We start from the raw sequence: 72089 nt of genomic DNA, 5'->3' as shown, positions 1-72089 counted from the left end.
TTTAATGCTTAACTTTTTGGGGATTTTTTGTTTTCAAAATATTGCAGAAATACATCTAGTTTTGGTAGTCTAAGAACTGTCTTATAAACATGTAATAATTATAAATCCTAGACCTAATAAGTCAATCATGCACACACTAGTCAGACCAGATTCTGACCTCAGGCACACCTATGTAATTCCATTGAAGTATGTGGTGTTACTCTACAGCTGGTTTGTTGGTGATTCCAATGTGATTCCATGCCTACTATTGCTCTCCCAGAGCACCCAGGAGGAAGAGAGGATAGAGTAATGGCCTCTAAAATGTAATTCTCTCTCTCTCTCTCCTTCAAAGTTATTCCAGTGGATAAGAGAGACTGGGAGAGAGCATGCGCTGGGGGAGTAGGGCCAGGATGTGCTCCTATATTAGAAGTTCAGTTCTTCTCTACAAGCACTTGGAAGAAAATCTCCTTTGTTAAAGATTCAAAATCTCTGTCCCTTAATTTAATGACAGAGGGAATCCAGTCTAAACCTCGGATCTCCAAAGGAGACTTGCAGCAAATCATAGAAGGCAAGACCTGAAGTTCCTGGTGGCTCTAAGGTTAAAACATAGCCTGGATATTTTCAAAATATTTACTTATCAGTGACAGCGTTCAGGTCATTTTTATACATCATAATGAAGCAAACAAGGGAAGAAACCCAGTATTTTCACTGCTCTTTCAGTCACCTTAAGCAACACCAGTAATAGTCACATCAGTTCTAGTGACAATTTAGACCATGCTCTCAATGCTTAATTTGTAATCAAAAGAGGTGGTGGGGCTCAAGCAATTTTTTTTTCCAGTTCATAACGGACATCAAGTCCAGAGGTGCCGAGGCTTTGAATTGCCAAGCCTAGAGGTGCCAGGGCTCAACCTTGGCAAGCTCTGGCACAAATTAAGCACTGCTTGCCCTGTCATCTGTTTATCAACAGCGAATGTCACAAAGCCATTCGCTACATTGAGGGGAGACGCAGGTGAAAAGAATCTGCCCAGAAAATGTTTACAGAATAAGAGTTGTTTTCTGACTCCCCGTGTTCCACCTTTAGTTTAGAAAGCTCTTGCAGTTCTTGTTCCAGAGTTTTGATTTTAATAATTTTCCTTTAACAGCCTCTGTAGCTAGAAGCATTTTCACCAAAATGATAGATTTAGTACTAGCTTCAGAATATTTCCCTGCATGCATCACTCCAAGCTCTTGATTAGTTGATGCTGATATCAGGCATAAATGCTCTCAGTGGACTCTAAAAATAAAACACATTCCTTTTATATAAGGAAGATTTCTATTTTATTGGTAACCAGTCACTGCTATTATGTAGAATTTACAAGAGGCTTTGACTGATTAAGGACTGCAGGATTTGGCCCAGGGAATATAAGGATCATTACAGATAAAGAGCTCTGTAGATTAGAGCTGGGAAAACTACGCATAGCAAATTTTTTTTTTGAAAGATTTCACTTTTCCTCTAATCATGAAAAGACATTTTTATTGTGTTTGCTCTTTGAAATTCTTTGACTACTTCATAGATTCCAAGGCCAGAAGGGATTACTGCAATCATGTAGTCTGACCTATGTGTTATACAGGAGAACTTCCCCCAAAGTAACTCTTAGAGCAGATCTTTTAGAAAAACATCCAGTTTTGATTTTAAACTTGTCAGTGATAAAAAAATCCACCATGACCCTTAGTAAATTGTTCCAGTGGTTAATTACACTCACCATTAAAACTATACACCTTAGTGCCAGTCTGAATTTGTCTAGCTTCAATGTCCAGCCATTGGATCATGTTACACCTTCCTCCGCTAGATTGAAGAGCCCATTATTAAATAGTGTTCCCTATGTAAGTACTTACAGATTGTAATCAAGTCACCTCCTAACCTTCTCTTTTTTTAAACTAAGCAGACTGAAACTCTTTGAATCATCACTATAAGGCATGTTTGATAATCCTTTAATCATTCTCATGGCTCCTCTCTGAACCCTGTCCAATTTATCAACATCCTTCTTGAACTGCAGGAACCAGAACTGGATGGAGTATTCCCACAGTGATCACACCAGGGCCAAATACAGAGGTAAAATAACCTCTCTACTCCAACTCAAGATTCCCCTATATGCATCTAAGGATTGTATTAGCCCTTTTTGCCACAGCATTGTTCTGGGAGATCATGTTCCTCTGATTAATCATCGTGACCCCCCAAAATCTTTTTCAGAGTCACTGATATTATGTTTTCTTCCAGATCATTAAATGTTAAATACCATAGGGCCAAATACTGATTCCTGCAGGACCCCACTAGAAACACATCCATTCAATGATTCCCTGTTTACAGTTATATTTTGAGATATATTGGTTAGCCAGCTTTTAATCCATTTAATGTATGTCATGTTAATTTTATATCTTTGTTTAATCAAAATGTCACACCATACCATATCTAATACCTTACAGAAGTGTAAGTATATTATACCAACACTAGTACATTTATCAACCAAACTTATGATCTCATAAAAAATATCAAGTTAGTTTGACTGGATCTATTTGCCATAAACCCATGTTGATTGGCATTAGCTATATTACTCTTCTTTAATTCTTTCTTTGTTAATTGAGTCCTGGATAAGCCACTCTATTATCCTGATTGGGATCAGACTGACAGGCCTATAATTATCTAGAGTAAATGGGATTTACCTTTTTGAATATTGACACAATAGCAGTTTTCTTCCAGTCTTCTGAAACTTCCCCAGTGTTCCAAGACCTATTGAAAAATCAGCATTAAGGTCCAGTGATCTGCTCATACAGCTCTTTTAAAACTCTTGGTTGCAAGTTATCAGGACCTGCTGATTTAAAAATTTCTAACTTCAGCAGCTGTTGTTTAACATTTTCCTGAGATATTAGCTGAATGGAAAGAATTATTACAGGATATGACTGTACCATCTAAAATACAGAACAGAAATATTTAACCCTTTACCTTTTCTGCATTATTGATGATTCTGCAATTTACAGCTAATAATGGACCAATACAATTGTTAGGATTCTTTCTGGTCCTAATATACTTTAAAAAACTCCTTATTGTCCTTAACTCTGATGGTCATAGATTTCTCCTTTTGACCCTATGCTCCCCTTAACAATGTTCTACAATTCTTAGTACTAAACATAAATTAGAAGCTATCACCGTCCCCTTTCATTCTTTTATAGCTGCCTTCACTTCCCCTCTGAATTGGGTAATTTTTTTAAACCAATACTGCCTTCTTCCTCAATTGTAGTAAGGTGTTTTTGAACAATTCCCAATTATCATTCACATTTTTTATTAAATCCTTCCTCCCACCTGATATGGTTCATAATTGTTTTCAGTTTTGTGAAATGGGCCCTATTAAAGCACCAAGTATTATTTATACCACTGTCTTGGACTTTACTCTGTTTGCACATTACAAATGTGATCCAATCATGATCACTTGTACTTAAATTATCAATTTTTAATTTGGTGATCAGTTCCTCTTTATCCATCAAGAATTCCCCTTGTCAGATGCAAAACAAATTTAAGACTGTGGATTGCTCTTGAGTTGTGCTCGCTGTGTAGATTAGTCATTTGTTATGACTGCCATGAGACCAATCAGCTTAGTCACATGTTATTGCTGCTGTTCTTTGATTGGATGAAAAACTGTAATAAAGACAGGAAAGGCACATTTCTCCCCAGAGAAGGGTGGGCGCAGCTAGTAAAATTAGGAGTAGCTAGACTGTGAGGATTAAAGTATTTACAACTTTTTTGGGGGGAGGCTACTTGTATAAAGTGTTGCTTGAGACCTCAGTACACTATTTTTCTAGTGATGGAACATTGTTGGCAAGGCTCCTATTTTAAATTCAATTTTCTCTTAAGATATTAACTTGAAGTAATTGTGTGGCACATGTATGTGCAGTCCCCACTGCAAAGTACGTAGCCAGGTTCTTGTTTACTTTATTTGATTGCCTCTGTACCAGGGTGCTAGACAAGAGTTTTGCAGGGTACTAGCTATGAAGGGTGTGGTCAAATACTTTTGTCTCACACTGTTAGATCTCAGACTTTGGGAAACAGTCCCTATAATACTTTGTTAAGCACTGTGTCCCCATTCCAGATTTTAATGTTGTAAATGCATTTATAGAATTGACCGGTTGTCACCTATTGCCTTTCCCCACAATTACTGTCACAAGTTAGTAATTGCTTTGTGCAAGTACATGTGCTCGTAGGTGGGAAAGTTCCCCACAGTTGGTTTAGCATGGTGGCCAATGGTCCAATATTTCAGCTTAATGTTAATCAAGCTTTGGTTTATATGCAATTATCTTTGATAATCAGCATTTGCAATAAATAGGCAGTAGCAGTGATGAAAGAAAGGGACTCTACCCTAAAACCCCCACCTACATTTAAGTCTTCAATAGACACCAAGGCATGTTCCTCACAGGGCACCACCAGCAAGAGTTATCACAAGCTAGCTCTTCTGCTACTGGCTAACCACGATGATTAGCCTACTTTGCACATTGTAACTGGGCAGAGCAGGCCATCAAGACAGGGCTGATATGATGCTGCTGGTGTGACTTGCACCCTATATGTGTGAGGAGAGCAGAGAGGAGGCTGCTGCTACTGCAGATACTGTCAAATTTATGTAAGTTGTGTTTAAATGATTGTTTGTTTGTCATTGACTGTGTGCAGACCACTGCTGTCAATGAACTGCACTTGGCCTTCATAAAGAATAAGAACACACCAGCGGACAAAGTGGGAAAGGATTCCAGTGAGAAACTAGCATCCTCCAACTTAATGTGGATACATGAGAGGACTTTAGGGAGTAGAATTTTCTTCCATCCATATCTAGAAGCTCCACTTTACAGATCCTTGAAATGTGAGGTATGCCAGCAGATCAACTGGAGCAACATAAATAAAAGATCCAGCATTCAGTTTTTCATCCTCTTTGTAAACAGTTCTATAAACAGTTGGACTCAAGTGTTTCAAGGAAAAAGTCCACCTGCATTAAGAACAAAAACTTCAACAAAAACATTGCTCACCCTCCTTGTCATCCATGACATCTGGCTATCTTTAAATTTAAAAAAAGCTTCCCTCACTTTAAAAGCCATGTGTGTTCAAGAGTAGTTTGCTAAAAATAATTCCAAACTAAACTACAGCTATCTAAATACTAATTTGAGTATTTAATGCCTCTGTGTAGACATACACATTGCTTCCTCTGAAAATGGTGAGCTCAGAAAGTGACACAGAACACATTCCACTTGACTCGCTCCACGCAAATGCTTCTGAGTCTGAGGGGAAAAACAGGAGTAGAATGGTAACAAAGGGGGAATCAGCAAAAGACATCAACATAAGGATCAAGCAGGAAGAGGTTCCTTGGGACTGGGGCTGCAACATCCACTGGAAAGCAGGAAGATTTGGGCAGGAGGACGACAGTCTGGAGAGGACAGATGTAACCTCTCTTCTCCTCTTAATGCTCTCTCCCCCTAGAGATTCCCCTGAAGATGCTGCTCTCTCCTCCTGCAAAATTCCTCCTCCTCCATCAGTATGCTGCTGGAAAAAACTGTCCCAGAAGTCTGTAAGGAAGAAGTGCAGCTACTATGCATACAGAGTTACCCCGGCAACCGCTTTCCCTTTTGCTGCTGCTTCTTTTGGAGTAAACTCTACTCCCTCAGAGGTGAAAGCCATATCCCCTACTGACAAGGAGGAGCATCTTCCCACATCACAATCAAGATAAATCAGGGCCTCCAACTTATCTCTGTTGTGAACCTGCTGACGAATCCACAGAGCTGAGGCACATGCCCTGTCCTCGCTACAGCCTTAGCTTTTTACACAAGTGATCTACAAGAAAGTCATGTCTGTATATATGTAAACAGTCAACAGCTAAAATGCCAGTAGTTGGCACACAAGAATATGTAGCATTGTTCTTAGGTTTGCAGGACCAATAAAACTTGTTATGCACTGCAGATGGCTTCCTGCGTGCAACTCTTCACATGCAACTTTTAACAGGCTCACCTTCATTTCACTGAGTTTGCAGGTTTGAGAGATTCTATGCACCTTCTGTCAAGCTAGCTGTGCTCCCTCCCCCCGGCAAGTGAGGAGAGGGCCTTCCTGCTCATCTCACCATCTACTGCTCCACTTAGCTTCCTCTTTCTTCCACTCCTTTTCTTTACTTCTGTCTCCACTCTTTCCCTCTCTGCATTGTCACTTACCCTTCTCCTTTACAACACCCACAAAGAATATTCTAAGATGGCTGCTTATTCCATTCATTTGGTCAATGCATTTTGACTGTGGGCCAGAAATGTTGTTTCCATGAATAGTCATTGAAATACATTTGTATGAGAAGTTTTATTCACGACATAAACACTGAAGAGGTGCAGACAGGGATTCAAACTGCATTTCTAATTTGCTGAAATATTCTCTGCCTTGCTCTGGCATGAGTACATTTCACAAGCTAAAAGGAAACCTGAGCAAAATATGTTAGATCAGAAAGGATATTAAAATACCATCAGGAACTCAAGCAGAGCTTTGCCAAGGAAAAAAGTGACAGGACTGTATTTTAAGAAGTACAAATATAATTTCTGAGAAATGCACATTTCATATTTACCTAAGCAGAGTTAAAAACTTGTGCATATTTTTAAACTGAAGAATGGATATAAAAACCTGAAGTACTTGAATACAGAATCAAAATGAAAGCAACTACCTAAACTGATTAATGCCCAGTTTCCATTTTCCTCTGTCAACCAGATATGGGACTTCTCATGCGTCTTACAAGTAACATTGTATGACAACAAACACGAAAATCAGAACAGAGCAAGAGGTTCTGATTCTGATCTTGTAACATCAGTTTTATACTGGTGTTCCTCCACTGGATTCAGTGGAATTGCTCCTGACTTTCACTGCTATGAGATTAAAATCAGGCTCTAGAACCCTACTCATGAGGCCAGTTCTGCAACCACCTATACATGCTATCATCAATGAGTAGATAGAATTGGACCCCAAGTCACTATTGTCTAATTTACCTTTTTTAGCCAACTTGCCTCTGTATCTTTTTCAAATAGTCTGAAGGCAAAGGATAAGCATTAGAAATTATGTATCTTGTGCTGATCCCTTCTTCCAGGTCGGCAGGATACTGATTGTTTGCAGGAATGCTGCTTTTTTCAGGAGGTTGTTTCTGCCAGGATAGCTTCTTTCACCTGTTTTAAGGGACGCTCCACTGTCTCCTTGCACAGAATGTCTCTCCCGGCCCCTCTTCCCTTCCCCACCTCAGCCCCTGAAAGGATGCTATCCACCTTTGTCCACCAAATCTAAAAAGCAGATATGGTTTGATATGTAGACCCAATACTTTAGGAACAAGCTGGCTGAGAAAATGTGTATGGGTGGCTGCCAGCTTTCTAGACAAGATCCTAAAAGTCTAAACAGGCTTGGCACCAGCCTGATTTTCCAGGAGTTCCCTTGTCTTTTTATTACACACGCCTTAATCAAATCAAATATAAAACCCTCCTCCTCTGATAAGATTTCACAAAAAGATTATATCTTCAATCATCTAACCCACAACTCCCTTGGAGGCCCTCCTTCCTGCTATTTATTTCCCACAGTTTCAAACTTATTCAAAATAAAGGACTAAGGTGGGTGAAGTAATACTTTTATTGGACTAACTTCTGTTAGTGAGACAGAAGCTTTCACAGAGCTCTTCTTCAGGTCTGAAAAACTTAGTGTCATGTAGCCAGTTCAAAGATTTTAAAATGTATTTTTGGATTGATTTTTAGCTGTCATCCCATTTATGGAAATCACTGCACGCAGCCACAAGTCAATGGGGGGAAAAAAAATCAGTGAGATTTCTAATGAGAACTATCACAGGTGAAAAGGTATCTCATCAGATTTGCATGAGGTTAGCATAGCATTATCAATAATCAATGTGCAGGGCACTGCGCTCACCAACTGTGTCTTGAGTTTTTCAAGGGAGGCCACAAGATACAAGGATTCTTGATAGACCCCTGAATGCCTGCCATGATGTCTACATACCAAGATAGAAACTGGTAAACAAAAAATAAGAATTCCCAGGATAGCAAGGGAGTAGAGATCCATTTGTCTTAATAAGAAGAGAGGAAGAGTTGGGTGAATATCCAGGTTTTCAGTTTCAGAAATTTTCATTCCCCTAACTCTGACTCCCTGACAGTTCTCTTGACCACTGGTTTTAAGAGCAAGTCAGGGGATTTTAGGGGGGTTCAGTGAGGAATGAAAATAATTTCAAAAAGCTTTTTTGAGAGTGACCTTTTCCTTTATTTCTTCAGATGGGTTCAAAACAAAATCATGGTTCTAAGTAAGCCACCTCCCTCCACAAACTTTGGGGAAGTAATGGATCTGGATCTCAGCTTCGTGACAGCATTTCTCAAACTTTAGTAACCTGTGAACCCCCTTTTTTATTTAAAAATTTTTGCAGGTCCCCAAGCCATCTTCTAATTTGTCCTGGGGGTGCTCAATGCCCACTCAGCCCCAAACCCACCCCAACTTCACCCCTTTTCCCCAAGGCCCCACCCCCACCCTATTTCTTTCTGCCCCCACTCAACCCCTGCCCCTCCTCTTTCCCACTTCTTTCCATCCCTCCCCCGAGTGTGCCCCATCCCCACTCCTCCTCCTCCCTCCCAGTGTCTCCTGCACACCATGGAACAGCTGTTCAGCAGCGTGCAGGAGATGCTGGAGGGAGGGGGAGGAGTTGATCAGTCAGGCTGGTGGACCCAGACATGACTCACAGACGCCCTGGGGGGTCCCCGGACCTCAGTTTGAGAGCTGCTACTCTAACATAATGAGACAAAATACAATCTTAAAATGATGGGTAATTTCAGAGGCAGATCCAAACTCTGCAACTAGGGTCTATTTCCCCCCCGGCTCCCCTGACTTGTGGATATGAGCTTCTCTCTCAATTTTAATCTTTGAGCTCTGCCTTGGGTGTCCTATCTAATACACAGCTGCTTGTAACCATGCAGAAGTCCTTTCTGCAGGACTGGGACCTCTATTATCTGGGCAAGAATTCCATTTGACTGTTACAAATCTACAGACATTCCTTTGTCATTGGAGTGTCATGCTATTTTTAGCCAGAAACAGAAGTATCATGAAAAATTATTTTCTCTTTTGAGATTTCCTGTCCCTGCCTTACCAACTCAAGGCCATGAATTATTTTGAAGGATACCCATCACTAGTACTATCTCACTCAACGGTATCAGGCGACTGCTCTTTTCAAGACCTATGAATGTGTGTATATTGTGAAAACATCCCCCCTTTCGGGGGAAGGAGGTGGAAGGAAGCATCTGTCTGTTCCCATCCAGCTAGAAAACACAAACCACCTAGCACATGTGCAGCAGATCTAACCAGCTCATGTACTGCATATAAATCCATAGCGGCAGGCAATGATGTATGCCAGGTAGGGTGGGTGGGTATACATTCCGCAAGAGAGAACCTGCTTCACAATTAAAATCATTTCCTTCCTTTCATATCTCCTCTGCTCATGATCCTGTTTTTCCTTCTTCCCACAACAGCAGGGATGATGAATACTGATCAGACATCACAACTAAGCCCAGCTCCAGCTTGTCATGTTCATTTAAATGTTCTGGGTTCCAACTTTCAAGCACCTAGCTCCAGATTTTTAGAAGTAATTGGCAGGTTATGTAACCCACAGACCATCAGGTAATATTTTGGTAACTGTGTGCAGCTGTGGGCACTTCCATGCCAGCCATGCACTATAATAAACATGATAAAGATGGGAATGGTTACTTTTTTTTGGCAGGAAGAAAATAAAGGTTTGACAGGATTAAATATATATATTTTTATATAACACAACCACACAAAGGGCTAAGAGGAATCAGAGCATCTAAAAATAGCATCTATTTTCAAAATTAATATGAGAAGTTTATTGGAAGCAATACACAAATATCCCCTGACAACACTCTTGCACTATGTAATCCAAATGGCATTTGCTTTTTTGATTATGCAGAAGATCAGCAGCACAGCCTATGGAGAAAAACACTTTGTCTCTCCCCCCTCAATAATACGTTTTAAGGTTGTAAGAGATATCCAAGTATGTTTTCAATGCATGTGAAAGTGTATCTGTATCAAAATCTGGAAGGCTTTGTTGCTACCACATTTCAACTTTCCTTCCTCTAATGTGGAGATTTAAAGCAACATTGAAAGTTCTTTTACACTTGTCCAAAACCATCGAGGTTCTTTATTGTTTAAAATCGCTTTAAATCTAGACTTTTGGGTGTTAATTCTATAAAACAATATTGCTTTCTGCAGTGTTTTGCAATTCCCACCCCCCTCCCCGACTTATAATATACCAAGAAAGCAATAACAGCAGCCACTAGAGAACTGTGCTATATAGATTGAACTAAGCATTGAGTTGGCACTATCATCTCTTTGGGTCATCACCTTTCTTATAGTGATTGGCATATCTGATCTGACATTGTTCAACTTGTCTCTTGATTGGCCAGTTCCCTACTTTAGACCTCCCAAAGGCACAGCCTTGGACGCTGTGCTTTGTCCAGCAGTTGTGCTCCTCAGAAGCAGCTAAGCATTTTCATGAGCAGAGGACAGAGAGGTGAGAGAAAACGTCAGTCATCACTAGCAGTACTGCCATCCCTGCTGCGCTGACAATGAAGAAAGAATACTCTGCATAAATGCTGTTATTTTCTTCTGTCATTTTTATGGGCAATAAAGGGCCTGCAGAGGGGAGTTGGATATCTAACACCATTGTGATGGTTGAATTGCTTTGTTGTACCAGTGACCCAGTTTTCAGGCACTTAAGATTTATTTTAATATTAAATACATTTTCAAAACAGCATATGAGAAGAAAAATCGGTTTTGACCTCATGCATATTTAATATGAATAGTATTTTCTGGGTTTTTTAAATAAAAAATTTGCTTCCTAAACAAAGCCACATGTAGCTCAGTGCTACTTTACATCTTGTATGTGAGATTTTATGGATCAACAGAAATTGATCCCTGGCTCTTGAGGAATGCTGGAGGGGAAAAGGGAAGAAGACACTTTCTCATGATGGCACAGAGCAATAACAGCGCCTCTCCACGGGCATAGCAGAGAAGAAATGAAAAGAAAATGATTCATAAATTATAAAGCCACAAGGGACTTTTGCCACCATCTAGACTGACCTCCTGTATAAAACAGCATAGAACTTCCCTGAATTAATTCCTGTTTGAAACAGAGCATATATTTTTGGAAAGACATTTAATCTTGATTTTAAAATATACTAGTGATGGAAAATCCACCACAACACTTGGTAAGTTGTTCCAATGCTTAATTACCCACATCAAAAAGTTTTGCCTGGTTTCCAGTCATTGTTATAACTTTGTCAGCAGGATTGAAAAGCCCATTTTGAAATTTTTGGTCTTCATGAAGGTACTTACAGACTTTGATCAAGTCATCCTGTAATACAGGCAGCCACCTCCTGTGTGTCCCCTCATGGCCGGGAGTCACCCTAGAGCACCCTGCCTCTGTTTTTCCCCCCCTCTTCAGGCCCTTTAAGAACTCACTCAGTTCAAAGGTAGTTCAAACAACCCACACAGCTAGTTCTTGGGCACACACTGGCACTCCAGGCCTAGTTCAGTCTCTCTCAGTAGTCCAAAATAAGTCTTTGAAAATAGAACGTACATTCTTTATAAATTCATTAAGTCTTTACCCCAGTTTCAGCTTGGCACAGCCACTCCTCCCTAAGGGTAGGTCTGCTTCCCAGTATCCTCTGCCTGGAGTTGGTCCTTCTCTGCAGGCCTTTCCAGTCTCTCCCAGGCCTCCCTGCCTGGAGAGCTTTCCTCACTGTCTCCTATTTCTTGAGCTTTCCCCGCGCTGCAGGAGCCACCTTGCTCCCTGTAGAGTCTAAGACTAGCTGTGGTGTTATGGGTTTCTCCCTGTGACCCAGGGACCCCTTGATGCCAACTGGTGGAGGGCACAGGGATCCCCTGGTCTGATATGTGCATAATAGTTCACCAAAGGATGGCATTTGAGATCTCTATGGAGAGCCATTAGCCCACTAGTAATCATAATCATGAAATGTACATACAGGTACTATGTATTTATACTGAAAATTATGCATATAAGGTCTTAGGGTTAAGACAGGTCATCAAGAGGTAACATACTTTGGAGATGTTCCTTTTAAGCAGGAAGTAATTGATACTTTTGTCCGACCATTTGTGTATTGTATGCCTCACACTGTATGCCTATCTGCATATTGAGCCAGGTACAAATTGAGATATTGCAAAATCTACAGGCAGAAACAAACAGGAAGGAGGTATCCTTGTTATGAATAAAGACAAAGGATTTGTCTGTTATATCTTGAAATGTAAAGCAACACAATCTTTTGCCTAGGAGGCAAAGCAATAGCATCCATTGTCTTATGAAAGAAGGGTCACAGCCTGCGTGGCTGTAAAGCACTGTGGGGATTTTATTAGACATGAGAGTACCTTGTTAGTTAAGTCTAGGCTCTAGCTTGCATGTTATGATTTTATATGTAACCATTTGTTTCTTATACTTCTACTTGCTACCACTCGAATCTCTGTGCTTTGTTAAACAAACTTACACTTGATTTCACAACAAATCTAGGTGCTGTGAGTTAAGCAGAGAGGTGATCTGAGGTAAAACTGGTAAGCTTGAGTGTGCTGTTTCTTGGAAGCTGCGGATCAGTGAATGCAGCAAGTGGTCCACTGAACACAAGCGGCACGCTCCAGGGAGATACTTGGACACTGAAGTGTGCCTATTGCTAACCTGCAGAGTGACAGCAGGGCTGGTGAAGCCTAGCACAGTGGTTCTCAACTTTAGCAACCTGAGGACCCCCATTTTGGTTTTAAAAATTTTGCAGACCTCGGAAACTGGCTTATAATTTTCCCTGAGGGTGCTCAACCCTCGCTCAGCCCAAGGCCCTGCCCCCATTCCACCCCGGCCCTCAACACCCCACCTCTTCCTGTCCCCTCCCCCAAGCATACCTCATCCCCACTCTTCCCCCTCCCTCCCAGTGCCTCCTGCATGCTGCTGAACAGCTGTTCCGCAGCGTACAGAAAGCACGGGAGGGAGGGGGAGCTGTTGATCAGTCCGTATTCCACTACAAACTTCTTGTGTGACCTAGAAATCAATGGAAGTTAGAAGCCTAAATACCTTTGAGGATCTGGGCCTTAGCCGCTCCGTACCTCAGCTCTCCGTCTGTAAAATGAGAAATGCTTCCCTATCTCCCACAGCTGTTGTGAGGATAAATACATTTAAAAGTTCATGAGGTGCTCAGATACTTCTATGGCCTCCCTCTCCATAGTAAGTAAGATACACAGACATATAGTGGTAAGTCCCCTTTCTCCATGCCATTCTTCTTGAGCAACAGTGTGCAAGGAACCCTGCCCCCCCAATAGTTGGGTTCTACCACCCACATGACCTTCCAGAAACCCATGCAGTGGGGTTACAACTGATCTGCCACTGAATATTTGTTAAAGGAGATATGGTAGGATTTATCACTTAATCCCAATGAGTCCTTTCAAATGTTAATGTACAGTGCTGGAATATCTCTATGCCCATACCAGGCGATTGAACTCTTTCCTAGTAGAGCAATTGCTTCTGAACTCGAAAGCGTAACGACAACGTACAATCCTTTAGAAGAACAAATGTCAGTCATTTTTTAGTGGCCAGTTATTGATTATGGGATATTCAGAAGCCATAAATATTTTACCCATAATTTTTACACCTATGGATATTATTCCTAGCATTACCTATCCTTGTACTATCTAAATGAAGAGAACAAGGAGCATGAATGACTGATAGGAGAGCCTGATGCTAAATTGCCATAGAGCTGTGGAAAGGATAAAAATCCATTTCTCTGCCATCAATCTTTCCATAGGAAAAAATATCTGCTTTTTAAAATCATACACCCTCTATCATTTTATGCATATAGATTTCAAAATGAAATGAAAGGTTAGGGACAATGTTTAAAACTAAGGCTACATGTTTTCACCGCCTTTAAAAAAAAAAAGAAAGAAAGAAAGAAAAAGAAAAGTAATATTGAAGGGGGGAAAAATCTGCTTCCTCCCAGTTAGGTTTATTAAGTCAGTCATAAAGGCAGATGATCTAAAATGCATCAGCTGTCACCAGTTCAGACCCAGGCTGACAGTTCAATAGCTCCTCATCTTCTGAGAATGGCAGTGCTGAACCCTGAGTAAACTGTGTCTGTATGCAAACTGTCAAAGAGCACTTGGCATATCATTAGGCTTGACCTCCATGGCTGCAGTGACAACAAGAAACATTACAGCCAATTGTCATCAGAGTTAAAATTAATCTACAGATCTCTGAATTCAGCAGTAGGTGAAGCAAGCCCCACAGTTAGTGGTCAGTTGATGAACTACATATTTACTAAAATAATCTTAACCCTTTGGAGACCACAGACATATACTGCATGTTCCATATATATTCTTTATAGCTATATTCCTTCCTAAGCATTTATTTGACATGCAACATGATTATTATTGTTCAATAGCTTCATAAATGATCTGGAGGATGGTGTGGATTGCACTCTCAGCAAATTTGCGGATGATACTAAACTAGGAGGAGTGGTAGATACGGTGGCAGGTAGGGATAGGATACAGAGGGACCTAGACAAATTGGAGGATTAGGCCAAAAGAAATCTGATGAGGTTCAACAAGGATAAGTGCAGAGTCCTGCACTTAGGACGGAAGAATCCCATGCACCGCTACAGACTAGGGACCGAATGGCTAGGCAGCAGTTCTGCGGAAAAGGACCTAGGGGTGACAGTGGACGAGAAGCTGGATATGAGTCAGTGTGCCCTTGTTGCCAAGAAGGCCAATGGCATTTTGGGATGTATAAGTAGGGGCATAGCCAGCAGATCGAGGTACGTGATTGTTCCCCTCTATTCGACATTGGTGAGGCCTTATCTGGAGTACTGTGTCCAGCTTTGGGCCCCACACTACAAGAAGGATGTGGAAAAATTGGAGAGAGAGTCCAGCGAAGGGCAACAAAAATGATTAGGGGTCTGGAACACATGACTTATGAGGAGAGGCTGAGGGAACTGGGATTGTTTAGTCTGCAGAAGAGAAGAATGAGGGGGGATTTGATAGCTGCTTTCAACTACCTGAGAGGTGGTTCCAAAGAGGATGGTTCTAGACTATTCTCAGTGGTAGAAGAGGACAGGACAAGGAGTAATGGTCTCAAGTTGCAGTGGGGGAGGTTTTGGTTGGATATTAGGAAAAACTTTTTCACTAGGAGGGTGGTGAAACACTGGAATGCGTTACCTAGGGAGGTGGTAGAATCTCCTTCCTTAGAAGTTTTTAAGGTCAGGCTTGACAAAGCCCTGGCTGGGATGATTTAATTGGGGATTGGTCCTGCTTTGAGCAGGGGGTTGGACTAGATGACCTCCTGAGGTCCCTTCCAACCTTGATATTCTAGGATTCTATCAGTACATCCTAAGGGCTTAGTGGTGGGTTGTATAGCCAGAACAGCATTTGGGTCTAGGGAGAGATAGCACAAGGTCCATTGCCTATGCAATGTTAGCAAGAGCCCTGCATACAGGGAAGCACACTTACTGGCAATCCTTGCTGTGTGTTTAAAAGAAGAGTAGCTGGTATTATCACTAGCCCACACCAACAGGCTAAGTCTCAGAGCAGAGACACTGATTCACCATAGGTTAATTGCTCATAACTTCTCGTTAACCTATTTACATCCACTTTAATCCAAATGCAAACGTGCCCTTTACTTGAACCACTATTTTCATTTAAAGGATTTTTAGTCAAAACTGACTGTGGAAGGCAAGGCTTTGGGGGTTACAGTCTTGAACATTTGGAAAAGCTACTGGGCACATTTCCAAACCAGGGATCCTAAAACTAAGCAGTTAAATCTATATTTATGTCCCCAAAAAGTGGCCTAGTTTTCAGTGGTGACTTCAATGGGTTCTGTGGATGCATAAGCACGTCAGATAACAAGGCCATATATATATGAAGTGTCTTTAGGTTCCTTATTTGAAAATTGTGGCAATACAAAAAAAAAAAAAAGAGAGAAAGGCTGGAGTGCCTCCCCTTGAAAAGTGCCGGCCCAAGCATGTGCTTGGTTTGCTGGTGACTAGAGCCGGCCCTGCTCCACTGATCCCCACTCTTGAAGTCTGGACCTCTGAAAGCATAGAGCTGTAAAAAGGGACTATGTGCTGTCACACCCTCCCACCCCCAAGAAGGAGTTTATAAAGAAAGAAAGAAAGAAAGAAAGAAAGAGTCACACAGTTTCTCTCACTCTTTTCCTGTCTTCAGTCATCTATGGCAACAATACTACCGGATTTTGAGAAGCTTTAGATCCCTTATCTTAAGAAACCTCATTTGTGATCATATGACTGCTCTCCTCTAAGGCCTTCATGAAAGCATTATATCTCATGAGGCTATCCTAGTGAGCATATAAACAAAATTCCATGTTTCTATAGTGAAATTCAGAGGTGTTTGTATATTCATCATAAAGGAAGCTTCCATTCACAGTGTAGTTTTCCTTCTCCATAGACAGGTTCTACTCTTCAGTGCCTCACTAGATACCTGCCTGGTAGAAATAAAGTGCTGCAATGGCTTCTTCTACTATATTGGGGCAGAAGGAAGCATGGTACACAGAATATTGGTTATGATAAAACCTTTTAAAAGTTACAGAGTGAACAGGAGACTTGTACTTTCTCTTACTTCCCCACCCCACTCCCTCACTAATGGGATTAAAAATAACCGTAAGGGAACCCTGCCCCATAGCCTCTAAAGCAGGAGTAGTTTATTTTTTGTCAAGGTCCAAACTTCTTGGTTAAGGTATAGTCCAGACTCAAGAAAAAACAATTTAAAAAACAATAATGATAATAAGTAAATAAAAAGATTTTGGGATCCACTCAAAAGTGTCTGGTGGTCCAGATTTGGCTCGTGATCTGCCTATAGACTACCCCTGCCTAAAGTGAAGTGATATCCTTCCTGTTTGCCCCATAGCAATGGGAGTTGAAGAGGAGGCCTTACTCTTCCCTCCATCATCGCCAGGAGGAAATGTAAGACAAGGGTTTTGGAAAAAAGTTATGTTTTAGTGATAATGAAAATATGACTAAAATGAGGTGGTTTGTTATGAAAAATGGTTTTACTAAAAGGTTTCACTAACATGTGTTTGAGAGGTTAATTCCATGTACTATGTGGAACACAGAAATTACCTCTGTGCTTGTTGGAGAGTACACAGTACCTCTCAGACTAGAATGAAAATTTAATATTAAATAATAAGAGCTATGGGCTCAATCTCCCTTGTACCCAAACTCTTCTCAACACAGCCCCTGCTTGCACGATCAGTGGTGGTGATGATAACTCCCCAATTCTGTACCATCCTGGTCCTGACCTTCGAGAGAGTAGAGGGAGTAGTGCACGTGATCCCTAACGGACCTTATTCCAATGAGAGACTGGCATAATAGGGTCGAGCTCTGTCCCACCAACAGAATGCTCCCTTTGTCAAAGTGGAGAAGGGGCAACTGGCAGAGGAGCTGGTTTCATGCTAGCTGCAGGTTCCCCTTCCACAATGGAATTCCCTACAAGTGAGTTCAAGTCTGAATCAGGCCCTCTCTGACTTTGCTTTTATGAAGAAGAAATTTTGAACATTATGCAAGCCAAATGACTATACTTAGTATTAATACAAATAATAGTAATAAATATCTACTCATATCACCCATGGGGAGAAGAACTGTCATCAAGGTTAAGTTTACTGAATGGCTTACTGTACGTGGATAGTTTCAAGGTATTTACCATGCAGTTCAATGTAAGAGCAATGTTGCAGTAAGCTTCTGGAAGATCATACAGTGATCTTAAATACAAAGCAGCCCTGAGAAGGGAAAATACTATTGAATAGCTAAAGGTTCTGGTTTATTAAAATTACTATCAACACAAAAATTGTATTGTTAGGTGACCCATTTAAAAGACATGTGACCATATTTCAGAAGCTATAAGCAAATCTTTAAGTAAAAATCTCACAGTCCTTGTTCAGATGTTATTCAAGCAAGAATCCCATTGGCTTCATCAGGACAATGTAAATATAATTTAATAAGTTAAGTGGAGCAACAATAGTAACTATGGATGTACTCAGAACCAAATTCTGACCAATAGGTATATGCACGTGTCTTGCAGCAGGATTTGACCATACTTACGTACCTACTGAATGTATGTGTAACCGTTCTGCCAGGCCGACATGATAGCAGCAAGGGCCAGGTTCAGTACACAGGGGTTCCCTCTCATCAAAGCAAATGCAAAACTGGCTCGAGCCCCCACCCAGTGACCTGGGAAAATCTTACACACACCCCTGGGCACCTCAAAGAGGCAATACTTCCCCTCTTGCAAGCATAGAGTCTCAGTGTAGCAGAGAAGCTTTAATAACATGAGGTAAACGACATCAGCATTAAATTGGGAAAACACCACAACTAGGGTTCATCAACCAAACCATGAGCAAAGACCCACCCCAGGAAATTGGGCCATGACCTTTCCCTTTCCATGTCCTTTTCTTGAGTCCCACAACCCAAACATCTCTTGAATCAAGCAATCCAAAAATCACCCAAAGTCCAAAAAGTCCAACAACCCAAAAGTCCAGCCCCAGAGTTCAAAAGTTCATCTGCAGAGTGTTACTCCCCAGTCTGGGTGAAAATGTGGGGGGGGGGGAGAGTTAAGGGGTACCTTACATGATCTGAAGCTGACTGACCCGCAGCTCCATAGGACTTCACTCTGCTCCGCTCCACCAGCTGTCCGCTTCGCATCCCACAAGCAGCTCCCGCCATCCCATGAACTGCTCCACCAGCCGAGCCACAAGCCACTCCAGCCATCCCGCAAACTGCTCCATTCCACAATAGATCTTCAGGCTCCCCACTACTTAACACAGTGCTCAGTGATTTCAGCTCTTTAGTGATTTCAGCTTGTAGTAGTGGGAGCCTCAGTGCTAGTGCACCATAAGGCCAAAGTGAATTCAGCTCAGTACCTGTAGCTAGACTCCTAATAGACCCAAAAGTAGCTCTGATATTCCACAGTGGAGAGAGACAAAGGTGCAATTGATATTTCAGGCCCTCACAAAGGGGCCCACACCACCAGGCACTGATACCTGTCTCCAGCCTCTCTCAATTCACAGAGTTTTGGAACCCAAGTCCCTTGCCTAGCGAGTACTACTTAGTTGATGGCGAGTCCCTCCATCATAACAAAAGGCCAAGTACAGTTCCACTGTCCTTGATTCCCATAATCAGGGTAATAACAATTTATTCTTCCTGCCCCAATAACAGAGACACTGGGGATCCCACAGCAGCCAAAGTGACCATTTGGGCAGCTATGGCCTCATTCTAGGCGGGGTGGGTGTGCCTATGCAAATGAGATCAGCCCCTGAAGTTCTTTTCCGCAACTTGCCACACCTCACCACCAGATGTCAGGGTGGAGCTCATCCTGACTCTGCTTACATATGTAAACTACAAAGACAAAATGCAATTACTAACTCAGGGCCAGATTTTGCTACATTTTCCTCTTGTTGAGTAGTAGTCTGTTCTGAGTAGCTCCTCTGGAAACATTGTTACTACTCTGATGTGGGTGCCATTAGCATTAAAATAATTTATTCATCTCATGCCAATTACTTTTAAAATATCTACAGATGCCAATAGCATTCAGCTGGATTAACTCCACATACACACCATTTCTAGTCAGAAAATTAACTATAAAGTAAGACAAAAGTACTTTATTCCTAGAAATTCTCCTGTAGGTAGAATGCAATCAGAATCCTCTCTTCTCCCCCTCCCCCCCGCCCCCACTAGCTAGGATGTCCTTCTAGAACTCATTCCTGGTTCCACTTCACACTGCCACCCATGAGTTACGAGGTCATCCCTAATTGAAAAAAATATTTCTAACTCGCAGTATCCACTGTCATATTTTCCTCTCTATTAGGCATTAAAACAGCTAGATCAATAGGAAAAGTAGACTTGAGCCGAGCAGTCTAGCAGATATCAGAGCCTCTGATCCCCTGGTAAGGGTGGTCATTTTCCATTTGACTTGAAAATTATATGCAAGAATTTGGGTATTAATCTATGGACCAACTTTATGTAGTTAGAAAATACAGAACATAAAATAACTGCTTTTTTTTAGACCTCCTGCATCCTTCACTGCCTTTCAATAGGCATATCTGGTGGTTTTTTGGTTTGTTTTTTTAACCACTGTGACAAAGCTCTGACCTTGTGTCAGTGGGTCCCGTGCTTCCTGGCAGATTTTGCTAGCTTCAGAGGCTCACTGTGACCCTCCACGTAGTCCCTCTCTCTCTAGAGGCAAGGGTCACAGCCTACTGAGCCATTTTTATCATAAGGCAGCAACGGAGGTGAGGAGAAGCTATCCTCCCTCACAGAGTCTCTGTCTCCCAGTCTCAGTGATTAGTCGGGGAGGAGAGGGGGGAGCCTGGGCCCACCCTCTACTCTGGGCTCCAGCTCAGGGACCCTGATAGTAGCAGCTCTTGGTAGCTGATTTTTTGGAAACAGGACAAATATGATTCCCTGGGCCACTTCCCCACAGAAGCCCCCACTTCCTCAATATCTATGTCACCCTTACCCTAGGGCCTCCTTTCTTGTGCCTGATAGGGTTTGTACTGCTCCGTTTCTCCAGAAGCATGGCTTCCTGCTACAGCTCCTGACACACACATCCCACCTGAGTAACTGGGAGGCTTTTAACTAATTTCAGCCAGCCCCTGATTGGCTTCAGGTGTCCCAATCAACCTAGCTGTCTCCACTGCTTTCTGGAAGGATGTTAATTGGCCCCAGGTGTCTTGATTAACCTGGAGCAACTGTCTTTTGGTTACCATGGTAACAGGTATTTGTTTAGCCTGGGGCTAACATACCTGTTACTCATTACTTTCCTATAGCCATCTGGCCTTGCCCCATCACACCACATGACCCATAACATTGTCTGGCATGTTTAACACAGAGTTCTCAGTTACACTGAGCCACATCTGACACTCTTCCAGTACAATATCACTACCCGGGAGGAGTGGGAACTTGGAGGTAACAAAAAAATTAATTGATATTTGGCACATCAGGAAGTATATTTTTTATAAAAGGCACTGAATATTTACATTTATTTTTTCTTCATGACAGGAGACTACAGATTATTGCCAAATTGGCTGTAGGTTAACATATCTTTCATAGTTTATATTTGCAATGAAACAAGCTGTGGAAATTAAATTGAATCAAAAGTATTGATAACTGTCGGCAGTTCAGCAGGGTTCCTCTTCCATCTGATCACTTCCACAATTAACTGACAGGGAGTAGGCCCTGCAGTTCCACTGTATGAATTTTTGGTTGAATTACTGCCCTCAAACAGTAGGCAGATTCCAGCTGTTATGAGTATATGCTGTGATGTTTCTTCCCTTCCTCCTCCCCCTTATTCCTATAGAAAGAAAAATGATTGCTTGACCAGACAATGTGAAACCCCACCATGAAAGATAAAAGCTAGTAAGACAGAGAATGTTAGCTGTTCAGAGCTTTCTCTTTCCATTCCTATTTTGTTTTTAGTGCACAGCCTCCTCCTCTCAGAAAAAGAAAAAGAAGAAAAGAAGAAAATTCTTGAAAGACTACCAAAAATTCTGCTTAACATCAGCATCAGAGGAATTGGTCACACTTTATAAGAAGGTTTTGTTCATAAATGGGTAATATATTTTTAATAAATGTTTTAATAAAAGGTTAAGTCAATTGTTAGAGAGTTCAACAGGTTGCTTATAACCATGGTGAATAATTCTTTGTAACACCTTCTCCTAATGTGCTTATCTATCTCTCTAACACACTACTCATGTCTGTAACATACTTATAGCATCTCAATCAGTTATAAACCCTTTATAAATGGAATCTTAACATGAAATGTGACTGAGGAATCTTAGTGAGCCAAAGGATCCCAATGTCCAATTTAATTGTAATTTTATGATAGAATATTAGCAAGCATATCAGCAACCAGCAAAAACCCAAAAGATATTTCCTTTTATCATTTTTTAAATTTGTCATTCAGTTTCATTGGATGTTCCCTCAGAGAATCACAGAAATATAGGGCTGGAAGGGGACCTCAGGAGGCAATCTACTGTAGTCCCATGCTTTGAGAACATCTCTTACATGTCTGTCTAACCTGTTCTCTATAACTTCTAATAAAAGGGATTCTAAAACCTTCCTTGGAAGCCTAATACAATACTTAACTACCCTTATAGCTAGAAAGTTTTTCCTTCCCAATATCTAACCTAGATTGCCCTTGAAGATTAAGCCATTACTTCTTGTCCTCCTTTCAGTAAACATGGAGAACAATTGATCAGTGTCCTCTTTATAAAAGCCCTGAACATACTTGAAGACTTATCAGGTCCACCTTCTCCCCCAGTCTTCTTTTTCTTAAGGCTAAGCATGCCCAGATTTTTAAAACCCCAAACATCTTTCCTATATATCAGGTTTTCTAAAACTTTTATCATTCTTGTTGCTTTCCTTTGGACTCTCTCCAATATGTTCACATCCTTCTGAAAGCGTGATGCCCAGAATTGGACACGGTACTCCAGCCAAGAGCTCATCAGTGCTGAGGACTATCTTACATGACACTTCTGTTAATACACCCCAGATTAGCGGCAGCTTTTCACAATTGCACCACATTGCTGGCTCATACCCAATTTGCAATCCACTCTAACCCCCAGATCCTTTTCAGTAGTAGTATAGCTGAGCAGTTATTCCCCCAATTTGTAGTGGGCATTTGATTTTTCTTTCTGAAGTGCAATACTTTGTTTTTGTTGAATTCAGACCAATTGTCCAATTTGTTAACGTTGTTTTGAATTCCAATCTTGGCCTCCCCTCCAAAGTGCCTGCAACCGCTCCCAGCTTGGTGCCGGCTGCAAGTTTTAGAAGTACGCTCTCCGCTCCTCTATCCAAGTACTGACCTCCCTCTGCAGCCTCCACCATATACACCCTGCTAGTCTGACAGCGAACCAGATAACTACTCTGAGTACAGACTGTCAGCAAGTTGTGTGCCCATCTTATATTTTTATTTAGACCTCATGAGAAAACTAGGAAAATGTGAAGATCATGAGAAAAGCCTTACTAAAAAAATCAAGATACATGACATCTGCTGATTCCCCTCACTCCAACACTCATCTACTGGGCCAGTAACTCTGTTGAAGAAGGAAATTAGGTTGGTTTGACCCAGTTTGTTCTTGACAAGTCTATGTTAGATATTACTTATCACCCTATTATCCTCTAGCTGCATACAAATTGATTGTTTAACAACATGTTCCTTCATCTGTCCAGGAATTGAAGTTAAGAGGACTGATCTATAATACTTTAGAACCTCTTTGTTTCCTTTTTTAAAGATCGGTACTAGGTTTGTCCTGCTCCAGTCCTCTTGGACATCACCCATCCTCTGAGTTCTCAAAGATATTCGCTAACAGTTCTGAGATTGCTTCAGCTAGTTCCTTAAGTGCCCTCCTGTGCATTTCATTCAGCCCTGCTGAAAAGAATACATTAACTGAACAGGTTAAAGAATATTAAGGTCTTTCCTATTTTGGCTTATTAAGCATCAGGTCACAATTTACCTTTGTTTTAATGAAGACTGAAGTAAAATATGCATTAAATACCTCAGATGGTTTAATGTGTCCATTATTAACTCTCCTTCCCCACTAAACAGAAGACATACATTGGGAACAAGAGAAAGATGAAGGAAAGTATTTGTTGAACCTCTTACTACTGTCTTTTAATGTCCCTTACTGGATTCAACTCATTTTGTGAATACACCTTTCTAATTTTGTCCCTCCAGGCTTGCACTATTCTTTTGTACTCAGCTTAGTAATTTGTCCATATTTCCACTATTTGGAGGATTCCTTTTCAGATGATTAAAGAGCTCCTGATGGAGCCATGTTGGTCTCTTACTATTTTTTATATCTTTCCTTTGCATCAGGATAGTTTACTGTTGTGCTTTTAATATTGTCTTTGAGAAACGGACAGCTCTCAATTTTCTTCCCATGAGATCTTACCTACCAGTTTTATGAGTTTGTTGAACTCTGCTTTTTAAAGTTCAGTGTTCTTATTTTGCTGCACTCTTTTCTTAAAATAATGAAATCTATAATTTCATGATCACTTTCATCCAAATGGCCTTTTCTCTTCAGATTCACAACCAATTCTTCCGTTAGTCAGAATCAAGTCCAAAACTTACTGTTCCCATTGCTCCTTTCTTCACCTTCTGAAATAAAAAGTTGCCCCCCCCCCCCCCATATTCCAAGAACTTGTTGGAAATTTTATATTTTGCTTTATTACTTGTGTAACAGATGCCTGGGTAGTTAAAGTCCCCTGTCAGTACCAGATCTTGTGTTTTGGACTTTTCTGATATTTGTTCTAGAATTGCCTCTTCCACCTCCTCCTCCTGGTTTTGCAGTTTACAGTATACACATACCATGATATCACCTGAGTTTTTCCCCTTTTATCTTCACTCAGAGACTTTCAAGAGGTATATTTATCACCTCCTTCTGGACCTCAGAACAAATGTATATATTCTTGATGTATAATGCAACACCTCCTCAGATCCCGTTCCCACTTCCTGACCAAGCTATAACCCACTATACCAACATTCCAGTAATGAGATTCATCCCACCAAGTTTCTGTGATACAAGTCTCAGTCATCTTTACATTATGAGAAAGGTAAAGTGGGCACATCTATTTACCCTTTCTCTATACCAGTGGTTCCCAAACTTGTTCCACGGCTTGTGCAGGGAAAGCCCCTGGCAGGCCGGGCCAGTTTGTTTACCTACCGCGTCCGCAGGTTCGGCCGATCCCAGTGGCTCCCAGTGGCCGCGGTTCACTGCTCCAGGCCAATGGGAGCTGCTGGAAGCGGCGGCCAGTACATCCCTCGGCCTGCACCACTTCCAGCAGCTCCCATTGGCCTGGAGCAGCGAACCGCGGCCACTGGGAGCCGCGATCGGCCGAACCTGCAGATGCGGCAGGTAAACAAACCGGCCCGGCCCGCCAGGGGCTTTCCCTGCACAAGCCGCGGAACAAGTTTGGGAACCACTGCTCTATACTATTCATTATTTTGCAAGCACGTGTCATATCTTTGTTAATGCATCTTCTAGCTAAACAATCTCAGCTTTTCAATCTCTTCTTAATGCAAGAGGTTTTCATGCCTTTGAACATTTTAGCAGCCCATTTTATTTTTGCTGTCTCTCTTCTAAGATACGGTTACCAAGACCGAACAAAGTTTCCCAGGTAAGGGCATAGCACTGGTTAATGTATTGTATTTTCATTATTATTTTCTTTAATGTTTTGCCTGCTTTTTATGACTGATGCTGTGCATTAATCAGATGTTTCCACAATGACAGATTCTTTTATCTGAGCACTTACAATTCATTCAGAACCCAATCAGTTGTAAAAAAAATTTTACTTCCTACGTGCATTAGCATGCATCTGTCACCATGTTTCCCATTTATGTTATTTTGTTAGGTCCCTCTACAGTTTCTCACTATTTTCTCTAGTCTCACCTGACCAATATTGTGACACCTCACTGTACACCTGCTTTTTCAAATAACTTATTAAAAATAATTGCCCTAAAACAGAGCTTTGGTCTTACCTACTGTTAAGAAGTTAGATTCACCAAATTCAGTCATAAAGGCGGAGAAGGGGACAATCCCATACGATGCATTATTAAAACAAAATGGAAAGTCACAATCTGTTTTACCAATTAATAAATAGTATGATCCAAAGTTCACTGAAGTCAATGGAAAGATGCCTATTAGCTTTAATGGGCTTGAAGAGGCCCAAAACACACTCCTCTCCCTTTTTCCACATTTGTCTGACACGCAGGCAACTCATTAAGTTTTCACTGAACAGATCAAGGTTTTAGTGTAGTGAGTGTTCAGCAGTCCTAAATCTTAAAACATTAACTAAATCTGATTTTAAGTGTGTCACAACTTCACATAACTTTTAGACAAGAATAACTTTGGAAAAGATCACAAGTGAGGCTGAATGAAAAGATAATTGCAGGGTAGTTAAATGTAACATTAAATGCAGTAACTTAAAATGTTCAGAATAAAAAGCTATTGTTTTTCTGCTTCATCTGGTTACAAAATTATCACTCAGAACAGCTGTATGAAGATGATGGTAAGTCATCTTCACTGGTGCTTGGACTTTCAGTAGTCTAAATAGAATTTGACTAAACTACAGCCAGATATCAGTTTCTATCATGAAAATTCTGTCATCGTTTTGAATGTTATAAGAAAGTTTATAAGCCTCCAACAAAACATTCCAATATAGTGGATATACAAACTAAATACATATGTTTAAAACTCTCATATATAAATTTCCCTTGATTATGTTTGGTACTTTTCTAAAGACAGAACTTCTATGGGTATATCTTAGTCAATGGAGCTATGCTTATTTACACCAACTCAGCATTTGACCCATGAGCTTAGTTGACTCATTTGCTTAAGGGCCGGATAATGTATTGATATAGGGAAAACCTGGGCTCAGAAGCAGCCTTAAACTCCTGAAGAACATGAGCTTCATGCACATCATGGAAGTGATATACGTGTTCTCCAGAATTAGGACAAAGGAGATATCTTTGAGAAAGCCATAAACTAATTTAAGTAGCTTAGGGGAGGTTTCTTATTCTACCTTCTTGACAGTGAAAAAAATGTCTACTGGGAAATTCGAAGGACCAGAAACATAAGATGACTGGCCCCAAAATCTGTGGAGGATGATCTTTAAAATCCTCTTTGAATAGACTTTGGTTAAGGGCTTATCAAAAATCCTGTCCTCCCTCTACCCCCATAACAAACAAATGAAAAGATTTCATTCAGGTTTGTTTTGTTTCTTTCCTCCACACCTTGTGATGAGAATATTTCAAAGCAAAGCAAAAATTCATCTATTTGAAGTATGCTTCATTCAGGGGGTTTTTTGGCCACTGAATATAATAGAACTAGTGATGTCTAGATTTAGTTTCACTTTTTTGACCCTAACACTTATCAAACTGTCTTACTTTGGAAAAGCTAGAGTGGCAAAAGGAAAAAGTGAAACTAACTGCCACCTCTGTAGCTTAAGTTTCCTCAGTTTTGGAAAAAGTTCCAGTACTTCATGTTTCCTTAAGCAAAATGTGTTTCATTTTGGAATTTCCCTTTGAAATATTTAATTGAGAACATTTTCCAGTGAAAATTCTCTCTCTTGCTCTCTTTTTTTTAATATGAAATCCCATTTTTCAGCAAGAAGGTTTTTCAGTCATCTCTAGCTCAAACAAATATGAGGGATAGTAGAGTCACTCAGGTCAAATTTTACCACTCTAGATTTGTGCATGGAACTCAAGAGCATATCCTGATTGAATGTCCTAAATTTCTATTTAGGATTGTCTGCCAACAGCTGCACCTACATGAAAAAACTACATATTATTTGGACTACCTCCTACTCATTTTCCCCCCATTTTTTGTAGTGTTCATCCCTTATTTCATTTTTCTGCCTATTATATAGCTATCTACTAAACACAATTTTTACAAAACACACTAAGGGATTCATCCTATTTCAATACATCAGGTTCACTGTTCCATAGATTTTCAAGTATAGCCAATAATAAAAGGAAATAAAATAAATTGTAGCACATAACTTGTTTAACAACATTAATTGTATGTATTAGGCATATTTTGAAGAAAATTGTAAATTCTTCAAATGAAAGTGTTATGGAAAAGATGTCTTAGATGCAATGTTGATAGGTGCTACAGAAAATCTTAAAATAGCTAGAATAGATGTCAAGCTAAAATCTGGACTAATTCACTCAATTTTTAGTATTCATCCCTTCCACGAGGACGATACAGGAAAATTATTGAATCCACCATGAATCATATTAATGAGTCTTAAGCGGAATGCAAATGTGTATAATGTCATCACTGTCGATAGCAGTATTTTACTGTTGAACTTGTAACAAATGGGTCTATTTAGGTATAATTATATGCTGTCATTTTCTGTTTTCTTTTAGATTTTTCACAACAAAAGCAATAGAGCGCCTCTCCATTCATCTGCACTTTTTTCCTCTTTTCAAAATCCTCATCTCGAACTAGGAGTCAGTGTTTCCGTGCAGTTGTTTCTAGTATGTGTGGAATTCAAATAGTTCTTGGGGGTCTTGGTTAGGCCCCATCACTAGTTATTAATATCTTAACAGTGCTATCAACAGTCATTTGGAGCCTGATCCAAAACCTACTGAAGTCAGTGGAAAGCGTCCCATTAACGTCAATGGGAACTGGATCAGGCCCCGAATGCCAGACATCTATTGAATGTAATTAAGTCCAGGTGTTAAGGTTAGCTCAGCCACATAACTCCCAGTAACTCTACTCTTATTGTGTGGGACTTGGTTAAGGTGAGATAGTAACTGCTTGCTGCAGGGTTCTTTACACGCAGGCTGCATATCAGCGTATATGATTTGAAGCATGCCTGGAAGTCTAAGACATCAGGAAATCGATATATTCAGAACTCCCATATATTATACATAGAACGTTCCTGGAACATATGGTCACACCGCTTACAGAGAGCCCTTGCCAGGAAGTGTGTTGTTCCCTAAGAGGTACAGCAAAGAATACAGCAAGCTTTCTCCTAAGTTGATACTACAACAGTTGAAGCTCTTAGGGTGACCGAGCAAGTTTAACCTTCATGTATGCAGGCACGACTTCTGTCTCTTCAATGATGTTGTACATCTTTGTACCAGGGCTGTATTTTGCCCCAGATTCCACATATGAAGAGAAGAATATGCCTCCGATATTATAGTTCATCTATTATGTGAAAAACTCCCAAACCTTATGATAAGGTTATTAAAACAGGATATAGAAATTAATCTGCTAAAAGATTCATTGTAAATAAAACATATTCCTAACTGACTGAGATGAGAACCACAAAATAGATCTGATGTCAGCAGGGGGAAAAAAGGTAGTTGTATGTATGGGGGAGTCCATTCAAAAGGTGTGCTCAAGCCACAAACAAGATTACAACATTACTGCTGGAAAATTTAATTGTAGTGGGCAAGAGCAATAATAAATGGATAATAAAACAGAACCAGAGAAGTTACATATCCAGCCTATCCCACTGCCATTACAGCTTTGTTCTCTATAGCATACCTTTCCAGCTTTGTCCTGTCTAGTGTTAAATGCCTCTGATGTCTCAACTGGTTCACAGTTTAAAAGCAATAATCTTGAAATGGCCTGGAGGTTAGGAAGAGTGGGCCATCAGAGGCCCCAGTCCTACTAACTCACATGAGTGAATAGCAGTTACATGACTAATCCCATTGATTTCTCATGTGAATAGGAGCTATTTGAGATGGAAGAGATTTTCAGGTCTGGAACCATAACTTGAAAACAACCACCCAGTTGAAAACAAATGATGGCGCTGAATCTGACTGACATGATTCCTTAACTCTAAAAGGGATGGGATTTGCAGTAACAGAAACATTTTATTCAATTTTCTCTTTCCCTCATTGGATCCAAGAGTTAAATAGGAATAGTTTATATATTCCAATACTGGTATCCTGGTAAAAAGGTGTTGAGTGCATTAAAAATATAACTTGGTGATGTACAGTGATACTACTGCGTGCAATGTCAAATAAAGCATATTATATTAATAAGAGTTCTAAGATGAGGTGGATCAGGTTCTTGGACAAGTTCACTTTGCACTGCCTACCCCACGCATTACCTGGTAAAGTGAATTAAAACTGTTTGGAAATTTACACTGTGTCGAGGGAATCGCTGCCGGTGTAAAGCTAGTAGTGATCGTTCTGCTGCCTGGCTCCACCACCTCCTGTACCAGAACCCCTCCTTGCAGCATAATACTTGCCTCCTTTGTAAAGCATATTGAGAGCTACAGATGAAAAAAAAATCTATTGTCATTTCTAAGAGGAAAAGGACATGACACTCAGGAGCTTTACCCTAAAGGAGAACTGAGGGACCTGATGTCAGTGACCTAAGTTAAAGTTGACTCCAGACAGCTAAGAATCAAGGGGCCAAAGCTGACTCCTCCACAACCTCCCCTCTCCACTGTGCACAAGCAGAGCTCAGGCGCAGTGGAGAATCAAGCCCCCTACATTTGGAATGCATTTAAATTCATTTCATTTCAATTACCACACATACAGATACTAGAACTGAAAAAGAAAGGAATACTGAGGTGGATGTTACTGTTGTCTTAGTGAGAATTAAAGGCATTTTTATTTAGTTTTGAGGGAAGGAAGAAGTTAAAATGCAAAGTCACATGCAGATTGCAACATTTTTCAGGGAAACCTTAATACTTCAATAAATCTCATCCTCGAGCTGGATTTTCAATGTTCTAGGAAGACTCTACCTCCTGCACATGCACCATTACACATATACCCCAGTTACAGTTAGTAATTACCAACAGTTTCTCTTCAGTTTAACAATAACTTTTCAAAATGTCAATCATTGTTAAATGTCTTAGTTTTGAACAGAACAAATTACCATCACACTGTAATTGGAATTTGAGAGTCCAAAGTTTCTCCAATATTCACAAAAGTTCACTTTCTAAATTCACTTGGAACATAATGATTATCTTGTCACAGAAACAAGACAAATATATCTTTACAGGAGCAATTTTATCTTCACTCGGTTAGCCCAGACAGTTGGCCCTGTCCTCAGTAAAAGGACTTAAATCTAGCTGTACAAGGGGCCATAAGCCCATAGAGTAAAAAATCTGACAGCATTTCTATTTTCCAGTCTAAAACTCCACTGTAAGAATTCACTATGAGCTAGGACTTCAGAAACAAGTTTCCAACCCACTAAGGGCACATCCTCACCTCTAGGGCACCCTCTCATGTCCAGACACAGCATTGCGAGGGACTTCACCTCTCATTGCCAGCAGGGGGATAATTCCTTGGCTACGATGGTTAGTCCCAGACACTATCTTCTCCTGACTCCCTCTCTGGGTTTTGATTTTGGTTTTGTTTGATTTTTTTTGGTGGCTCAACCCTCCAGCCAACTCATGTAACTACCCATCCAGGGTAATGAGAGGGTCCTGCTTAAGGTCCAAATTCAATGCTCAGAATAATAGGTCTTCTGCTCTGCACAGGCTCCACTGAAGTCCTCTGCTTCTTCGTCCTTTCTCCTTGCCCCTGCACAACTTTTCTTATCTTGCTTCATCTCTAAAAGGATTCTTCTACTGCTTCGCTTCACCAGGGACTCCAGTAGTTTACCTCTGAAGACCTCCCTACTTCCTTTAGGCCTTATGTCAGAGGTCTCTCCCACAGCAGCTTAGTGTACTCCTTGTAGGTCTCTGTCTGCTGTTGCAAGACCTAACTCAACCGACATACAGACACATATCCCCAACACCCTCTGGGTGCACTCAGCTTGACTTCTTCAGGCTCAACCCAAAAAAGGACTACTCCTTACTCTCCCTTCAACTACAGAATTCCCAGCTCTAATTAAGTAGTGTCTCACTGCTTCACCACCCCACTGGGATCAGTCTTTCTAATTAAACTTCATTATACCCAGCTGGAGTTACTAATTAGCCCTTAGGTTGCCAACTCACCAATAAGGCTGAGAGATGGTCATGGGCAAGGCTGAGCCCAGCTCAAAGGGCCAGCCCGTCCATGACATGCCCTAAAGGGGTTTCTTTAAAATACAGTTTTAGAAGTTCTCAAATTTGTTCTGATTGATTGTAACCAAAGAGATGAATTTCAGCCAGTATATTTTGAGTTACAAGTAAGGGGGGCAGAATGTTATTTAAGGCTCATTTGTGCTATTTAAACACAGCTCTACATTAGGCACAATTCCCCAGTGTGCAGGGGGCTGAAAAAATGCTATATGACTTTAAGGGGTGCAGCATAGCTCCACCTACATACCAACCCCTGCTAGGTACATCTGGTGGCAGCCCTGAGTGCAAAGGGTATAATAGTGGGCAGCCTTTATGCAGCTTGAACAAGGGAAAAATGCCTCTCTCCCTTCTGCTCCATAGTGCATATATGCAAGCCCTTAGTTTTAAAAACAGGGTTTGCACATATGCCATAACAGACTCCATTTCAACCCTTAGGTACACTCATGCACTCCAAATGCCTTGTTGGGGTTGAAGAGGTAAAATAGAAGCTCAGTTTAGATCATCATTTTAGGATATATTTTAGGAGGATTTTTAAAGACTGAATTATCTGCACTCACTTAATAGGCTGTCACAGGTCTTTCAAGGTCAGAGATCCATGAACTAAAACAGTCTTTAAGAAATCATATAATACATTAAGGACAATGACTCCAAAACTGTTATAATGGACTATTGAGCAGATAATTACATATTTATAATGGGGGTTATGGTATTTTATGTCAAGCTTTGTATACGTTTTAGAGACATGATTTTTGTTTTACTATAGAAATAACAAATGAAGTTATGGGTCCTATGCTACCTTCCATTTCAAAAGAAGGGTTATAGGACAACACAGTGGGAGCAAGGGAAAAGTGGAATACCATTGTCCCAGCATGCTATCATAGAATCGTGGAAAAGAGAGAGTACCTCCTTGGGTACTCCATGGGGATGGGGAAGGGACAGGCCATGAACTGAAGGGAGCAGTGCCAGGGGAACATCAGCTCTCCAGGAGATTACTTGCTGCACAGCCACATGGAGCTTTGGGACCTACGTTAATGCTGATGTTGGCAGCATTAAGTTATGCACTATCCCTCCCCATAATATGAACTTGCTATGGAAAAGAAGATCTGAGGGGGAAGCAGCAAGGGAGGGCAGCCCATGCAAACACAGCTCCACAGGAGCCAGGCTCCTAGAGGGTTGTGTGCTTGGAAACAGTGCAAAGGTACAGGGCCAGAGGTTTGGGTGCAGGGCCATCCCTTCCCTTCTTCCCCCAATTTAGTAATAAGAAAACACCACATTTCCAAGTTCAGTTTTCTTGCTCTTTCATAGGAAAATCTGGCCCTAAATTTTTCTTTTTAAATGCTGAAGTAACTTTCAAGCTTTGATTTAACCCTTCCACCCCTTCTCCCCAAAAAGGAAATTTAGACTTTAGTCTAAGCAAATCCAGGTATTTTACATTAATGCCACCTACCTGTCATTTGTTTCAATTGTTTTGCTTTATTCTCATATGTTTTGTTTACTGGAAGAGGCAAGTAAAGGTCCCTCACAAAAACAAAACTCCCTTAACATCAAGAAAACAAAAGGAAATTCACTGTGAAGATTAAAAACCTGGCAATGTGTGTGAGAGAGGGACTTCAGAGGGAGTTTTACTTCTATGCTGATTAACAGGAATAGGCCTTTTGCTTACATCACCCCACAAAAACAAGAAATCAAAACCACTGAGAGAGAAAGAGAAATAGTTATTAACTCAGGAATAAGAAAGGGGAAAACTGGGGGAGGGGAGACAGAATATAACAGGGGTTAAGGAGAATTAATCTGCTGCTAGAAGAGAAGGAGATGAAACAAGCTAATTACAAAGTGCCCACTTCAGGCCTGCAGCTGTTTGGCTCTTCCAAAATAAAGAGCCCCAGAAAGGCATTGGGGATAATAATATAAAAGGACACCTGCTGAACTAAAGGAGGTTAGTAAAAGGTTATGCTGGTGGGGGGTTTTGTTGTTGGGTATTTTTTAATATGTTTTACATCACTCCTGTATATCACAAACAATAATAGTTTGAAGGTGAAAAGTTACTTATGATTTTTAACCTAGAAATCTGAATTTTCTTGCTTTTTCTGATATGCAGCTTTCTGTCAGCCAGATTTGGGGGTTTCACTTGGCTTGGTGGGTCTATATCACTATCTTAACATTAAGGAAAGTTTTCTGTGACTTTAATACTAATCTCACTGCTTTGTAAATCACCTACATTGTAACATTTTAAGGAAATAAAATTTAAAAACAATGCCTGGGATTGCTATGTAATCTCTTTATACTTAATTATGAAAAACGTAATTAAAACTATTAAAATTGATTGCATCCTTTTACAACATTAATCTGTTGTCATTGTTAACCAATTCAGATTCAGTAAATGTGACCTACCATATCCCTAGGGAAAGACCTATTGTAGCAGTAAGCAATACATCTCTACACACTTGTAATTCAAAGGCACTGAGGCAAAAACTGTCAAAACATTACTAAAGTCGACAAGGATATATGGTTCATTAGTCTAAGAACTGATGTGTTATGGACCTGTTTGTGATCAGCCTGATGATTTAAATCAAGTTGCAAGTTTATGTAAAAACCTACCAGAACTCTGCCATTAAATTTCAGATCATGGCTTCAACAAAGGCACCTGTAATTGTAGACATTTATCACAAGGTCATAACGAGCATCCTATCATGTCATCTTAATCAATAATCAATTTATAAAATATTACTTTAATTGAAAATCCCTAGCTATTTCCCTTGTATTGACTTTGAGGACAAAACTGCAATGTAGCATCAGTGAGCCAGTCTATGCTCATTAACACAGAATTAGGCTGTAAATGATTCAATATTCAAAAGAGGTTAAATGTTGCAGAAAGAGCAATGGGCAGTTGCAAATATCTCTCACTTCTCAGCATTCTTTCTATGCCTTCTTAAACCCATCCAAGCATGCATGATGTTCACTGCTGTGTACAGCAGACAGTGTTATTCTCAAGAGACCATAGTTTTAAGTGCATTACCTTTTACTGAAGTCTTCATAAGTCACATGACTTTATTCACCTCAGTGTGCTGTTTTTTTAAAATAATGAGCCACCATCAGCATGTAACTGAAGACAGACCGTTATTTGGTGCATGTTTTAGCAATTAGTTTTAATAGAAATCATGAGATTACATATTTGGACTAAAGATTGCTGTTCCACTAGATCATTCTTTATAACAGATCCTCAGGTACTTCCAATTAAAGGAAATTATTTTCCTATCCCATGAGAATTTTTGAGATTTGAAAAAGTTTCTTATATAAAAAAAAAAAATTCAGACAAACCAGAACAAAACTTCAGTGTGGGTCAATACAAACGTTTTACTTTCAGAATTTTGAAACATTTCATTTTGACCTTTTTCTACTATAAATTATAGTTAAATTTTGAACCAAAAAACCCCAAACTTTAAAATTTAGAATATGCCAAAATGGGACGATGAATTCCCAACCTGAAAAAAATAAGTTTAGAAATTCAGTAACACTCACCCTTTCCTGTAAATAGTTTCAATGGAGCAGCATTGTCTGGGGAAGAAACCTTTCATCAAAATATTCCCAACCAGCTTTGCCTCCAAAATAAGCAGTCTAAGTTCAGTGCAAGTGCAATTCTGCTCCTGTCTGGTGAATAGCTATACATATTTCTATTTGAAACAGCATTTTGCAGTTCTCTGCTATGTGGGGAAATAAAATCTAATTTTTAAATGTGTTAGATGTAAAATAAACATAGGAAGAATTAGAGAAAAGAGGGGTTGATAGCATAAATGTTCATTGTAAATATAGAGCACTACAAATGGTAAATATATGCCATAGTCTAGTTATATTTGATCCCCAATTAAAAGACAAACAGTAATTATGGGCTATTTAATTGCTCAGTTGCTGTACATATTGTAGATTAGTGTATACAATGTATATATTTTATTAATAATTTCATTCAGAATTGCCGGCACTGAATACTAGATTTTCAAAATCACTCATCTTCCATTTAGGTACCAAAATGGAGTGGCCAGATTTTCACCCCGCACCCTCTTTGAGAAGAAGGGGTGCTGCTGAGGACTGAACATCTTTAAAAATCTACCCACTTCATTTTTATATGCTTTTTTAAAAAAAAATCAGCTTGTTTGGATTTTTCTTTTGCTAAACTGGCTAGGGCTTACTTCAGCAACTGCCAGTTTTTCCCTTTTAGAAGCTTTTTGTTCATTTTTGGGAAGTTCTGAATGAAGACAGAAAAAAGGTTTTATTTCGACAGCATATTTACCTTCCTGAAAGAACTGAGTGAGGCATTTCATCATGCACTTCATGCAAAGATTTATTTCACATCTGCACTATCTTTCTAGATTATCCTATATTTGAATGTCTGTTTAGAACAAAGTTGTCAAACAATAGGAAAGTACAGAAAAACCACACCCCTGTTTGAAAGTGTGATATAGTATGTCAAACACATACTATATCACACTTTCATGTCCTCTAAGTCTGTCATGTTCTGCAAAACTTGTAATGTGTGGTAATACTAACATGCATCTGATGTAGGGTGATCAGATAGCCACTCTGAAAAAATGGGACAGGGGGTGGAGGGGTAATAGGTACCTATATAAGAAAAAGTCCCAAAAAGCAGGACTGTCCCTATAAAAACGGGACTTCTGTGGAGCTAATCTGGTGGAGCTCTCTAAAGGCCAGATTCTGCTGTCCTTTACTCAAGTTGTGTAGTGCTTCTGATTAGAAGGATTTACTCACAGATAGGACTACATAACTAACACATTGGTCAAATTCAGGATGAGTTCATGATTATTGTCTACCCCAAATAGGGGTTAAATTCTTTAAACCAAACATTCTACCCAGTTCATGCAGATGTTGAGTGTGAGGGGAGGGAGTAAGGATTGTCCCCTCCCTGGTGTGACACATGCAAAGGCTGGGCAGAATTCTAAGTCCTTTCACTCATTTCAGTGCTCAGTGCAGGGACTTCTTCCTCGCAATTATTAGGGACACATTATGTCCCAAGAAAGGTGGGAAAAGAGACGGAGCCATGACTCCATTCCACCATATACATTAATTGGCCAGCAGTGGGCATGGGGAGGAGTATTTGCACCCCATGAAGAGGTGCACATTCTGGGAAGGCATTCTTTGGACTGTCTCCCAGTGCTCCTTTTGGAATAGTGTGACTCTGTAGGATCCCTTACTCGGAGTGATGTGCGGTGTGATGTTGGAAAAAAAAAATTCAGGATTTGATGCTGCCACCTATTCTCGAGTAAGATTTTACTTAAAGTGTCATTTTCAGCAAATGATTTACTGTCACTCTATGTAATGGCAACCCAGGGCTACCTGTACCATTGGTTTTACACATAATAGTAACACTGCACTTCAGGTTTCCCCACAACATGAAAAGTTCACTGGCCAGTGTTTCAACTGGCAGCTTTGCTACTTGCAAGGCCCAGTGGCAAATAGATGTATGCTGCCTATGACTGAGAGATTTCAGATCATCCAAATAATGCTCTAGGAAAATATGATTGATAGTCTGGGGCACAGTAACTCCTTGCTTAACATTGTAGTCATGTTCTTGAAAAATGTAACTACGCAAAACGATGTTAAGCGAATCCAATTTCCCCATAAGAATTAATGTAAATGGGGGGGTTAGGTCCCAGGGACATCTTTTTTGCCAGACAAAAGACATTATATACATATCCAGTATACATTTTTAACAAGTTCTAATCAGAGGATTGTCTGGGGCCCTGCTCATGAGTTCCCTGAGCTTCTCCTAAAGCAACTGTGTTGATATCAAGTGGGATATTTCCCAGGGAATGCCTTGCTGCTAAATGATGAACCAGCACTTGGCTGAGCCCTTAAGGGTTAACACATTGTTAATGTAGCCTCACACTCTACAAGGCAGCACCGAGGGAGGTAGGAGACACAATAGACGCACAGCAGGAGCTACAAACACTTCCCTGCAGAAACTGAGCTGATGATGAACACACACTATCCTGCTGGAGCGCACCACTCCCTCCTCCGGACAGCACATGCACGGCTGCGCAGGCACCCACTTTCCAAAGTTTATTTACACACCTTGTACTTTTGCCTGTTTGTACCAAATGAAGTTATTGTTACTGCATTTATGCAAGTATTTTTCTTTTGGGGGTTACTACTTTGCATCTGTCAATTGTAGCAGAACACACACACACACACACAGAGTTGAAGAATAAATAGGGTTTGTTTTGAGGTGTATCACCATTTCAGAAGACAATCAAAAATCTTGTCTTCTTTAAAGTAGTACAGGATACTGTGCATCCATACTGGCCTTTGATTCCCTGGCTGAAGTGTAAGAAATCTTAAAGTTACACAATAATTCAGAATGGGTCTGATCATACTGATCCATACAATTCAATGATAAAACTCCCCTTCACTTCAGTGGTGCAGGATTGAGCCCAGTATGAACTTATACTGAGGCACATCATCATAAGCAAGCTATTACTTTAAGATATAACTCAGAAAAAAATACTATATGCTGCAATAACTTTCACATGATTGACTGGATCACACAAGAAGTTCTTCATATCTGGGTTCACATGGAAGTATTTTAGTGTCAGTTGTTAGATTCTCATATAAGCAAGTTTTTATTATGATTTGAGTTCATGATTTGAACAAACACATTATCTGAAAGCAAAATTTAGTTTAAGCCTCCAGGTTTCCTTTGGTTTTGAAACCCAGATGAGGCAATCACATATAAAGTAATTTTAATAAATCTGCCCACATTTGCTCAGATGCTTCATGAACTTTCATGGCTCTATCAAATAAAACTTAGCATGAGTTTTTAGTGAAAACCCAAACCAGCTGAGTTTCCATGTGGTTTCTGGCTTTGATACAAACATTTCACACAGCTCCAGTTCAGTGCAAGCAACAGAGCCATGAATACTAGTAATAACAGTCCAAAAGAGTTAATATTACTATTAAACATGTCACATTGTAAGATTTCTTAATAATTGAACAATACCGCATATTTGATGGAGATGAATACTGTATGAAATTTAAGTGTAGACACTCCAAATAGAAATACATGAGAAAACATTTGCCACAGTTAACTGAAGGCTGCAAATATATTTTTCCACTGTTGCTTAGATCAAAGCAGAAATTTGCAGATTTTATCAATTTCAAAGTGGAATACTGAAAATGTTAAACCATAATGCAAAACTTTGGATGAAAATGATGGGATTCCCCCCTGCCTATTTTCTACCCCCTCCACAGAAAAATTAATTTAAGAGAAGATCTAGATGATAATTTTCATAAACACTTGTTCTAAAACAGATGGAAAATATGTTTGTCAAGATCCCTTTTAGTGTTCTGTGGTTTGCTGATAATTTAATCATTTGCATTATCTGTCTCATATGAACCTTGGTGTATTGAATAAATATACCAATTAAAGTTGTCTACCTGCCTGGTGTAAGCCTTTTAACAATTATAATTACATACAACAGCCTTATTTTTCTCCACAGGAAACAAATTCATGATATAAATATGTAAGTACAATAATTCAATGGCTTACCTGAAGCCCCCAGATTTTCATTCTAAAGGGAGAAAAATAAATTCATTATTTTTGATTGCTGTAAAATGTATTGTGCTTTGGCAAACAGTTGCTTAAATATGTAGCAAACAATGTTAAATCATACTATACAACATATCAAGATTAGAATCAAATGCAGGCTGCTGTGCCCAAAGGTCCCTAGGGATGGTAGAGTATGCTTGTACTGCTACCCTCCTCTGGGATTTCTATGAGGGAACAAGCTTTGAGGCTATGTCTTCACTGTAGAGTTAACTCCTCTTGAGTTAGCTTAGCTCTCAAGTGAGAGAGGCCACATTGTGAAATAACATTTGAGCAGCACAAGGTGATTGTGTTAGCACAACTCATGTCAGCTGCTAACTCCTGGTATAACTACATCCTCTGGCCCACCAGCCAACTTGAGTTAAAAGCCTTACCATGCTCAAGTGAAGGGCTGGCGGGGTGGGACTCAATTTAGGTGCAACACTCAAGATAAGACATACATATGACCAGAGCTCCTTAGTTCATCCCCTCAATGCCCTGTCTACATGCCCTCCCCAGACAGTGCCACTCACTTTGGGGGCTGTGCTAACCAGTTCCAAACCTTCTGTTGGACTGAAGGTTGTGTGCATCTTATGCTGCAGCAACAGTGGGCTTTCTGCAATGGGGGGCTGTTCCTGCTGGTATAGCCCAGGGCTCAAATCAAGTTCAGAGTCAGATATTTTAGAACTGAAACAACTTAAAAATGTACATGGGCATATTTATTATCAGACTATTTATTTACAGTATCTGGTAACAAAAGATATTTGCTACACATTAGTTTAGACCAGGATGTCCAACCTGAGGCCCCCTAAGGCTCTACATTGGGGCACCTGTGTGTATGTTAAGAATAAATTTTGTATTTATTAAATTAAAATGCGCTCTCCGAGCTGTGCCCTCTGATTTTTAAACTGAAGTTAGAATCGGACTTGTTGCTATTGGGAGGAGATAAGGGTCACCACCTCCCCCACAGCTCCAGGAGCAGCTGTAGTGTGAGCCAAAAGCGATTGAGTGTTCACCGTCCTATCCTGCTGCAGTACTCAGCAGTTCCCCTGGGAGGAAGGAAAGTCACTCTGGGTGCCCTATTACATACTTTCTTTCCAGGCTATGGAAGCCCATGGAGAGCGGATAGGCACTCAAATGGCTTTAACTGAGCTTGGACTACACATAGGGAAGGATAACCACCTTCCCCCACACAGCCACCCAAAGCAGCCCAGGAGAAGCTGAGAACCAACAACCAGATATAGTTCTGTGCTCTAGTTCAGGTTACAGAGGCCATACACGAACTGAGGACAGTTATAGCACAGTGTACTCTAGCCACTCCCCCTTCCAATGCCAACATGCCCCCTGTGCCAGGAGATGTGGGAAGAGAAGCAGGGGAACTGACTTCTTCAAGCGTACACCACTGGGAAGTCACTCAAACAGAGGAATTGTAGGAGGTTTCTGCAGTGGAAGGGGAACAGATTTTGACCGTGGCTAAAATTATTCAACAACTCTGATTTAGATGTTAGTTATCATGTATGCCTTTTATGAAGTAGAGAAAAAGGTTTACCTGAATATGGATCGTAGGAATAGCCCTGGTACAAAACCAGGCAAGGAAGGAGTTTAAAACTTTGATTCAAACAGCCAAAGACCCCTGCCAAAGCTGCTAGAATTGCAGTGAAATGGAGCCATCTGACAACTTGGCTGTGTGTAGTCTACTAACAAAGGTCAGGGAATTAGAAGCATCTCTGTGGAGGCCACAGATCAGCCCCCCCTTTGCCTCCTCTGATAAGGAATAAAACCAGAGAAAAGAAAAAGGTTGAAGAGAGTGTGATTGTGAGAGAGGAGAGAACACATGGTTGGTCTTTCTGGCTTTTTATGGAGACTGTAACTGAAGAAAGGTTATTTCCTCTATATTTAAGTATGGACTCTGGTATAAGCTTGGTCTGGGGCTAAAGAGTATGATTCATTTATTAGCTTTGTATGATGGTGCCCTCCGTTCAGGCACCCTTTTTGCAGATGGTGGATAGTTTACCACTTATAATTTGGACCAGGATAGAAAAAATCCTTTACTTTCAGCCACATTTGCTCTCAGCTCCTATTAAAGTCCATGGCAGGGAACAGGCCAGAGGGTGGCATTTTTTCAGAGTTTGAACCTCAGTTAAAGAAATGGGGAGGATTCTTCAGCAGTTCCTGTTCCCTATTCTGCTTGTAAATAACTTTCAGTCCTGGAGTGCTTGAAACCTGCCCTGCTCATGCAAATCCCATTGTGCTGCTGGCACTGCTCCAGCTTGCCTCCCATGAACTTTTTACTTTTTGTTTTTGTTTGTTTTTAATTGTGGAATTCATACCTAACAATTGAGAAAACGAAAACTACTGCTTTTACCAGGTTCCTCTCTCTTTAATGAGTATCTTATACTTTTACTTCCTGCTATCCCTCAGCTGCTATTTTCTGTTCTCTCCAGTCAGTGAGTTTAGCAAGCGAAAAATAACCTGTTAACAAATTTCATCTCTTAGCAGTGATACAGTTGCTGTCAGAGCAATCAGCATGGGAGCACCTAAATGTGGTGGAAGGGCTTCCTTATTGATCACTATAAAAACACACAAACAAAATGTGAACTCTGAAAATCCATTTACAGGCACAGATGTAATCTTTAAGTACACCTTGTTGATATTAGGCTTGATTTGAATGGAGTATTCTTTTCGTTCAAGGACATCCATTACAGAACATACATATTAAATATTTACCTTACAGTTCAAGTGGATAAACTTGTTTTCAGATATGATCATTTTTCTGTACTGTATACCTAGTAATATGTGATCCCCAATCACTGTTATTGTCAAATTATTTTTCAGACTAATTGATACATAACATAGATGAAGTCTTCATTCTTTTTCTGAGTATAAAACTAATAAAAGGCTACTATACTCTTTAATACATTTAAACTTTTGGGTAATTAGGGAAAGTATTTTGAATAAGAGCCAGCAAACATATATTTTAAGATCATTCACCAAACCAGACATTTGCTATAATCAAGGATTCACCTCATTACACAAGGCTGAATATTTTGTAATACAAGTTGCACTATGTGAAAAAATGCTCAGTAGGTGTTCAGAATGAAATCGCTTATAGGTGCACTGTTATCTTAAAGTGTATTGTTTGCAAATAAATGCACTGACTGTGATACTTCCTAGTAACATCTTGGATTATTAAATGTGAAAGTGGTTTAAAAAGTATCAAAAAATCAATTTTGTACTCTTATTAGCATTATTTCTGAAAAGCAAAGCTAATCAGACACACACTTGGCCCGACTTGGTAATGTTTCAAATGAATTTAATCTATTCATTTAACTCTCCAGACTGAAATAAAATGGGGGGAAGGAGGGGAAAGAGACGGGATTGTGATGGCCTATAACTACTGTAAGAAATCTCATTGTGTATCAGATCTTTTCCCTAATGAATGTAAGGCAATAGCTGTTTATTGAGAAAACACTTATTGGTAGTATTTATACTATGAATAGCTCATTGCCCTTACAAATATTAATGGCTATTTTGATTGAGCTATTTGTGTATAGTTCATGCATTTTGAATGTGATTGACAAATTAATATCAGTGAAAGTTTTTCCCATTAGCAGTAATTAAACTGAGAAATTGCTTTTCTTGCAGTGTAATCCTTGTAGTTATTGTGTAAAATCCTTTTTGTATTACCTGTCCTAGTTTTTTCTAAAAATTAATATGAAAGAAAACAATTTTTTCTGCTCACATAATTCTATTTCTATATATTCTTGGGCTACACAAAGAAAATCAGTTTCACGGTTGCCTAATGTACAGATTCTCAGTGCTGCAATATTTAGCTTACTGCTGAGAGGGGGTAATTATATGTTTAGAGACAACTGTTTCACATGTGAATTAAAAAAAACACATTGAAACTATTGGAATTAAGTTTTGGGGGGAAAAGTAAACTTGTTTAAATTAAAGTAAAGTAAAAGCCAATCTTGAGGTAAGTGTCCTTGGGAAACTAACCCACTCTAAGTGCTTTATATTCCAAACACCTCTGAAGAATGTATGAACCACTGAATAGTCCCATGAATTGGGAAAGCACTTTTGATGTAGCTCCTACAACACATCCTAAGCCATTTTAGACATGTACTAAATGGCACGCTATTGATACCCACCATGTTTTTGTCACAAGTTCGTGACGTGTCCACCTTGCAGCCTGTGGCAGGGATGCCATCACCTCCCAGGCATCCCCTTGTTGCTGAGTGTGGCTCTGCCTCAGTTTACCCTCCCCCCCCAGAAAGGTCACAAACAGCCCAAACAAGGGGAAGCCAAACAAAATCTACTTTAAAGCAGTATATCTTCCTTTAATCAAACCTTCTGAAAGGGGAATTTGTACAATGGTTTAAAAGCTCTTACCTCAGCTCCCAAAATAAACTGAAGTCCCAAAACAAAGGTCTCTAGGTTCCAGCAGCAGTTTCTAGGTTCTTCTGTAAGGCCTCAATTTCACCACTGACTCCAGAACTCTGCAGCCTTTCTCCCGCTTTACCAAGGTCTCACCCAGGCCTCTTTGCCTGGAAAGCTCTGTAATCTCTTCTGTCTGCCTTTGGGGTACAACTGCTGCCTAATTCAGAGTCCCTGAGGAACCTTTTTCCTCCTCAGGAGTCCCTCAACTGAGCTCTTAAGCCTTTTATTTGGCTCAGGTGTTCCTTATTAACTGCCTTCCAGTTATTAATTCACTGTTGTTTGCAGTGTTGCTGTAGCTTTGTTGGTCCCATGATATTAAAGAGACAAGGTGGTGAGGTAATATCTTTTATTGGGCCAACTTCTGTTGGTGAAAGGGACAAGCTTTCTCTTTTTGGCTCTGGGTGGCTCGAAAGCTTGTCTCTCTCACCAACAGAAGTTGGCTCAATAAAAGATATTACCTCACCCACCTTCTCTTCCTCTTCCAGCTATGTAGGGAGTTAAGTATGTCCAGATGGACCGGGGTTGGCTTATTCCCTGCAGTGGAGCCTTTCACAAGTAGGCTGGGCATCTGACACCTCTTAAAGGGCCAGCACGGGGATACAGCCTTTTTGCCTCCATAATCATGGCTGAACCCTGTTGGCTGCCTACATATATCATGCTTACTAGTCCTGGTTGTATCACTGCATTCTGGGATAATGTAGGCAGCTATTCCTTACTGCCTCATCAGGGGATAGCGTCTACAAGACATATGCCCAAAGTAGCACCAGCAGCTCACAGGCCAATACCCTCTGGTATCTACTACTGCACAAAAAAAGCCAGGAAGAAGGAAGACAAGACAAATGCAGGCATATTTAAGGGACCATATCTACACTGCTAGAAATTAATCAAACTGGGTACAGGAAGGCAATCATCTGACAGCCAGAGTTTTACTAGCTAGAATATAGAGAGGCCAAGAGGCCTGAGCCCTAGAATTTGGATGCAGATCTGGATTTCAACTCTCTTCCCCAAATATTGGGAGTGCTGGAATCTAGGGATTTGCTTTACCTATCCTCTAATCAATAGCATGATAATAGAGCAGATGAATGAAAGCCATCATCAATATCTGTGATGTTTCCATAGATGAATCCAACAAGTCTTTTGCAGCATTGCCAATTTCAAGTGTTCATGATTTACTTGGGGATTCGTCCTGCTTTGAGCAGGGGCTTGGACTAGATGACCTCCTGAGGTCCCTTCCAACCCTGATATTCTATGATTCTATGAGACTTACTTAAAAAACATGAAATTTATAAAAATAATAAATCTTGGATTCTTTTTATTTGCCCTCTGGTTTTTGAGCCTTTAGGGCTCACATTTTTAAGCTTTTCTCCATAACTACAAGAGCTAGGAACTTACTCTTCTTTAAAAAAAAACAAAAGCTGAGATTCTTATGTATTCACTGGACTCCAGGCACAAGATTTTAAGAAAAACATCCAATATCATGAGATTTATAATAAAATCATTACAGTTGGCATCATTGCTCTTAAACATATTCATGATGCATTAGTGGAGATGACTGTCCATTCTCTAGCTGTCTAGGATGAAATCCCTCTGTGTGAGTGAGAAAGAAACAGAGGAGGCTTCAAGCAGAGCTGGCCAGAAAAGGGGAAAATGAAAGATGTAAATGTGAAATTTCTAGTGACGTTTCTGGGGAGCCGGGAACCTGAGGGCAGCCTGCTTGTCTTGTTTCACTGAAAGTTGAGATGGAATAGACATTCCTCATAAAATATTTTGATTCCATCAAATCGGCATATTCCAATGGAAAACTATTCAGTTGGAAATATTTGACCAGCAACTTCTACTTCAAGATTTTCCGGAGGTCACACTAAGTGTTGTATTAATAATGCCAGAAATGGGGCTGAGTCACAAACTTCAGAATCAGATTTCAAACACCTCAAAGCTTGACTGTGTCTGGATCCAGGGTCTAGGTTTGACCCATTATTGAGATGGAACTGACTTTGAAATTCAGATTAAGATACTTCAGTACTAACTTCAAAAGAACAGAGGTGATTTAAAAGCATACATGCCATTATTCTTCAATTGGATTTGCACTTCTAAGTCACTTAAGTTCATTTGAAAATTCCTCCCCTTGTTCAGATAGCAACCTTCCCCAAAGTTTGGCGGGTACTTAGAGACTGGCTTTTTGCTCTACTCTAGTCATCGCAAGTCACTATGGGATATGATCCTGTAGTATGTTTTCTTGGTGACATTTGTCTGTAGAAAAACACCAACAATTCTGAAGAGATGCTTACCTGCCTCCAGCAGCATGGAGTGTGAGAGATACCGTATGAATGTCAGTGCTTACAGCAATAGTATATCTGAAACACAATGTGGATGCTGAAGACCCATCCACTTCCAACACATGCTGTAGTGACACAGAACAATCAGACACAGTGTTTCTAGGGGAGAAATACAACTAAGATGTCCCCTGACTTTATAACAGGCAGTCCATTGTAAAGCACTTCTGGTCTTCTCCAGGTTTTGGGGGACCAAGTACTTTATTCGTCTAATTTAATTCTATCAGCTATATTTACTCGCACAGAGTCCAGGAAGATAGGATGGTTTAAATGTCAGCTGGATAGCAGCTATTCTTTGTCTGATAAAAATAAGTGAACAGATGTTATTACCAATGATGGTAATGAAACCAGTTCAGTAAGAAGTATGCTGTCTCACTGTGAACAATGCCAAATGCGACACAAAACACATTGTTGGAGACTTCTATGGCCTTATGGAGGCCTCACTGATGACATTGCTGGATACATTATTATAAACTCAAGCTCTTCCAGGTCTATATATCATATGTGTGTAGTAAAGTAAAACGTTAGATAACTACAATGTTTGCACTCAACCAAACAATAAATATTTAGTTGAATGCAAAAAATGCTTTGAGTATTATAACTCTCTCCTACTTTTCATTTAGGAACCATGCTTTATTGCCATTTCCCTCAACTACAATTACTAATGGCAAACTATATGATAAAGATCATTTAGACAAATACAGCACTTATTATGTGAATACATCTACCAAAAGAAAAACCTACTAGTCCATCAAAAAGTGAAATCTAATAGGAAACTGATTTGCCAAATAAATATACTGACTACATGTGAAAACAAAACATAGTTAATAGTATAGTAATCTCCACTGAAATGAACACCCATTATGAGAACACAGAATACTTGTGGCGGGGAGAAGAAAATGTGATAGAACTCAACATCCCATCCTACTCATTTTCTCAGGGTAGAAGAAGGCAGGAGTTCGCAGGGACACTGAATCTGAGTTAATGCATCTGATCAAGGAAGTTCCTTTGTGGCTAGGGTGACCATATGTCCTGTTTTGGCAGGGACAGTCCCTTTTTAAGCCCTGTCCTGGCCAATCCACCTCCCCCCTCCAAAAAAGTGGGCTTTTGTCCCATTTGCTCTTGCCGACTTGGTCAGCTGGCAAGAGAAAATGGGACAAATGCCCACTTTTGTCAAAAAAGTGGGATGTGATACAGGGGGGATGAGCAGAGATACCAGCCCCACACAGTTTATCATCAGGAGAAGAGAGTATATCCAGGCACAAGGACTCATAGGAGCTCGTTGATGGTGAGTTGGGTGTTGCTTGCCCAGGAAACAGAGCAGGGTCTCTCACTAACTCATGCTTGCAGAGATCTGAAGATTTCAGTCAAAATATTTTTCCTACAAAATATTTTTAATCCAATGTTAAATCAAAGATTTTTTTTTATCCAAATTTTTCAACAAGGCATGGGCTTATATCACCCGCTTGACAGATTGTTGTTCGATTGACCCTGTTGGGTAAGCTTGAAGTGCATTGTATTTGTTGGGTGTCACTGTAGTATACTGAGATAGCGCTAACATAGTGTAAGCTGGTGGAGTAATGCTGCCACTGTGCATCAGTAAAGTCCTTTGTGATATTCTCAAATTTAACATGACACCACAAAAATGAGGAATATCTTCAAGACATGATCTTTATTAGCTTTTGATGGCTTTTACCAATACATTTCAGAGATAAGCATGTATATTTTAAAAAGATAAATTTACTTGAAGCTCCACACCAATTTCATACTGTGTTAAATTTGGACCTATGAAGAGCTGAACAACTTTGGGGAAGATTATAATGTAGCAAACTGAAGTGAAGCGTAGGGGAACCTTTTGTAGTGATAACCAAGGTGGGCCATTTCCAGCAGTTGACAAGAATGGCTGAGGAACAGTGGGGGGTGCAGGTGGGGGGAATAAACATGGGAAAATAGTTTTACTTTGTGTAATGACCCATCCACTCCCAGTCTCTATTCAAGCCTAAGTTAATTGTATCCAGTTTGCAAATTAATTCCAATTCAGCAGTCTCTCCTTGGAGTCTGTTTTTGAAGTTTTTTTGTTGAAGCATTGCAACTTTTAGGTCTGTAATCAAGTGACCAAAGAGATTGAAGTGTTCAATGGTAACACCCATTGTTTCATGTTCTCTATGTATATAAATTTCCCCACTGTATTTTCCACTGAATGCATCTGACGAAGTGAGCTGTAGCTCACGAAAGCTTGTGCTCAAATAAATTTGTTAGTCTCTAAGGTACCACAAGTACTCCTTTTCTTTTTGCAAATACAGACTAACACGGCTGCTACTCTGAAACCTGTCATTATGCAAGGTACTGAATTTAGCCGTATGGAGTGGAAATCTATCAACTTCATGAAAAAACTCGTACAGATACAGACAGACATCATCTTCCTTTCCAAATGCAAACAGATGGACATCATACCAAAAGGACTGAAGGTAAAAAAATCCATTACAATCTACATACCACACGGACTGTGCTGACAGCTTGTGCCACACGCTCTCAAAGAAACTGCGGAACCACCTGATCAACATCCTCTACAGCAAACAGAGAAAGATTAAGAATGAGCTCTCAAAACTGTATACTCTCATAAAAAACCAACCTTCCACACAAACTTCCTTGTGGCTGTACTTTACAAAAACTAGACAAACCATTTACAACACACACTTTGCTTCTCTACAAAAGAAAAAGGACACTAAACTATCTAAATTACTACATGCCACAAGGGGCCAGAACAGTGGTTCCCCTAACCCACCCAGCAATATTGTTAATCTATCCAACTATACTCTTAGCCCAGCAGAAGAATCTGTCCTATCTCGGGGCCTCTCCTTCTGCCCCTCTACCCCCACGAACATGATACTGTTCTGTGGTGATCTAGAATCCTATTTTCAACATCTCCGACTCAAGGAATATTTCCAACACACCTCTGAACAACATACTAACCCACAGAGACCTTCCTACCAAGACCACAAAAAGAAGGATTCTGGGTGGACTCCTCCTGAAGGTCGAAACAACAGACTGGACTTCTACCTAGAGTATTTCCACCGATGTGCACGGACTGAAATTGTGGAAAAGCAGTATCACTTGCCCCATAACCTCAGCCGTGCAGAACACGCTGCCATCCACAGCCTCAGAAACAACTCTGACATCATAATCAAAAAGGCTGACAAACGAGGTGCTGTCGTCATTATGAATAGGTCGGAATATGAACAAGAGGCTGCTAGGCAGTTCTCCAACACCACTTTCTACAAGCCATTACCCTCTGATCCCACTGAGGGTTACCAAAAGAAACTACACCATTTGCTCAAGAAACTCCCTGAAAAAGCACAAGAACAAATCTGCACAGACACACCCCTGGAACCCCGATCTGGGGTATTCTATCTGCTACACAAGATCCATAAACCTGGAAATCCTGGACGTCCCATCATATCAGGCACTGGCACCCTGACAGCAGGATTGTCTGGCTATGTAGACTCCCCCCTGAGGCCCTACGCTACCAGGAAAAGTCCCAGGAGTTCTTTAGGGAAGACAGTGATTGGCAATTTGGTTTTACACTATACAGTGTAAACTATACAGGATTGTCTGGCTATGTAGACTCTCTCCTCAGGCCCTATGCTACCAGCACTCCCAGCTATCTTCGAGACACCACTGACTTCCTGAGGAAACTACAATCCATTGATGATCTTCCTGAAAACGCCATCCTGGCCACTATGGATGTAGAAGCCCTCTACACCAACATTCCACACAAAAATGGACTACAAGCCGTCAGGAACAGTATCCCCGATAATGTCACGGCAAACCTGGTGGCTGAACTTTGTGACTTTGTCCTCACCGATAACTATTTCACATTTGGGGACAATGTATACCTTCAAATCAGCGGCACTGCTATGGGTACCCACATGGCCCCACAGTATGCCAACATTTTTATGGCTGACTTAGAACAATACTTCCTCATCTCTCGTCCCCTAATGCCCCTAATCCACTTGCGCTACACTGATGACGTCTTCATCATCTGGACCCTTGGAAAAGAAGCCCTTGAGGAATTCCACCATGATTTCAACAATTTCCATCCCACCATCAACCTCAGCCTGGACCAGTCCACACAAGAGATCCACTTCCTGGACATTATAGTGATAATAAGCGATGGTCACATAAACATCACCCTATACCGGAAACCTACTGACCGCTATTCCTACCTACATGCCTCCAGCTTTCATCCAGAGCACACCACACGATCCATTGTCTACAGCCAAGCTGTACGATACAACCTCATTTGCTCCAAGCCCTCAGACAGAGACAAACACTGACAAGATCTCTATCAAGCATTCTTACAACTACAATACCCACCTGCTGAAGTGAAGAAACAGATTGACAGAGCCAGAAGAGTATCCAGAAGTCACCTACTACACGACAGGCCCAACAAAGAAAATAACAGAACGCCACTAGCCATCACCTTCAGCCCCCAACTAAAACCTCTCCAACGCATCATCAAGGATCTACAACCTTTCCTGAAGGATGATCCATCACTCTAACAGATCTTGGGAGACAGGCCAGTCCTTGCCTACAGACAGCCCCCCAACCTGAAGCAAATACTCACCAGCAACCAGACACCACACAACAGAACCACTAACCCAGGAACCTATCCTTGCAACAAAGCCCATTGCCAACTGTGTCCACATATCTATTCAGGGGACACCATCACAGAGCCTAATCACATCAGCCACACTATCAGAGGCTCGTTCACCTGCACATCTACCAATGTGATATATGCCATCATGTGCCAGCAATGCCCCTCTGCCATGTACATTGGCCAAACTGGACAGTCTCTAAGTAAAAGAATAAATGGACAGAAATCAGACGTCAAGAATTATAACATTCAAAAAGCAGTTGGAGAACACTTCAACCTCTTTGGTCACTTGATTACAGACCTAAAAATGGGAATTCTTCAACAAAAAAACTTCAGAAACAGACTCTAACGAGAGATTGCTGAATTGGAATTAATTTGCAAACTGGATACAATTAACTCAGGCTTGAATAGAGACTGGGAGTGGATGGGTCATTACACAGAGTAAAACTATTTCCCCATGTTTATTCCCCCCACCCGCACCCCACACTGTTCCTCAGACATTCTTGTCAACTGCTGGAAATGGCCCACCTTGATTATCACTACAAAAGGTTCCCCTCCCCTTCACCCCCGCTCTCCTGCTGGTAATAGCTCACCTTAAGTGATCACTCTCATTAGTGTGTATGGTAACACCCATTGTTTCACATTCTCTATGTATATAAATCTCCCCACTGTATTTTCCACTGAATGCATCCGATGACGTGAGCTGTAGCTCACGAAAGCTTATGCTCCAATAAATTTGTTAGTCTCTAAGGTGCCACAAGTACTCCTTTTCTTTTTGCAGATACAGACTAACACGGCTGCTACTCTGAGAACTGGTATTGGAATTCAGAACATCCTCGTCGGCTTATTCATTTTGTATACAGTATGGGTCCTATCCAGCAGAAGACATTAGTGTCGTGCTGGCCTAAAAGTGCTGACTGCACAACAAACTCTCTTAATAGGCAGCAGGCTGATTTGCTGTTCAAGGTTCTCTTAAAATCAGGAAGACAATGCACTGGATTAAATGAACTTCCCAGTTCCTGTACAGTACTATTCCCTATCCTGGAAATGTCTATCTTTCCTTCCCACTGACCTGATAATGGGATAGGGTGGAGCCACGTGAATTATTCCAGTAAACCTAAACGCACCCGAGAGAGAGAGAGAGCACAAGAGAGAGAGAGAGATCTGAGTCTTTCACAGCCTGTGTGAATAAAACACAGAAAATCATCTGCTGGTGCCTTTTCCATACCCCATATCCTAAGAAGAGTTATGTTAGAGGTCTGCAACCTACACTCTCCAGAAATAGATTTTATAGAGATAATGCACTGCACAGCTGGATGTCCTGTCATATGGCAGCAGCAGCAGCGTCAAAGGATATGAGCTGGAATTGACTGATATGGGTGTGGGCATGAAAGCCCACTACTCTGTAGATGAAGCCAGACTTCCCATATGCTACATGGATTGCTTTGTTAAGTGATACTTAGGTCTCTCTTCATAAATGCTTCAACTTATGCAAGTGCAACTTCCTTTCTATGTGATGTCTTTATCTGGCAGGACAGGTGCATTGGCAGCACAATATCCTAGAAAAGAACATCTAAAATATGCATCCACCAACATCTGTCTATGTTTGACTTAACTGCATACTTGAGTACCCTCTTTAAATATGGGCAGAAAGTTTTCCCCTTGCTTTGACCTTTAAAAGGAGCTACATAAGGCCATATGCCAACAAAACACTTTACAGAGAAGCAAACTTTGACAGTATATTAAACTGAGGAATATAGTACTTTTGTCTCTTAGGAACTTTTTCAGTTGAAAAAAGATGTAAATGTCTTTCAAAATATAAAGTGAATGAAAACAAATTTTTTAACTGTTTTCATTTAAAAGTTTGATAACCTTTTTTAAAGATGACAAACTGTTCTTAACTTGATTTTATAGTTGATTAGTTTCTCAGTTTCACAGATTGGAATAAAGGTTGTTTTTTTATTGGCTCAGTAACACTGATAGCTTCTTCCTCCTCTGATAAATCTGAATACTTAAAAAAATCTTGTAGTGATTGTACAACTTGAACATTGTAGCATACTCCATGTTCCACATAAAGATGGCATTAGAATATGGTCATAAATCATTGTAATAATATAAATTTGCCTTGCATTTATATGAAATCTTCCACCCCAAAATGCTTTTCAAATTACATATACGAATCACTTCACCCATCCGTGAGGTGAAATAAAACAGCATACTGCCACACTACACAACAGTTTAGGAACCGTAAGCAAAGAATACCACATCCATTTGAAACTGAAGGGAGAATTTACGTAAGTACAGTACCATAGTACGTTATTATTTCCATATTGTAACAGACTTTTGTGAAAAGTCCCAGGAGTTCTTTAAGGAAGACAGTGATTGGCAATTTGGTTTTACACTATACAGTGTACACTATACAGGATTGTCTGGCTATGTAGACTCTCTCCTCAGGCCCTATGCTACCAGCACTCCCAGCTATCTTCGAGACACCACTGACTTCCTGGGGAAACTACAGTCCATTGATGATCTTCCAGAAAACACCATCCTAGCCACTATGGATGTAGAAGCCCTCTACACCAACATTCCACACAAAGATAGACTACAAGCCGTCAAGAACACTATCCCCGATAATGTCATGGCAAACCTGGTGGCTGAACTTTGTGACTTTGTCCTCACCTACAGCTTTCACATTTGGAGACAATGTATATCTTCAAGTCAGCGGCACTTCCATGGGTACTCGCATGGCCCCACAGTATGCCAACATATTTATGGCTGACTTAGAACAACGCTTCCTCAGCTCTCGTCCCCTAATGCCACTACTCTACTTATGCTACATTGATGATATCTTCATCATCTGGACCCATGGGAAAGAGGCCCTGGAGGAATTCCACCAGGATTTCAACAATTTCCATCCCACCATCAACCTCAGCCTGGACCAGTCCACACAAGAGATCCACTTCCTGGACACTACAGTGCAAATAAGTGATGGTCACATAAACACCACCCTATACCGGAAACCTACTGACTGCTATATTTACCTACATGCCTCCAGCTTTCATCCAGACCTCATCACACGATCCATTGTCTACAGCCAAACTCTAAGATACAACCACATTTTCTCCAATCCCTCAGACAGAGACAAAGACCTACAGGATCTCTATCAAGTGCTCTTAAAACTACAATACCCACCTGCTGAAGTGAAGAAACAGACTGACAGAGCCAGAAGGGTACCCAGAAATCACCAACTACAGACAGGCCCAACAAAGAAAGTAACTGAACACCACTAGCTGTCACCTTCAGCCCCCAACTAAAACCTCTCCAGTGCATCATCAAGGATCTACAACCTATCCTGAAGGACGATCCCTCACTCTCACAGACCTTGGGAGACAGGCCAGTCATCACTTACAGAGAGCCCCCCCAAACCTGAAGCAAATACTCACCAGCAACTTCACACCACACAACAAAAACACTAACCCAGGAACCTATCCGTGCAACAAAGCCCGTTGCCAAGTGTGTCCACATATCTATTCAGTGGACACCATCATAGGGCCTAATCACATCAGCCACACTATCAGAGGCTCGTTCACCTGCATATCTACCAATGTGATATATGCCATCATGTGCCAGCAATGCCCCTCTGCCATGTACATTGGCCAGACCAGACAGTCTCTATGCAAAAGAATAAATGGACACAAATCAGACGTCAAGAATTATAACATTCAAAAATGAGTCGGAGAACACTTCAACCTCCCTGGACACTCAATAACAGACTTAAAAGTGGCAATTCTTCAACAAAAAAACTTCAAAAACAGACTCCAACGAGAAACTGCAGAACTGGAATTAATTTGCAAACTGGACACCATCAAATTAGGCCTGAATAAAGACTGGCAGTGGATGGGTCACTATAAGAGCTAAAAACTAATTTTCCCATGCTAATTTCCCCCCTATTGTTACTCACACCTTCTTGTCAACTGCTTGAAATTGGCCACCCTGATTACCACTACAAAAGTGATTTTTCTTCCTGCTGATAATAGCCCACTTTAATTGAATTATCTCATTAGAATTGGTAAGGCAACTCCCATCTTTTCATGTACTATGTATATATATATATATATATATATATATATCTTCCTACTGTATTTTCCACTGCATGCATCTGATGAAGTGTGTCTTAGCCCACAAAAGTTTATGCCCCAATAAATTTGTTAGTCTCTAAGGTGCCACAAGTACTCCTAGTTGTTTTTTCAGTAGTACAGTCACCCCTCAAAACCATACTGGGTCCTTACTGAATAATCAACATCACTTCATGCAAGATGGTATTCCTAGAAGATCTATTTAAGGAGAGACCCAGCTCAACCCTACTCAGCATGTAAAATCTGATTGGATCACAGTAGAAGATGGCATGGCAACAAACTAATTAACTTGTCTTCACCAGTCACTCAGCAACTAGGATTCCCAAAATTCTAAAGCATTCTTATTTTGCTGCGAAGCAGTTTATATAGCTCTTGTGCTGTCTGTCTCCTGAGCAAAATGGATGAGAGGACTTGTCAGCTTCTCTTTATGGTTCTCTCACCCATTTTACTAAGGTCAGTACTGAGAGATATTACTGATGGGCTGCTTATTGTTAATTATTTATACAAGGTCCTTTACAGGATTTGTTCAGACATTGTTGAGGGATCATAAACAAAGAATAATGGCAAAAAAGGCAATATGTACTAGCAAAGGAAGGAAGGAAGAAAGGAGGGAAATGTCTAGTGGGTTTTTGAATGGACTGGGGTCAGGTCTTGTTCTGTTTAACATCTTCATTAATGACCTTGGAGAGGGGATAGCAAGATTTTTATGAACTTTACAGAAGATACTATATTGAGAACTGTAGGAAACACCAAAATGACAGAGAAGTAAAAGGAACAGAGAGAGAAATTAGAAATATGACAGAAAATAAGGTAATAAGACTCATTGTAGAACAATGCAAGCTAAAACGTCTGGTGAAAAATAATCCAAGACACTGATATTCAATGCAAGGAAAAACCTTTCAAAGCAATAATCACAAAAAAGATTTAGGAATGAAATGGGAAAAAAAATGGACACGCGTTTACAACATAGCAGCAATAAAGGCCAATGGAATTTCAAGATGCGTACATAAAGGAAGCATGTCCCAGAGCAGAGAGGAAATCTATACAACTATATACCTGTATATTTATATGGCTCTGGTGTGCCTACACCTGGATTATTACATTCACTCTGGGTAACTTTTTACCAGAAAGATATTGACGAATTGGGGGAAGATCAGAGAAGATCAAAAAAAAGATATGATTAGGGGGTGATGAAGTGATTGATTAGTAAGATTATAATCTATAGCTCACTTAAGTGGTGTGACTAACGGGGCATCCAATACAGGGCTACAAATATTTGAAGGACGTCATCTCTAACAAAGGAGAGGAAATCTTTAACATATTTAAGGGAGAGTACCAGTAATACTGGGAATAATATGATAAAAATAGGACAGGGAAACGTTGGGCAGAATATCAGGAAAGACTTACTAATAGTAAAATACATTAGCCTGGTGAATAATCTCCCAAGAGAATTTGTAGAACTCCATCACTTGCAGCACTTAAAACTAGATTAGGCAAAGCATTAGAATGCATAACGTACAGAAAAATCCTGTTTTGGTAGGAGATGGTCCAGATAACCTAATAAATCTTTTTCATCTCTAGAATTTATTATAATAAAGAAATTATTCAAACTGCATATAACTATTAATACAATGCAAAAAAAACCAAAACCTTATTTGTGATGAGTAATGAATTCTTTATAAAATAATCAAGTTTTTTAGTTAAAAAAAACATAGCAAGCACAGATATCTGGTACACAGATTCATTTGTAACATAGCTCTGAGTCTGGAATGAAGGGAATTGAATATTTAGGGGCTACATTTTCCTTAAAGACTCCAACTACAAAATGATGTCACATCTTCCTATATATCAATTCTTAAACATTGTATCCTGTTATGTGATCCCCTAGAGCCTGATTTAGATTAAAATAGATATTACACAATGGGCTCTCTCTCTGCAGCATAAAATACTTATATCAGAAAACTCATATGCAGTATCATCAAGTTTATACATCAATCAGTTACCTTACAGTAGGTCATGGGCATAAAGGACATTGTCTTTCAGATATGTTATGACCAGTGCTGCTAACCTGGAGATAGTTTTGTTGTTGGTTCTTATGACTTGGACACCTTCCCATTATTAACTCATTTCACCAATCTACAAGCTCATTTCACCCATTCCACATTACAGCTGTCAGATAATGCTTTTCGGTGAATACTCTCTACTAACCTGGGCCATATTCAATCCAGTAAACTAGAGATTAAATGTTTTGTAACTCATTAGAAATGCATAGAGCTATCTAGCTCTTTTCTTAGTATCAATAGATAAGTAAATCATGTACTGTGGAATTAAGAATATGAAAAGCTTCAGACCCTGATATGGATCCATGGATATGAATGCCTAATGTCATTGGATACAGTACTCTCTATGGATGCCTAAAGAGACCAAGATAGAAAAACTGTTCTTTCTGTAAGACTTTTAGTATTGAACAATATTAACAGAAACTGTCCAAAAAGTTTCTGGGAGAATGGGAATAGATGGACTACAACACTTTAGAATATTAGTTTCAAACAGTCACGCTTTTTAAATTCATGGCTATGAGAGACAACATGGTCCCGTGAACAAGATCCTGTCCGGGAGTCAGGAGACCTCAATTCTAGTTCTAGTTCTGCTGTGTGACCTTGGGCAAGACAGTTCACTTTCCATCTGTGCCATTGTTTCCACCCCTTGTCTTTCTTATCTCTTTACATTGCAGGCGTTTTAGGACAGGGACTGCCTCTTACTGTTTGTTTGTACAGTGCCAAACAAAATAAGGCCTGAATCTCAGAAGGAGTCTGAAGGCATTGCCACACTACATTTTTTATAATGTAAATATTATTCTGTATGATTTGTTAAACACGGACAATAAGCTGTTTATTTTGCAATACACAAAGACAACTCTTGCCCTGAGGCACTTAACGTTTGCAAGCCCACCGCAAATAAGAAAAGTCACACTGGATGATACACAGGAGGTGTTAACTTAGATGTTTCAATGTTTTAAGACTGCTTTTAAAAAAATGTTTCACTTCTGTCTTTGTCATTCACAGAGTTCAGATGAACACATTCAGAATGTATGCAACAAGCCATATACTGACTTCATATTTCAGTCAAGATGTAAGCCCCTTCTTGAGTCAATATGTCTTGATGTTCACCTCAATAGAGTCAATATCTGCATTTTATAGCACCATAGATCCAACAATATGATTAGACCATACAGTAATTTGTCAATTCTTTCCACAAGATTAGAAGGCACTTACTATAGGTCCTGATCCAAAGCCTAATGATATCAATGGGTGTTTTTCCATTGACTTAAATGGGCTTTGGATCAGGCCCAGAATGTACTTTTGCTATTCTTTTAATTTTTTTACATTTACAGGGTGGGAAAGTCTTCCTTTTAATATTGTCTTTTGGAAGGAATTAAGAATCTTACTGCTGCTTCTCTTCTTATTTTATGATTGAAAGGAATAAATACATAAATGTTCTAATTCCAACTTGACCTAGAAAAGCAATGCAAATTTCTCCTAAAATATTGTTTTATAGTGTATCATAAGTTTATAATAATTCATTTGTTAAAATAGTCTTGCTAATGATGGGCTAACTATACTTTATTTAAAAGTTTTTTGTGTTTTGCTTTATTTTCTCAGTACGTTATGAAAAATTTCATAAGTAGTCTGATGACAATGTTTCCACCCACTCTGTCCCACTGATGGATCCTATAGCGTGGGAAAATTCTAGTGTTCTCATTACATGATTGACATATTCAGTTTCTCTGAGATTGTACTGAGTGCATCAGTATTTCAGTCACCTTCTGGCATGTTCCATTTAATAATTTAGTGGTGAGTGGCTTAGAGCCACTCATTTGTTCTCCTAACGGCAAGTGAGATGGTATTAGGAAAGTAGTTACTATAGGAAAATGAAAGTGCTCCAGAATATAGGTTCTATAAGAGACAGTGTTCTTTTAAAGATCTCATAAGGCTTATTATATATCATGTATAATGTTCTACCATATATAGAGTGTCAATACCCTCTAGTGGATGCACCAGCCTGTGAGTATATCACCTGTATTAGCTGGCATACAAAACTCTAGGAGACTCTTGGTTTGCCTAAAAGAGATTTTCCTTTATCTCATGTGGCAGAGGCCTGTGATTTTGGAAATGAAGTTCTGATTTCTATTTTCCATGCAACTACCCATGTGGTTGAGTTGATGACTATGGCGTCTATCTGTACCCACACACGAGGTCGATTTCAAAACCCTGGACTATACATAGAGTGATTGAAAAAAATAAGGTGCAAGAGTTTGAGTCCAATTTGACACACAAAGTCACAGATTAAAACATACCTTGACAAATCTGCAACTGCACTGGCACATATATGTTTGCAGGTGCAGTTTTCCAATATTGTATACACTACTATTAACACACACATGTGAGGTAACAACTGAGCCTGAGAACTAACTCTCCTTGAACAATGCTTAAGTTCTTTTTTATTTGCAAGTCTAAAAAGTATCACCTATTATTATAGAGTACCTATATGCCTAAGTGTTAAGCTCAGAAATCACAGAAGGGGGGAAGCTTCCATCTGACAGAGTGTGAGTTAGACAGAAATTTCCATTGTCACTGGAGTGGAAGAATTAAATTGATCACCTTATGTAGCCAGCATTCTGAAATGTTAACATTTTCTTCAGTTCCAAGACAAAAGTCTTATATTTAATCATTTACTATCAACCAGCATAGAGGAAAAGAGTACCTATTATACTGAACTATGAACAGGTGCTTGTCAGCTGTTGTAGAGCCAGAATTCTGCATAGCATTTACTGGGAATACTGCATGTATTTCTAAAATTAGAAGCTGGGTCTGCATAATGGTAAGAGATTGTACTCCTGTTTCTAGGGAAATCCAAGTTGAGAAATTCAAGATCTTCAGTTTCAAACCTGTAAGCAAAGCATTAGAATTTAGCTGTGTATTTGTTTGCAAATGAGGGCCCGCTGAGCTGAAGAAAGCTTCTGGCTTTGCCAAATGTCCCCAGCAAAACTTAAAACTGTCTTGAAAGTTAAATATTTTTGAAAAATATGTGCAATGCAAGTTATTTCTCTCTGTTAAGGTACAACTAGAGACAAACTGAGATCAGGGCCCCATTGCGCCAAGCACGTTAAGAGACAATCCTTGCCCCGACAAGCTTACAAGGTAAGAAGCATCCAATTTAAAAACCACTCAAAATTCCTTCTCGTCCATTCTTTTGCAAAATTTTCCATATATAAAACATGTCCCAATTTCTTTATAAAACTAACCTCAAACTTAGGTCTTATGATGCCATGTTGCACTGAAACCATTGCAAATCTATTATTAATATAGTGCCAAAACAGTGCCAGGTGCTTTACAGAGACTAAGAAAACAAGATCCCTTCCCTGAATGGTTTTCAGTCTAGATAAACATAATTCAGATAAAGGGTGGGTTGTCACACAGAAAAGCAAAGTGCACCATCCTGTAAATTCCATTTTTGATTATACATTAGAGACCTGAGTGAACAATCTGTAACAAATAGCTTATTTGAAGATGCAGATCTCTTCTTACCAATGTGAGGGGCTAACACCCTGCGCAGACAGGCAAAATTATTATTTCTGCAAGCTCACCCTGCGTCTTCTCAACACCAGCTTGATAGTATAAAAAGGCCTGGCACGTCACTCTATAAGGCAGAGCAAACTGGTACATAGAGAGGTGTTCTGCAGGAAGAATACAAGAGAAGGTTTAAACTGAGGCTTGACTCCTGCTGTACTTTAGTTAAAGATTAGAGCAAGTTGGAAAGCATTTTTTAAAATTATGAAAATTTTCAAGGAAGTTACTGTTTGTCAATTTCATTTCAAAAAAATGTTCCAAAGACTTGTGTCATAAATATAAAGGGAAGGGTAAACCCCTTTAAAATCCCTCCTGGCCAGAGGAAAAATCCTCTCACCTGTAAAGGGTTAAGAAGCTAAAGGTAACCTCGCTGGCACCTGACCAAAATGACCAATGAGGAGACAAGATACTTTCAAAAGCTGGGAGGAGGGAGAGAAACAAAGGGTCTGTGTCTCTCTGTCGGTATGCTGTTTTGCCGGGGATAGAACAGGAATGGAGTCTTAGAACTTTAGTAAGTAATCTAGCTAGCTATGTGTTAGATTATGATTTCTTTAAATGGCTGAGAAAAGAATTGTGCTGAATAGAATGACTATTTCTGTCTGTGTGTCTTTTTTGTAACTTAAGGTTTTGCCTAGAGGGATTCTCTATGTTTGAATCTAATTACCCTGTAAGGTATCTACCATCCTGATTTTACAGGGGTGATTCCTTTACTTCTATCTACTTCTATTTCTATTAAAAGTCTTCTTTTAAGAAAATTGAATGCTTTTTCATTGTTCTCAGATCCAAGGGTTTGGGTCTGTGGTCACCTATGCAAATTGGTGAGGATTTTTACCAAACCTTTCCCAGGAAGTGGGGTGCAAGAGTTGGGAGGATTTTGGGGGGAAAGATGTGTCCAAACTATGTTTCCCAGTAAACCCAGTTAGAGTTTGGTGGTGGCAGTGGATATTCCAAGGACAAAGGATAAAATTAATTTGTACCTTGAGGAAGTTTTAACCTAAGCTGGTAAAAGTAAGCTTAGGAGGTTTTCATGCAGGTCCCCACATCTGTACCCTAGAGTTCAGAGTGGGGGAGGAACCTTGACAACTTGGAATTTTGGACACTAAGACCAAGATCCTCAAGGGTATTTAGGTGCCTAATTTGATTTCAGCGGGAGTTAGGTACCTAATACCTTTTTGAGGGTCTGGGCCTAAGCCAGTAATTATGTTGTAGATTTGGGAGCATTGAGGGGCTCATCCCATTCACAGATGCTACCTACATAATAACAATAACAATAAGAATTTCACAAATAGATCACTGTTATCATATGTCAGATTTTTCTCCATACACGATAGTTGTTTCACATCACTTCTAATCAAATGCTTTGCTAAAAGTAAGGTTATGAAGAGAACGGATAAATAATGAAGCAGCAAACAAACACTCAAGATACAAAGAAAGCCACCACACTGTGGACCACACAGGATCTGCAGAGCTAATAAAACTGACCACAGTAAATGTTGAGGTTTACTTTGGTGTCTCAATGATCAAAACCAATTTGTAATAAAATTACCTATAATTAAAGGGCAAAATTCCCACAGGAATATTTTTATTTTATTCCCCTGGAAGCAGCAAGCTTTTCAGATCTAGCCTCCATAATAATAATCTCTGATTGAATGAATAGCAGAATGACATTTAAGCGGCAAAAAAGAAAATAAATCCATAGAAGAAGAGAGATGGAATAACATGAGATATTTCATTAGTCTACTATGGGTAATTATTATTGTTTTATTTATTATACACATTTGTAAGGCTGCAGTAATCGTCACTGTCTGTTGTTTTTATTGAAAAAATCTCTCAACCAGTTTTTTGTTTACTATTATATATTTATTTATTTATCATCAAATGTACATAACATATTGTATGTATATGCTAGCTGAAGAATGAAGAAAAGAAATTTTTATTTCAGATTTATTTTTCTACTAGCAAAGCTATAGTATAATAAAAACTAAATATATAATTTTAAAAAAAAATCTTAGTACAAAACTTCACTTTGCCAGGTTTTTTAACCTCTTATAAACCCCTTAAAATGGGTAATAATGAATAAACAGAAACAACCTTGAATATACATTATAGGGGGAGAAGGATTGAAAATGGGACAGAGCATTTTACCCCTATCTTGCCAGTTCAATGAATGAAAATTGCTACCCATCTAATGGCTATTTCAAAGCCTATTTGAAATAAGATCATAGCATAAGTCCAATTCTTAGTAGACAAATTTCTGCATCACAAATGAACCACTATTTGGCAACCTTATAGGCAATATGAGGTTCAAGGACTGAACGGTCATGGATATTGAACTTGCCCTGAATCATCTAGGGTCTTTCCTTTGGATGTCAGTGAGCTTTTGAACAAGCCCCTACTGTTGGTTCCCAGATCATTGGCAGAGCAACCTGAAGAAACTTGCAGTCCATGTTGTACCTAGTGCGGATTAACAAAGGACAATCAATCCATCAGTCTGGAGGTTATCAATCTGGAGCACTAACAAGTCACTCCGAATTCTGAGACATAAAAAAAGAAAACAGTGTTCAGAATGACACCTACATCTATCACTAAATGTACTGGATCCTTAACTATACATTTCAGGATGGCCTAACAGGAGAATTGAAAAGAAAGGTGATGAAAGAAAAGCTAACGAAAGGCAGGAAGTATAAAGCATAATTCAGAGGATTTATTTGGCTCCCAAAATAATATTAAAGTAAAACAAACTACTCTGGATCTGCATTTTTGTTTCAAATACAGCACTTTGAGGCCCATAAATATGGACATGGCAAAAAGAATCTTTTCCTTCCTACATCCTGGCTGCAGACCTAAAATCAATACCAGTTGCCTCAGTAAAATCTCACCCTGACAGTACCTCCCTGCTGGCTATGCAACAATACTAATGGTCTTGTAGGGGTCTTTAGACAACACAAGGATGTCAATATAATTCTGTTCCACTTTTCTTGCTTGCTAGCTTCCATCTGCAGCCAATTCATAACTTTGGTTACACATACCTTTGCACAAATGGGCCATCTCTCCACCTACCCACTTAGGTGTCCCTTTCCTCACTCCAGCGCTTCTCTGATCACTGTGACAGCCTTTACAGAATGTCCCTCCAAATCTAGTTTACCTTTAATATTTCACTAAAATGCCAATGAAAACAGCTTTTCACCCATGGGAGCGCAAAAATCTTCTTTTCTTATTCAACCACAATAGACAAAGCTTATTCCCATCAGACTAAACAAATAAGCAATAAAGTCAGAAAATCAGGGACACATATTGAGGACTTTTCAATTTTGCCCTCAGAATGGGTCAGAGCAATAGTAGTTAACTGCTTAGGGGAAGTATTCTAGTTTGTTTAAAAAAAAAAAAAAACACCTCAGCCGATGTATTAAAGAAAAATAAAACAAAACTACTGTGCATACGTTTTGATAATGGACTATACACATTATTCTAAAGTTTTATGCCTAAGAAATTCACATTTTGTACACTGACAGATCTGTGCATGCAAGCACACAGATACGCACAGAGCAGGGAAATCGCTCTTTAAACTGACAAATCACGTACAGGCTTCAGTTATGTTCTTCATTTTGACACTTGTCTGGCACTAACATTCTTCAATAGAGAATGTGTGACCCTAGGGCCCCTTCAGTGCCAGCTGGCAGAGGGCCCACTGTGCTGTACCTTATATCAGGCCTGACACATTCACTATATCCAAAACATTGCTGTCCTAATAATTATTTGTAAAGAGTATTGTGTGAAGTATCAAATGAAAGCTGATGACACACCAGTTATTAATAGCATTATATGATTGTATGTAAAGAGTTATGCTCGTATGCTGGAAATATGTGCATAAAATATGTTTTGGAAGGAGAAATGATAAACAAGTTTATCCTAGACAAAGGAATACTGTTTTGCCTGTGTCTCCAATGTAAATTAAGCAAGATGATGCCAGAGATAATGGGCGGTTCATATGCATCTGAGGAAAACACTGTTATCAGGAGACTGAGGAAACAACATGGTGTCAGCACAAGGGAGGACATACCACAGTCTGAATCCGAGGGGGTCATCTTGACTCTGGAGACAAAGACAATTAACTTTGGGGAATATCAAGAGAAGCAAAAAGGCATCTTGTTATCCCTCACTAAGGGAACAGAGGTCAGCACTCTTTGCATCTATGAACAGTGGATCCCCACCTATGTGCGTTGGGTATGTTGAAATGTAACTATAGGTGAGAAAACAGCTTTAGACAAAGTTTGCAGCCTGCTAAGGCAACATGTGGACTCTTTGAAGAACATTATTCTTTTGTTTCATTTGTATGCATTTTCTATTTACATTATCTCCGCTTAGCATCACTTAAATCTCTTTTCTTTATTAATAAAAACTCGTTGTTCATCTCAGTGCTGTTATTCATTATAATGTGAGGTGAGCATCCTCAGTTGAGCCAACAGGCTGGTGTGTATTCTGTCTCTTCAGAGCAATGAACGTGGTAATTCTGTGGGCATCCACTGACAGGGGAGGATACTGCAGAGGAATGCTTTTGCAGCAGCATTGGAAACTCCAAATACACCAAGGGTTAGCCTGCCAGGCAAAGGTTGGACTGGCAGAGTTCTGAGGAGTTTGTTCACTGGCTAACAAACTGGGATGGCTGGCAGCTGTTGCACAGTACAGCATCAACAAATCTCTCTCACACTGAGGCAGAAGGGTAACAAGGTGACTTACAGTTCTGGATGCTCCGAGAAAGCACCACAGCTGAGGCATAATTTCCACACAGTTTGCTGGTTAACTGAGTTTCACACTTCAAAAAACTAATAAACTAGATTTTTAAGTGATTCACAGTGTGAGAAGACTGAAAACAGTCAAAAAGGTTACAGTTTTGTCATCTTCTGTGTGTTTATATGAGGTGGAGATAGAACAAAGGAAAGTATAAAGATTAGTGAGTATCAGAAAAGGCAGGATGAGCAAAGAAACATATGTTGAGCTCACCAAGAAGCAGTTAGAAGAGCTGGGCACACAGTGAGGTCCATCAGCAGCTGATCAGGAGAAACCAAAGCTAGCAGCCATGCTGCACTCATATGCCATCAGCAGGATGGGGGCCAGAAGGGGTCCCTTTTTTCTCCTGTCTGTTCTCCTGCATGCCCTGTAGATCGCCAGACAATGCAGCAGAGACACCAGCAATGGTAAGAGGTCCAGAACTGTGGATGCTGGGGTGGAAAAGGCTACTGGGGAGGAGAGATTAATGAAGCTGGAAGCCAGGTGTCAGAGTGAGGAGGCAGAGCTGGAGCAACAGAAGCTTGCTGACCAGGACAAATGCAGCCAGCTCAAACAGGAGAAGAGGGTCAAGTCACAGCCTAGATCTATGTGGAAACACATAAGGGGGTGCCTGATCAGGGGCTAGCAGGTGAACAGATGTGGGTGTGATGAATCCCACTGCTTTGCCTATAGCCTGAGTCCTTATGGAGACTCAAGGATGGTCTGAGATTCTGATTATGGAAAGTTTTTTCCTGTTATTTTCTGTAATGATGTAGATATCTGATTTAAATGCTACTCTCCACTGGTGAGCATATCCTTCAACAGCAGAATGATGAATGAAATTGTTTCCTACTAGCTATCTCTTACCTTCATTTCAATCTGGGATGTCTAATGTGTTGAAAAGGATTGTTCTGTTGGTTTGTGATCCAACCTAATAAGAGACCAAGCCCAAAACATAGTTCTCATCTGTTCTTAGCAGCTGTCTAAACCCATAATTGAAATTAATCTCAAGTTGTAATTAAGTTCTGTGCATGGAAGAGAAGGATGGTACAGAGGTTAGGGTGCTGTTTGGCACTGGAATTCAGTTCCCTGCTCCACTGCAGACTTCCTGTCTGATGCTGGGTAAATCATTGAATCTCTCTATGGTTCAGTTGCATATCTGTAAAATGGGAATAATAGCACTTCCTTTCCTCATAGGAGTGATGTGAGAATAACTACAATAGAGAGTGCAGGTATTCAGATACTATGGTATTGGGCACCATGTAAGTACCATCAATGAGGTTATATACTATAGTGAGAGTATAGTGTGTAAGCAGCACATTTTTTAAGACCATGAGACAGAAACTACCCCGAGAACAGGGATACTCTGAGGGGAAAAAGAGAATGAAATAATGTATTAAGTCATCTCAAAAAATGTCTCTCTTGGAAGTATCAGAGTAGCAGCCATGTTAGTCTGTATCGGTGAAAAGAAAAGGAGGACTTGTGGCACCTTAGAGACTAAAAAATTTATTTGAGCATAAGCTTTCATGAGCTACAGCTCACTTCATCGGATGCATGAGCTCAAATAAATTTGTTAGTCTCTAAGGTGCCACAAGTCCTCCTTTTCTCCTGGAAGTAGTCATGTATTCTTTGCAATTACTTTATTATGTAAATCTGGTTAAAAATAATTGAAGCCTGATTTAAACACTAGTTCCCAAAGGCAAAATCATCCCCTTAGCACTCAGTAATGGAACTGTGCACTGAAAGGTTCATATGGATCTCCAGGGGAAGGACTCCTCCCCTCAAATCACTTTTCAGTCACGAGAGCACTGGTGAGCTCACGCCTCTGCAGAGGGCTTATCCTCCCACCCATGCCTTGTACTGGGAAGATCCACAGGGCAGAGTTCCATGGTATATAAGATGTACAGACCCTCTGCCGAGGCTCCCCAGTCCTGTCCTATCCCTATCCTGTGCAAGAGAATGGCACCAATTCTCTCTATGCGCAGGCCTTTTCACTAACATGGGGAAGGCAGGATTTGCCACTAAAATAACATTGAAAATGTTTAAATAGGGATACTCAAACTGGTTTATTTTTTCCAGTCACAAATCCCTTCACCCTCCCTCCGAAAGATCTTCATTCCAAATTCTGATGGAACCCTTTAAAGAGTTGCAATAATAAGGTTATTTTCCCCCATTCACATACCTTTTTTCTTGTGCCACCACTGTTCCAGGTTCTTGCCAGGACTGGAGCAGATGATGTGCTCAGTCCCTCCTTCTCGCTGCCTGTGACACACAATAGTTTACACCCCTGAGGGCTGTAATACATAGCTCTAATTTCAGTTATTGGGTTTAGCATACGGGTGCTGGGTGGGGGTGCTGGCCTGATATATACAAAAGGTCAGTCTAGATGATCTGGTGGTCCCTTCTGGCCTTAAACTCTATGCTCTATGTGCCCAAATTCTTCAGACTTAAATGGCCTAGATAGTTCGGAGAAGGCTCAGATAAGCATCTTAAATATTTGATACTAATCCAGACTGAATCAGTACCTACAGCCTTTTGAAGGTCACCCATCAGAAATTTATAGACTTACTGGGTGAAAGCCTGAGGTCCTCACTCAGGAAATCGCCAGTTGCTTTCCATTGGATTTAACTAAATTAATTGCTGAGTAGCGGTGATGGGACAGATTAGTTACAGCATAAATCAAATTAGTTATGGCCAAAATACATCCAGAGTAACATCACTGATTTACACAGAGTTATGATGAGTTTACATATCACTGTGATCAAGTTATTTTGGTTCTATAGTAGATTTCAACCATATATTTTGTCCTTCCTGGAAGCTCTGAGCACTACATGTGTTTGTCCCAGGAATGACTGAACAGACCGTGGTGTTAATGCTGGTCCCTCCCACATTGCTCCCAGAGGTACACAGTGGGTTCCATATATGTTCAGGTACAGAATGTGAGCATTTTTATTTACAGCTTCCCATGATGGCTCTTTATTTGTTCTCTATCAGGAACTTTTGAGACCACATATATTAACAATTTCAGGTTACCATTGTTATGAGAGAAGATTTGAAAAGGTGTTTAAAATCAAGGGAACTGGAAATTGTTAAGGTAAAAGTCTAGCTAAATTGGAGTTCAAGGAGATATGAGCACCCGGCAAAGAAGAATACCAAAATGAAAATGCACTACGTGGGTTACAGAAAGCTCAAGCATGTATTGAAAAGAAACTAGGAACCTTGAGAAATTTATGATCAGATGCCTGGAAAGAAGTTGGGCATAAAGATTCTCTTTGGGGATTTTTACTACCTGGAAGCAAGTACAAGTACTACAAGGCAGCTATGAAAAGGATTTGGGGCTAAGCTTTTTTATTTGACAGCCTGCATTGTTTTATTCTGGTATCTATATTATCAGGGGAGAAACATATTTATATGAAACTATATATTGATTATGTGAGTTCTGGGCATCCTGGCAAACAGTGATCAGAAAACATTCATGCACGGATACCAGCTTTAGCACTTCCACATAGAGTTATATGGTTATGACTTGTGTTTCCAATACAAGAGTTATTCATCTTCAATGGGGAGATTTAAAGTGATTAGCATATATCCCATCATCAGGACTCAGGACAAACTGATTTGGAAACTTTTCTCTCTTTGTATAAGGGTCCTGGGCTGGGGCTCAACATCAGATTTCCAGACCAAGATCGGCATTTGTGTCAGGATCCCAGGTCCAGAGTGAGGAGTCAGAGCCAAAGTTGATGGAGGGAGGTCAGAAGCAGAGAAGCAGAGTCAGGAATGGCAGCACACTGGGGATCAAAATTGTTGCCTGGACACTTCCTGGTACACCCCATGGGCTTATGTGGGGTCAAGAGCCAATCAGGAGCCTCCAAGGTGGCTGCCAATCGGACCTCTCAGGCAGGACTTCCCACAGCGTACATCCACTGTGGTTTGCAGAGAGCAGCTGGGTTAGAGCTGATGGTGTGAAGGTGTCCACTACCTGGTGGCTCTGCTACCCTGCATGTAAGTCATACTTATACTTTGGGCCCGATACTGTGTGCTGCTGAGTACTCCAAATTCCCATTGCCTCATCTCCCACTGCAGTCACTGTACTGAGCTGGTTCAGGCCTTTTTAAAGCTAAATCCAATATTTTCCCCCCAAACAACTGACAGGATCAAATCCTCAGCTGGTATAAATCTTAGCTCCACTGACTTCAATGGAGCTATTCTGATTTACACCAGCTGTAGATCTGGCCCTGAACTAGGACGGCTCCTGATATGAATATCAACTTGTAGGTTTTTCCCCCATGTAGTGTATCTGATCCACATATTGGGGGAAATAAATGTGTGATGGAACTGGGCAGATGAGGAAAATCATGAATTCCTTAATAAGCCAATGTATAGAGCAGAGGGGAGGTGGGGCAGAATCTCACTGCTTAGCAAATCAAGGGGAAATTAAAGTATTTCTGCCACTATCACAAAAAGCAAGACAGATTACAGTTTTGCCTTGAACTTTCACTGATCTGAATGAAAAAAAAAGGGTACTTAGAGGAGATAGAGAACTGCCTGGTCACTGGATTAAAAAAAAAAGATAACATTTCTTTGCGGAAATTAGACAAATTTGCAGACTTATTTTTTAATCTAGGCAAAATGTCACTCGAGGCTCACAGATAAGTACTAAAATTTCATTCTGCATAAGAATTAGGCAAATTCTGATGAAAAGCTCCCTGTTTCACATATAAAATACTCACCAACTTGAAATTAGCAGCTTCACACAGTTGTATTGATAAAACAAGCATTCTGGATTAGTTCATCAATGTTTTCTGCTGTTTGATACTTAACATGATCAGACTGATTATCTGAAAAGCTAAACTTTACCTTAATGTTTCTGAGGAGACCAAACGATAAGGAAAACCGTTAGCGTGAATGATCAGTGGTGTGGCTATTAATCCAGAGAGGCGGATGGATGGGGTATGAAGCAAAATACTCTAATACTCTTCTAGTTCTGAGAAACAGCAGTATCAGGGAAATTGTTAAGCTAGCTGACTAAACTATAGGCAATTCTTTAGGAAATCTCTTGTTTTGTTGAAGATACTGCTGCTAAAATTAAAAGTTATGAGAGACTCAGAGATATGAACATAAAATTAAAGTAACTCCTAATAGTAGTTCAGAAAATTCCAGATGGCAGTATTCCTAGATTAGAATCATTCAATAGTAACATAGCCCCTGCTTTGCCAGGTGCACATGCAGTAGACACTATACCTCTGTGTGATAGTAGCAAACCAGGACTCCAATCTTCCTCAGAGGGGGAAATCGTGGGGATATTCGGTTGTAAAACTAAAAATCTGCTCTTATGAGACTCAGAAAGCTCAAAAATTGTACAAACTGAATCCATCCCCCAGCAGTAACAATTCAGAGAATTGCAGAAGATTAGACAAGCTGGAGGAATTCCTCCGCTTAGAAAACTGATCTCAGATCTCCCATTTAAGATTAGTAACATATAATATGAAGAGAAATAGCAAATAACAACAAAGTAGTTACAACTAATTGAAATTATAAGTTCAGAAAGGCCTGGACTTCCAAGGGGTGAGTGGAAAAAATTCATGTGTTCTTTTGCTGGGCCTGACCTAGATGTGCAAATCCCTTGACTCATACTTTCATGTCAGGTTGGCATATGCACGTATAGGTGTGAAGGGCATGACACATCAGGGTATTGTGTGGTCCTGCAAGAAAATGTGGGTCAAAATGTACTAAGCATCAGCCTGCTAGAAGAGTCTACCAGAGTGATAATTTTATTTGAGGTGTGGTAGAAGTCTTATTATTTTTTAAACATGGCTGAGAGAAAGGCATAGAGCTCATTAAATGAAGCCTGAAATCAAGTCAAAATTGCTTCTCTGACACTCCTGACTATATTTCATCTGAGGAACCAGGAAAAATACCCTGAGACTCCAACCAGATGACTCGCCCCCACGTCATGACCTCTAACATGAACCTTAAACTGCAAAGTGAAAAAAACCTGTCTCTAAATCTTTGACTTCCAGATAGCGCAAAGCTCTATGTCCAATTCTGGCAAAAGTTTGGCGTAGGCAAATAATTTCTGACTGGGCTCTGAATGTTAACAGAAGTAGCTCAAACTTAGAAAAGGTTGATTTTTTCATACTTCTCATTTAAGTCAAATATTTCACACAGCTGTATTCAAGATCATCATTTAGAGTGGAGAAGCTGCATTTACATATGAACAATAAATCAAAGACAATTAGAGAAGCTATTGCCTTAACTCAGGAACTGAAACTCAAACAGGATTGTGGAGTGGGAGGAATCAAGTATGTCTCGAGGAATCAAGTATGTATTGTGATGGAGTCAGACTAAAAGGATATAAGAGAGTGGTCCTATTGGGATCCAGGAAGTGCACTGCTAAAGGATCCTCCCCCCAGCCTAAGAGGGGGATCCACAGGACCTGGAAGCCAAATAAATACGGGGGACAACTAATGAAACAACAGGGACAGGAGTGCGGTTAAAGGGTCAAACAAAGGGAACGAGACGAGGACAGCGAGCAGAGAACCCTGGACAGTGCCCACTGCTCCTCGAAGGCATCAAGGGAGTCAGTGGATGCCGCCCAGAGGAACTCTAGCCAGATACATGAACGGACGGAGGATCGGAAACAGTCGCAGGAGACTCCATCGGCCAACCTCCTCACCCTGGTTTTACAGATGGCCACTTTAGCCAGGGCCAGGAGGAGGTAGACCAGGAGGTCCCGTGACTTTGTGGGGCCACAGATAGGGAGTGCATAGGTAAGGTGGTGAGGGGAAAAGTGCAACCAAAAACGTAACAAAATATCTGTGAGGAGTTAGAATAGGCGCTGCAACCTGGCGCACTCTAAGTAAATGTGTGACAGGGTTTCCCTCACACTGCAAAAGGGGCAGGTGTCCGGGATAGGGGTGAACCGTGCCAAGT

The sequence above is a fragment of the Chelonia mydas genome, chromosome 8 (genome assembly GCF_015237465.2).
Source record: "Chelonia mydas isolate rCheMyd1 chromosome 8, rCheMyd1.pri.v2, whole genome shotgun sequence".
In the NCBI taxonomy this organism is placed as follows: Eukaryota; Metazoa; Chordata; order Testudines; family Cheloniidae; genus Chelonia; species Chelonia mydas.
The sequence above is the reverse complement of the archived record's forward strand: the minus strand, read 5'-3'. Positions refer to the sequence as shown.